Source organism: Cyprinodon tularosa, unplaced genomic scaffold, assembly GCF_016077235.1.
Source record: "Cyprinodon tularosa strain WSP-4 unplaced genomic scaffold, ASM1607723v1 ctg1033, whole genome shotgun sequence".
NCBI classification, from domain to species: domain Eukaryota; kingdom Metazoa; phylum Chordata; class Actinopteri; order Cyprinodontiformes; family Cyprinodontidae; genus Cyprinodon; species Cyprinodon tularosa.
The window spans coordinates 155,180-207,557 of NW_024037820.1; the positions used below are offsets into that span (position 1 = coordinate 155,180).

Sequence of the window (52,378 nt, forward strand, 5' to 3'; positions counted from 1 at the left end):
AGATGACAGAGGAGCTTTTAATTGGGCCTCAGTAGAGTCCGACTCATTCATGCTAAAGGAGTCCAGACCAAGTTCTGACTGCAAAGAAAGAAGCAGGATCCTCAAAAGAATCATGTTTCCATTTCAATTATCATTCTTCAACTTATTAAATAATTTATATTTCTAAGGCTGGTTTTCTGTCAGACCAGCATACTCATAGTCAATACCTGTTTATCGCTTCAGTTTTGTAGTAAAATAGACTTTAAACTACCTCAGTGGGCGTGTATCCCTTTAGTCGTCTTCCTTTTTGGTGTTTTTTGAAGCTTATGGCGATCTGACCTTAAATTGTTTTTTGTCAGAGCACCGTATATTTGTCTTTTCTTTTTCTGTAAGCCAAAATAAAATTAATAAAATTAATTAATAAAAGACTGTATTAATAAAATACAGTCTTGAAATATTGAACTAAGTAAGAGAAATCTGTATAATATTAGAATTTCTATTTTTTTTTTTTGGTATAAAGAACAAAAATACATTAAATGTTTTTAATTCATTTTTAATTTTTCTAATGAACCTGCAAATGCTGGGTCTAACCAGCAGGAGGCGCAGGCAGAAAGAGGCAGAGTGAAGCTGCTGAAGGAATATAAGCTAATAAGCTAATAAATTAATCCAATTATTACAATAACTGCACTCTAATAATGATCAGAGAAATCTAGTGCATAAAAATACCCAAACAGCAACATCACATCTCTAATAATGAAAAGTCCTGAAACCTTCAGCAGATAAAAAAGACGTGATAAGTTTATTTTGCTGTGATTATAACCCTCAACGTGTCTGATTGTTTGTGGGCTGCGATGTCAGGCGGACTTTGTTCCGTCCTGTCGTCTCACCCGCTGATAATCTTAAGTGGAGAACGCAGTGTGTCCTGATACAACCCGACCTGCTGATAAGTTTGGCTCTGAGGGACAGAAACTGCTGATAAAACATGTTTTCATCTGACGTCGACAGAAGGACCTGAGACACCACGAGTCACCAATGGTTGGATTCAATCAGGAACATGTGGATCAAACCAAATAGGAAACTAATCTAATCACTTCACTAGGCAGCTGCCTAGGGCCCCAAGTTCCTGGGGGCCCCATAAAACTCTGCTTCCATGTATGGTTAATACAACTATTCCTTATTTGTGCTCATTAATTATGTTTTAGATAAAAATCCTTTTTCTAAAATGCCATCAGAACGCTGATAATATTAAGTGTGTCTCAGCCCCCCCCCTTCAGTGTCCGCCATATTGGATCAGTCCATTTGCTGCACATGTTCAGAAAGGTCCAAACAGACAGCAGCAAACCATTTGAAAACAAACCATGCAAAGAGCAGTGTTGCCAACTTAGCGCTTTGTCTGCTGCAGACTGGCTAACGTTAGCGTCGTGTGATGATGTCATCAGTACGCTTCTGTTCCAATTGACCCAGATTAATTCTGCGTGCTGCCCGTTCTCCCAGAGTCCATACTTTCCTGTCTTCTTCTCAAGAACGTAATTGGCGAGAACACGAGTCCGTACTTGCTTTCTTCTGAATTGAGAAACGGCCCAATTCTGAGGGTGCGAATACTCACTGCTGCCACCTTCTGGTTAAGTGGGGATCTTCTTGTTCTGCTAAATACCCCTATCTCACAATGTAAACAATTCCTGCATCTGGATCATCACCGAAACGTAATGGATTGTTTATTGGCATGAGGATGTTTATAATTTTTAGCATTTTTAAAGTCGTAGGGAAGCGGCCGTTCCAACCGTTGCATTTCCAAATTCTCCTGAGTGGTGCCCGACTTTAAACGGGTGAATAAAGTGAATTTGATTGGTCGTTTATCAAGGAGGCGGGATTGTTGTGGCAGAAGGTTCGCAAGTAAGTTTGGTTGTGGCCGGTTTGTGGGAAGTATCTTGCTAACCAGTTAGCATCTTAGTGCTAGCAGGTTCCCAATGGGAAATTCCATTGGGACCAAGTAGCACTAAATTGGTGACTTAGAAACGACGCTGTCAAGGAACGCTATGGACAGCGGAAACATGCAAGAGGAGGAGAGTTTAGTGTCGGAGGTCGTGGATGAGTCTCCTCCGTCATCCATTTTTTATTTAGAGGAGGAAAGCGGGGACGAAGATGTTGTGGAAGAGGACGCCAGGGCGGCAGAAGCTTGGTTTGGTGTAGAAGGCTTCCAGCCGTACATGTTTGAGCCCTTGCCTCGCAACGCTGCCAGTTCTGTTAGCTCTACGCCTGCCGAAGACACATACGTCCATCCCCGTGAACACTGGGACGCAACTCAATGGGAAAGGAAAGGATTCCGATTTCAACCGTTGCGTATATTAGCTGCGACATATGAATCAAGATGCTATGACCGAAAACATTTGATTGACAGATGACCGTTGATATATGATTGGCTGAATTTAGGTGTGCAGGCTGACGTAGAACTAACTGGCCTGCAGAAGATAACGGGGGGAAAAAACTGATTTTAAGAGAGGATTTCTTTTCTAAATAGAATTTTTTCTAATTTGTTGATTATATCGGCTGATAAACAGTAAATTTATATACATGTTTAAGCCAGAATGATTTGACAATTAAATATGATTTCCCTACAACTTTAATGATAGAAATATCATTTAAATATGTTCATAAGTATTCCAAGTTATCCTGGACACGGTCAGACAGACAAACAAACTCTCCTAAAAACATAACCTCCTTGGCAGAGGTAATAAAATGTAACCTGGCAAAGAACAAAAAGAAATATCAAATCTTTTTACATTACTGATTTACATTTACAGATGTAAACTGGACATTTGTTGTATTTTTGATTGTTATCTGACCCCATAGCACAGAGATAATGGTTCTGAATCTACTAAGCAAAAAATGAAATATAAGTCATTATTCTTGAAATGTTTTGTTTTATCCCTTTTTTTGAGTAGTTAAGCAAGACTTTATTTCACTGGAATAAGATGATTTACATTTAAATTTAGAGCAAAACAAAACAACAAAAAACATCTTATTTCAAGTGCTTAATTTCTAATGATCTTGTTTGAAGTACGTCAATCCTTAATCCATTAGCAAATTATTTTATTTACCTGCTCAAATCAGTTTTTTTTTGTTTAGTATTTTTTTGCAGTGTACCTCCATATACTGACCTGCCATTAGATTAGGATCCCCTACCTAACGGTCTGACTTTTTGCTGCCAAAATAATCCTGACAGCCCTATGGGTCAAGCCTGTCCCTCCAGGGGCAGATTTAGGAAATTTGGGGCCCTAGGCAAAGACAGGCACGGGGCCCTCTGAATATAGAAGACAACACATCAAACAGCCCCATTCTCCAGATGTAGAAATGTTAATAGAATAGACATCCATTATCTATTCTAGGTTGTGTCCCTCTCTTCTTGTCCCTTTTCTTCTTCTTTTCCTCTCTATGACCAATAATTTCTGTCAAAGGAGATAAAACTGTAGAATTTAACCTGCAAAATAAGCAAAGGTCTGTGGTAAAATATCTGTCCATAAAAAAAATAAAATGAAAAAAAGTATGCAAATTCTTAAATGTAGGATGATAATGTAAATAAATTGAATATTTGTATTTTTCAGCTCAGAGCTACACGTGGCAGCAGATATTTCATCTGTGGGAATTAAACAGGCGCGCTGGAAGCTGTTTCAAGCGAGGGGGGCTGATGGCTGGGTTGGAAAACACATGACATCATTATGTTCAGGGCTGTGGCTGATGTTTTTAACATAATATTGTAGGCCTACATTTGTCGCCAAGAACTGCCATTTAAAATAAACAAAGCATGAACATTTTAAACTTTATTTCTTCTCTTTTAATAATTCAAAACAAACAATAGCTCCCAATCAACAGGATCAGGAATACTTGAATGAAACATGTCCTAAATATCGCCTAAACTGAGCATTGAACGTCTTGAAAGTCCATTCGACTATGGATATGGGGAATGATTTCATATTTGAAACAAAAAACACACAAAAAAACAAACTAATTTCATATTTTATCACTAAATAGCTTAATACAGACATAATATTTAGTGATATGCAGCCTTATTCTAGCGTAGACTTCTTCAGCCACAGGACTACGACAAATAGACACAGCATATATAAATAAATAAGAAATAAATAACGCTAAATAAATGCTCGGCGGCAGTATAGGGGAATAAAAACCATTTCTTATCTCGAAATAGTCAGAAATACGTTTCTGCTGCCTTTTGCTTGCCATGCCTAAACGAATGTGAGGTGGCGGAAGCTTCCGGGGGAGTAGCCTAGTTTTTTATGAAATATTAAAATAATGAATCATTAGTTTATATCTTATACACAGACCATCATTTTTATCCCATATCAAACACAGTCTTTTAAAAAATAAATACATAAATAATTTCATGTTTTTAAGTACAATATTATGTTACTCCACAGCCCCCCACCATGGGGGGCTGATGCTATGACGAGGGAGGCTGCAGCCCCGCAGCACCCCCCTTCCCGTGCCACTGGAATTAAAGTTTAGAAGTTATTAATTAATACAAGTTACAATTCTTCAAAAACACGAGAAGGAATCACAAATTTACTCAGAATAATTAAGCTTATGAGGAAGCATCAAATTTATAAGTACAGCATCTTAAAATAAGATAATTAGATCATATGCATTGAAATAAGGCAATAGAGTTGAGTTATTTTTATTAAAAACAAAAACAAAACATCTTCTTCCCTACCTGCTCCAGTCAAAGGAAAATACACTTATTTTAAGGTTCATTTACTTATATTTTAATTTGTGCATTCTATTATATATGTCTGACAAACTGGGCTGAGAAACACTTAATATTATCAGCGTTCTGATGGCATTTTAGCCAAAGAATTTTTTTCAAATCAAAAACATAATTAATGTGCACAAATAAGGAATATTTTTATTAACATTACATGTTTACAGTTTTATGGGGCCCCCAGGAATTTGGGCAACTGCCCAGTATTACCTAATGGTAAATCTTCCACCTGTGTCCCTCCAACAGGTTGCTGCATTTCTCACACAGTTGTTTGGTTGAAAAGGCTGAGGAGGATAAAGACCCAGAAAGGAAAGCAAAAATCTCACTAAATACAGATTAAGATTCTCTCAGTTTTAAACTCAAAACAGATTAATTAGCAGCATGACAGATTAGCTAGAGACCAACTTTCCAGCCTACGTCTAACTTAGTGAACGGATGGTTAAAGCAAGAGTTACTGTCCGTTACGCTTGGTGAGAATATTAGAAATTATTGACTTAAGTCAGAGATTTAGGTTAATAATTTACAAATATTATTTTGAGAAATAATTAGAAGTTTGGAAAACGTCCTTTTGTCCACAGAGCTCTAATCCCCTCCTGATCCTTTAAATTCAAAATGCCAGCCTGTGATTGTGCCTAATAAAATGGCCACCGGCTGAGCTGAACTAGGAGGGCAGGATGTGTTTGTTGTTTCTGCTCAGATGTGTTGGAAGCGACCAGGAAGGGAAAGCAGGCTGAAACCGGACCTGCCAGTGGGTCCAAACAGAACCGCCCGTAGAGCTGCTGCAGCATGTGACGCCCTTCCAGTGGTTTCAGCTGGCCAGAGCTGTTGATTCAGGGGATGATCCCACATTGTGATGTGGAATGACAGCGGTGACAGGAATGTGTCCAACAGTGCAGCTCCAGCAGGACTTTACCCTCAAACGTGGCTATAAAACCCGGGAGGGCCCGGCGGTGCAGAGCAGACCGACCCCACACTGAAGGAGAAAGCAGCAGCAGCTTCTGGAAGGTGAAACTCTGGTTTCTGTCTGATCAGTGCAGGCTTGGCTTTGGATCTGAACGATTGTCTTTGATTCTGCAGCACAGAGAAGAAACATGAAGCTCCTGGTGGTTCTGGTTCTTTTCTCAGGTGAGCAAATCTTGGGATTTTTTTCAGTTTTTTTAACGTGACGCTCCGCCATATTCCAAAAAAAGTTAAAAAACAATCCGCTGGACTTTGTTTGCAAGTTTGAAGACGTTTCTCTTCCATCCTGGAAGATTTTTCAATTCAAAATGTCAGAAATAGCGTTTAGTTCCAGGTTTTATCCAGCAGCCCAACAAAGCCTGGTTTTAGTTTAGAAAACATGCAAATAGAAACGGATGAACGGGCCCCCCCTTTGGAATGGGGGTCGTTTAGCTTCTCTGTTAGCCTGCAATGCCCCATACCTGTCTATGTCTCTGAAAGGGGGGTCGTTAGAGGGAATTGTTGGCCTGGCTGAACAGGTGAGGTCTTCTGTTCTCCTGTAAAGGGGTTGGGGCTGCGATGATAGCAGGAAGGAATCAACTCTATTGCTGCATTGTAGGTTTTTGAAAGCTGAAACCTGAGTCCCCCCCCCCTCTGTTTAAGTTTTTCATACCAAACTTAAACACATAGACAGGTATGGGGCATTGCAGGCTAACAAAGAAGCCAAACGACCCCCATTCCAAAGGGGGGGACCCGTTATTCCGTTTCTATCTGCATGTTTTCTAAACTAAAACCAGGCTTTGTTGGGTTGCTGGATAAAACCTGGAACTAAACGCTATTTCTGACATTTTGGATTGAAAAATCTTCCTGGATGGAAGAGAAACGTCTTCAAACTTGCAAACAAAGTCCAGTGGATTGTTTATAACTTTATATATGACTGAGAATCTTCACCAGCACGTTTCCTCCACAGTTTGTAACGCCAACATCCTGTGGCGCGAGCCTCCGAAGACCAACCTGGAGGTGGTGAAGGACGCTTTCTGGGACTACGTTGCCAAGGCGACGCAGACCGCTGAGGATTCCCTGAAGCAGATCCGAGAGTCCGAACTTGGACAGGAAGTGAAGTAAGAACTGGATTTCTGTGATGGTTCAGTTCTTTGGATCCTCCCCCAGGCAGCCACTTAGGGTGGTTCTGCTCCAGTCTGGCTGCCTGGATGGGAAAATGGGTCAGAACACAGTGGGATAATAAGAGGCTTTTCTTTCCATCAGTACGAAGATCTCCCAGAGCGCCGACGCCGTGAACCAGTACATCGTATCCCTGCAGACTCAGGCTGCTCCTCTCACCCAGGACTTCCTGACCCGGTTCAACCAGGAGGCGGAGCAGCTGCAGACCCGTCTGGAGAACGATTTGACCGCTTTGGGCTCCAGCATCAAGCCCTATTGCGAGCAGCTGATGACCAGCCTCCAGAGCCGGGTGGAGGAGCTGAAGAAGGAGGCGACCCCCTTGGCTGAGGCCGTGGACCCCGAGGCCCTGAAGGCCGTCCTGCTGCAGAAGAGCCAGGAGCTGAAGGGGCAGCTGGAGAGCAGCGTGACTCAGCTGCAGGCCCACATGGTTCCCCACACTGAAGAGGTGAGGGAGAAGATGGAGCAGAGCCTGCAGGAGTTCCAGGGCAGGGTGACTTCCTTGGCTCAAAGCTTTGAGACCCAGGTGGCCCAGAAGAGCCAGGAGATCCAGCAGAGTCTGGTTCCGTACGGGGAGGACCTGAGGGCCAGCCTGGATGGCAGCGCTCAGGACCTGAAGAACAGGCTGGCTGCTCTGTGGGCATCCTTCACCCAGAAGACCCAGTAAACAGACTCCTAGTATTTATTCGGACTCATTGTATTTCACACAAACCGAACCTTCTGAAGGAAGAACAGTTTGGTTCCTCTCAACCTTCTCATTCCTCTTCTCCTGTCAACATTTATTTAAATTTGCAGAAATAAACATTTAATCTCCAAAAGTCTTTTTTTCTGCCTCTTACACTGCAAAAAACGATCGAGAAATCAGTAAAAATGTCTTAAATTAAGTGTATTTACCTTTATTTGCCAATGGAATGAGTATTTTTACTCTTAAAATAAGATAACTAGATAAAACACACTTGAAATAAGAAAATGTATTTGATTTTCCTTATTCTAAATATAAATTGTCTAGTTCCATTGGCAAAGGGTCTAAATTTCCTCCACAATTCAAGAAAAAAATTCACTTATTCTAAGAAAAAAATATTTATTCAGATTTAAATATTTTTGCAATGTGTTCCGAGTCGTCCGAGGTCAGAGGTCACCTCCTGCCGTTCTGCTCAGACAGAACTATGGAGGCTCAAATAAACACAACGTGCAGAAAATAATAACAGCATCAGAAAATTAGCTTTTAGTTTTCCTGAATCTGTGTTTATGTAATTTAAAAGAAATGCATTAATGTAAAATTGATCTTCAACAAACTGAAACTATATTTAACAATTTAAAACCAAATGCATTTGCTTAAAAAAAAGGTTCTTGTATGATAAAAAATTAAGGTTTACATTTTTTATCTCTATGTTTAACCCTTTATAGGTTAAACATAATGTGTTATTGGAATCCAGGACAAAAATCTTATTACCTTTGGAACATTTAAAAAATATGGATATTTTGATGGATAAAAATTAATGTCAATGTAATAAGAAGAAACGCCAACTTGCCCGAATATATTAAGAAAAATAACAAAAGTGCTTCTTTAAAAAACTCCTGAAAATCACTCTGAGAGCGAAAGAAATGCATTTTTTTGTGGTCCAACAGAACCTTAAAGGCATTAATGCTGATACTGGCACTGACATTTTTTTGTTTATAAACCTAAATATAATTGCTGGCTAGGCTTATTAACTTTTTAGCTTTACTTTTTATCCCGTAAAAGTTAAAAAAATATCCACTGGACTTGGTTTCCAAGATTTGAATTGGATGAGATTTTCAAATTTATTATATTTTTTTGATCTTTTACGGGAAAACTATGACCTGAATGACTGAGAATCTTCATCAGCATATTTACTTTTTATCTTTTCAATCAACTTTTTACTTTTTTTCCCGACTTGTTAACTTTTTTTTCCAACTTAATTTCCAGCAGGTAATTTATCATTCATGGGCTCATCTAGTTGGTCAAATGCCAAAATAAGATGTTCCGCCATGTAGCAGGATCTTTACTGAATGGCTGATATAGATCTTGTGCTTCTAGACCTCACTGAGGGACGGGGGGTGGGACTACATTTGTAGGGGAGAGGAAGAGATCAAAAACACTGCAAAAAATGAATCTAAATGAGTCATTTTTGCTTAAATTAAGTGCATTTTTCTTGAATTGAGGAGGTAATTGAGAAAATTTGCCAATGGAACAAGACAATTTACATTTTAAATGAGAAAAAGACTATTGCTTTGTCTTATTTCAAGTGCATATTATCTAATTATCTTGTTTTAGGAGTAGAAATACTAAATCCATTGGGAAATCATCTTATCTGCTAAAATTAAGGGTAAATACACTCAATTTAAGAATATTTTTTATCTAATTCTAGATGGTTTTTGCAGCGAACACTAACTTGCCCTATAAAGAATTAAAAATGTATTTCAGTTAGAAAGTTGTAGAAAACCTGGGCTCTTAAACTGTGGAGCAATCAAACACAGATTCTCTGATGTTTTACACAAAGTTAAACTTATCTTACATCATGTTGAGCTCTAACAGATGTCACATTAATATCATTAATCATATCGAACATTAAGATCGGGAAATGCTAAAGAAAATGGAACACAGGCGACAAACTGTGCTAATTTTGTGTCTTTAGCTCATAGCTGTAGGTTAGCTCGCTGTTAGCATCACAGACCTGTCAACTGTCACCCATCTCAGTATCTTCACTCCATATTTCCATTTTTCCACACCAAGAAATTATGGACATTAAAACTCAACTCCTTTCCAATTATTTATGTATAAAAATACCACACTGACTAGAAATCCAGTCCGCGTTTTCAACACAGCCTTAGTGCTAACAGACGACATACCAGGTTCACATCCAGTCCATATTTTAGGACCAGCCCACCTATTTAGAGGAGGAGCCACAGGTAGTTTTAGGTATAAATAATGATTCATTGATTATTCCTTGCAGACTTTTCCTTTAAATGCAGATTGAGTGAAATTTATCTTCAAACTAACGCATTTTGACTTCAAATGAAACAAACGCAGATTCAGTGACTCGATTCAAATTCAGATCCGGACTTCCTGCCCATCAGGAGGATTCAGGCCCATTTAGGAGGGAAATCTGTGGTTCTGAACTTAAACTCTACGCAAGTTTGGAATCATTGATCAGTTAGACAAATTCAATTAAAAATAACATTGGAGGCATGGATTCCTTTTCATCATGTTTCTCCCACAACATGACGACGCCTCCGCCGTGCCAAAGACTCAATGTTTCCAGGCTTTAAAGCCTCTTTGAAGCTTTATTTCTTTGGGAATAATAAGCAGCAATATTACTGGCTTTAAGATATATTCCAATACTTTGAAAACTTCCAAGTTTTATGCTTTACGACCACAAATTAGAACGGATCGTATAAGAAACACAAAAAATGACACAAAAGAAAATATTTCATGGCTTCCAAAAGATTTTCAAAATAAAACTCTTAAGCATAGCATGGAGATAAAAATAGAGCCCAGTCTAACCAGTTACTGCCAGAAATCCACTAACCAGACACCAGAGACCATCCATGTTTAATGCTCAGATTAAAAATAATTCAAACTTTATTTAAATCTTTATACCTTTGAACAAATGTTTCTTTGATGTTTCATCTCACCGACTAAAAGAAGAGAGACTGAAGATTTTGTAAAAAAGAAAAATAACTCTTTAAGACTGTTTGACACGAAGCAGGAGGAATAAACAGTCGATCCAAACGGGTTTAACAGAACCAACATCAGAGCAGGCGAGAGTTCAGATAGTGCAGCTGGAACGGTTCAGGACTTCAAAGAAAAGATAAAAGTCCTTCACAAACCAAAATAAAATAAAATAAAAATTACAGGAAGGAGAATCGGAGCAGGAAGACTGAATATCTCAGCAGAGCCGAGCGCGATTTGTGGCACTGGCAGGTCGCTCTGGAACTTCCGGTGGCAGGTCGGACTGCCACGGCGTATTACTGCTACGGAGACTGGCTTCCAGACCGGTTTAAACCGTTTCGGGGGCAGCCGGCGCCGTTTTTCAGCAAAAAACTTAGTTAACGTGACTCTATAGGTGGATTTTTTTTTTTAAATTACGATCTTATTGTTTAATAAAATGTGTCAAGCCTTTCATAAAGTCTTAGAGGTAATTCGTCTGAAAATAAGTGGAAATTGACAACTGTCACATCAGGGTGACAGTCTTCACTGACACCTGCCACAACTACGGAGACTGGCTTCCAGACCGGTTTAAACCGTTTTGGGGGCTGCCAGTGCCGGTTTTCGGCAAAAAAAGCTTAGTTAGCGTGACTCAAGGTGGATTTTTGTTTTGAAATTATGATGTTATTGTTTAATAAACTGTGTCAAGCCTTTCATAAAGTCATATTTATTTGATGGAACGACGTAATTCGTCTTAAAATAAGTGGAAATTGACAGCTGCCACGACAGGGTGAAAGTTTGGCTGTCCTGCCAGTTTATGCTGGCAGCCTGGTAGTAGTTGCCAGTCGTTGTATATATATGTATAATATATATATGTATATATTGTATATATGAGAGAGAGAGAGAGAGAGAGAGAGAGAGAGAGAGAGAGAGAGAGAGAGAGAGAGAGAGAGAGAGAGAGAGATTTTGAGTGCTTTATGAACGTAACAACAAGGTTATATGGCCTGCATGCTTGACTCGAGACAGCCTCCAAACTGGCCCGGTCGGGAGGGTGGAGAAATCGGCTGCGGCTTCCTCTAGTCTTGTGACGCATGCCGGCAAATCTTCATCATCCACCAAAGTTCGTACTGTAACATTACCATGGCTGTTCGTCTCGTCATCTACTCTTGATTCTGTTTAATGTTCGGGCCTAAATATGAAAAACTGCTTTTTTGACAATTATGCTGCCACACGTTCTCATTAATTTCTTGGTTAGTTAGCAGGTGCTCTCTCAGGTAAATATCTAGATCCAGTAGGTTACATTATTGCTTTTGCGCCATCTACTGTCTGAACTCGGGAGTGGGTATTAGTTTACTTTAACCGCTTCGGGAAGAAAACTTATTAATACTCTTTACAATAAAAACAAAATTAACAAATGTGAAGGACACAAGACATGTATTTATATTAGGGCTGTAAAAAGATCATTTTTTAATTGCAATAAATCACAATGTTGATAGTTAATTGCAAGATTAATCACAAATTAATTATGTATTTTTTAATTTCATATCTGAACGTGTAATAGCCTGTTAGGGCATTTTCAAAGGCAATTTGGGAATAAATGACACTAATAAAATACATGCTTGTACAAACAATATTTTAATTTTGTTATTTTTCAAGCACTTTCAGAATTGGAATGAAGACATCCTAGTGCCAAATGTTAAACTCTGGGCTATTGCTAAATGACTAATAATGACGCCCTGCTGTTTACACAATGTGTAAATAAATTTGTAAAGAAATACCTGTTTTCATGCCGATATATTTTTTGCCTCTTAAACAAAGATAGACATGGTATTACGCATATACATGATTAAAAATTGTACATTTCAATAAAGTCATATGTTTTGTTAATTTTTTCGATCTCTCATCTAATTCTGAGCTTTCAAACCAACAACAATAACTTCTTCGAATGTTTTTGCTTGCTGTTTATATCCATTTTCATATAGTTTTAACCCAGGAAAAAAGTTTTAAATTTCTAGTTTATTGCGGAGTGGGAGAGGGGGGGATTGGTCTGACCTAAGAAGGCCGCTCTGTCGGCACGCCTCTCACCTGAGGACGGGGCGTCTACGTATACGTGTCTGTGGTATCAACAGTAAATGGTTGCCAGATATGCGGTAACTCTGACCCTATTTTAAAGTTTCATCAAAATACACTAAGCATAGAAATTGGTTTGTTATTCTTGAAAACCCAAGGCAGGTAAGTGGTTTTAACAGCCAGACCATATATTTACAGGTTTTAGTAGCCAAGAACAACTACAAACAACTTAGTCAGTAATAGTTAACTCAGTCCAACAATTTATTTTATTCAGAAAAAGGAATTTATCCATTTATTTTACTCAATATTGATCGAGTAAGATATTATTGCTCATCTTAAAATATTAGCAATACATTAAAACTTATAAATGTTGTTTTTCTTTTACGTATTTGACAGAGGATACTTTTTGATACATCCTCCTACGACAACAAATGCTGATTTGATTGGGATGGAGAAAACTGAACAGATCATACGATGGAGTGATAACACAACAAAGCAGAAAACATTGCCAAAAATAACTTGGCACAAAAAATGTAATATTTCAGTGACAGCAACAACTTTAATAACAACTGAACTTGAACAATGTCTCCCTCTTGAGTCCTTTTGTAAAAATAGGTACCAATTTTACAATGGCTTCCAACACTGCCAGGTGATTTCTTGTCTGCATAACCAAAACAAACTTTAAAAACAAAAGAAATGTAAATAGACAATTGACAAATATCACAGTGGTCACCCATAAAAATATTTGTCCTGATGCAATGCCCTTAACTTAAATGATGCATCATATGTAAATGGTGTTAGGGAATAATAAGCAATGCTAAAATTGTGTGATAATAAGAGTATCCATTATAAAAAAATAAAACATTTGAACATGGAAATCTGACTGATTTAGTATTTTACAACTGCTGTACATTATTTGTATCTTTTTAGGTTGTCATCCAGTGGCTGCGAAACAACAACCTTTGCCGCTACCAAGCCGAGATGATGCTCATGAATACCGTGAAGGAAAATGAGGGGTAAATAACAACTGCGTGTGCACAACTACATATACTGCATTCATTAAAGGATACAGTACTGGCTCACCCCCCCCCCCCCCTCTCTTTTTGTTCATTTATTTCCAGACTTTCAGAATCCCAGGAAGAAGAAGCCACAGAAAAGGTTAACAGAAAAGGGTTAAACTACATAGCTATTTGAATGTAATCTGTTTTTGTCAAATGTAAAAGGAAACATGATCCCTTGATGTAGGCTAAATTAGCAATCTGTAACTAATCTATCATTTTCTGCAGGGAAGCCCGTTCATTGTCGATAGTCAGGCTGCAGCTGACTGGTGCAGAGAACAAAAATTCAGTGGAAGAATAACACTTCCTGTTGTTCTGGATATGGACAAGCTAGAACAAGCAGAAGCTCTCGAGGCCCTCAAGACATGGGATGAAGACTATCATGAATATTCTCCAGCAGAGCATTTTACTTTTGTTTTTGAAAAGAAGGAGGATTATGAAAAGTTCTGTTTGTACATTGTGGATGTAAAAAAACTAAAAGTTTTTGCAAGATTTGAATAACTTCTGTAAATAAAGACTTTTACAAGTAACCATATATCTTTATTGCTGCAGCCTATCTGGATTTTAGATAGATTTAAGGAGAGACACATACTAATCATCACCATAGAATTACAATTACTACGACCTAACCTCATTTTCACCCTCCAGTATTATGTGGAACGATGTCAACTCCCAGTGTTCTCTGACACCCTCATGGCGAGGTGCTTTCAGTATGGCTATGTATGTCATACTAACTATTCTGTGTAACACATCAGCAGTGTATGGAATGCCTCTTTCCTTACAGCACATTAAATACATAGATAGCACTATTTACGCTATGGCTTCCAAAGTAAATGCAGCCACACCATTAAAGGTTTTACACATATTAATAAGCAATATCATGGTTTTAAAAGAGTATTTCACAGACAAGTGGCCAGGGACACCTAGTGTCAGGTTCCAGTGGCAGCTGTCAATTTCCACTTATTTAAAGACGAATTACCTCTAGGACTTTATGAAAGGTTCACACAGTTTATTAAACAATAAGATCGTAATTAAAAAAAAAAAAATCCACCTATAGAGTCACGTTAACTAAGTTTTTTGCTGAAAAACGGCGCCGGCAGCCCCCGAAACGGTTTAAACCGGTCTGGAAGCCAGTCTCCGTAGTTGTGGCAGCTGCCAGTAGTTGTGGCAGCTGCCACAACTACTGGCAGGTGTCAGTGAAGACTGTCACCCTGATGTGACAGTTGTCAATTTCCACTTATTTTCAGACGAATTACCTCTAAGACTTTATGAAAGGCTTGACACATTTTTATTAAACAATAAGATCGTAATTAAAAAAAAAAAAATCCACCTATAGAGTCACGTTAACTAAGTTTTTTGCTGAAAAACGGCGCCGGCTGCCCCCGAAACGGTTTAAACCGGTCTGGAAGCCAGTCTCCGTAGTTGTGGCAGCTGGAAGCCAGTCTCCGTAGTTGTGGCAGCTGGAAGCCAGTCTCCGTAGTTGTGGCAGCTGGAAGCCAGTCTCCGTAGTTGTGGCAGCTGCCACAACTACTGGCAGGTGTCAGTGAAGACTGTCACCCTGATGTGACAGCTGTCAATTCCCACTTATTTTCAGACGAATTACCTCTAGGACTTTATGAAATGCTTGACACATTTTATTAAACAATAAGATCGTAATAAAAAAAAAAAAAAATCCACCTATAGAGTCACGTTAACTAAGTTTTTTGCCGAAAAACGGCGCCGGCAGCCTCCGAAACGGTTTAAACCGGTCTGGCAGCCAGTCTCCGTAGTTGTGGCAGCTGCCAGTAGTTGTGGCAGCCTAGTGGCAGCTGCCACAACTACTGGCAGCTGCCAGTAATACGCCGTGGCAGTCCGACCTGCCACCGGAAGTTCAAGAGCGACCTGCCAGTGCCACAAATCGCGCTTGCTGTCTCTCGAATATCTGCCGTCCTTCAGACTGAAGCTCCGCCCATCCTTCAGATTTAAGCTGCTAACGACTTCCTCTTCTACTAACGACCAGCAGCCGGACGCAGCAGGATCAGACCGGCTGAGGCGCTGACGCGGCAGAACCGTTAGAGTCCGAGTCCCTCCTGGGTTCTAACCAATAGTGATGCCGAAGCCGCACTGGAACTTGTTCTTCTGGTGGTTCAGGAAGGAGCAGAGAACCAGAGAGAGAGGAAGAGGAAGCAGCTTCTTCTCCAGCGTCGCTCCGACAACCCAGTTACTGTCAATGGAACCTGGAGGCAGAAAAACCGCATCAGAACATCTCCTCTACATCATCCTCACCAGAACCTGATAACAGCCTCCTGGTTCACTGCTGTTTCTGAGCTATCTCTATAGTTCTGCTGCTATAGCCTTAGACTGCTGGAGGACATAGGGACCCCTTTTTCATCATTCTGCTTCATTCTATCTCTATTCTCCCACTCTGCAGAATCTGTTAGTTCAATCTCTAACGTTCTGCTCTCTCTGCTTTTTCTCATAGTAGCTTCATCTGGTCTGTTCCTGTTTGGCTGTGACTCCATCCTGGAGAGAAATATCAGCTGTGCTGCTGCCATCAACACCTTTGTTTCTAGATGTTGGAGCTTGGCCTGTTTTCCTGTGTAGTCCTGTTTCTCTGACTGTGACTAACTGGATGTGCTCTCTTCATCCTCTGACATGGGAGCTGGCTCGGAGCTCGTCTGCCTGGCTGTGTGTTTCCTGGACGGGGCCGCCTGTGGAGCTGGTTGACAGTTGCCTTTTGTATCTATGCTTCTTTTTCTATGTCTGCTTCTGTCTCCTTGAACCCCAGTGGGCCTCGGCAGATGGCCGCGCACACTGAGCCTGGTTCTGCTGGAGGTTTCTTCCTGTTCAAAGGGAGTTTTTCCTCTCCACTGTCGCTACAAGCATGCTTAGTGTGAGGGATTGCTGAAGAGTCAATGAGTCGATGCAATCAGCTGGTTTTCCTTAGATAGAAAACTTTGAATCAATCTGACTGGATGATCTGGTGAACTGGAAAGTGACCTGAGATGACATGATGTGAATTGGAGCTATAGAAATAAACTGAATAGAATTGAATACATCAAAGATCTCTGAAGGTCCCACCACCTCATTTCAGCCAGGCTGACGTCTGGACTTTGACTAGGCCATTAGAGAACTTTGTCTCCTGCTGCTTGTTTGGATCCTGGTTCTGTGACCAAGAAGGACCAAACTTCAGCTGCATTTGACCCTAAGCCCATGTCATGACGAGCTGCTTCCTGCAGGGGGCGGAGCTTCAGGGGTCCTGTTAACCCCTGGCTCTCTGTGAGCTCATTGCTGAGGATTTCTCCCTCTAACCACAGAACCCTGAGCAGCATCAGTTGAATTGAACATCGCTGACCTTTGAACTGTAGGTTAGCTCCGGGAACATCGAGCTGGTAGCCAAACGTCACGCTGGAGTCCTGTGCCTGGGAGCTGGCCTCAAACTCCACGCCGACCTGCAGCTGCAGGACAACAGAGATGCGCAGGGGTCAAAGGTCAACGGGTCCTTTTAGCTTCTAACATCCCTTCATTGCATCACATCTTCTAACCAAAATAAAAACAAGCTGAGAAGTTTGAGGCACATCAAAAAAAAATAAAGAGTTTTGCAGACATCGGTTGCTGTAGCAACGGCGGAGGCAGTCACCTGGTCGTTGGCTCTGTGGTAGTACGACGCGTGAGCTCCCGTCGAGCCGAGGGTCAGCGTGGTGATGGAGTTACCGCCTGCACAGAGGGAAGCCGTCAGGAAACGCGTGGACGGTTCGGCGGCGAGCCGACGGTGGGACTCACCTGTGTAGCGACCCAGTAGCGACACCACGGCGCCCTCCTCTCCGGTCCTGCGGTGGTAAACCAGCTCCCCTCCCAGCGCCAGAGCCGGAGTTATGGACTGCAGGTAGTGAGCGATGACGATCCCTGATGAAAGCAGAGCTTCAGTCAGACACGCATCGAGGAGACTCAACGGATCAACCCGGAAAAGGGGACGCCAAGAGAGGCGGGACATCTTCAAACCTAACCAAGTCTCCATAGCAACCATCAGATTCCATTTGCATCCTGATTGGTTGTTGAGGAGAAAAATCTTTTCCCATCCCCAACATCCCACTGGATCTGAGTTCTGGAGGCCGTACCAGAGCCGGCGAGGACGTCGGGGTTTCCAAATGTCACCGCCGCCGTGAAGTCGTCTCCCTTGAACTCGGCGCCGCCCTGCCAGTTCACAAACTTCTGCTGCTGCGTCTGCGGACAGATCAGCATCAAAGCAGGAGCCCGCATGAAACCCGGCGCCATCAGAAGCTCTGCTCACCTGGAACGCCACTTTGGAGCGGATCCTGCTGCTGATCTGATGGATGATCTGCGAGTTCAGGCTGCCGCTGTTATCCATGTCTCCCACCATGACCGGGAAGAACTGAGCAACCAGAGCAGATCATTGGTTTTACCATCCTAACCCAGAAAGACCGGGGGGGGGAGCTTCGACTGCTGCGTACCTCTGCAGGACTGGCCTGTTTGGATCCAACAAACGTCGCTCCAAACCTGTAGCTGGAGTCTCCGGTGGTGCTGAGCAGCAGGGAGTGATTCACCTGGAAAGATCCGGTTTACTGAGTGTTAAAACCGTAAACATCAGAGACATAGACAGGTATGGGGCATTGCAGGCGAACAAACGAGCCAAACGACCCCCATTCCAAAGGGGGGGACCCGTTCATCCGATTCAATTAGCATTTTTCTGAACTAAAACCAGGCTTTGTTGGGCTGCTGGATAAAACCTGGAACCAAACGCTATTTCTGCCATTTGGAATTGAAAAATCTTCCTGGATGGAAGAGAAACGTCTTCAAACTTTATGTCTAATTTCAAACTCCTGGATGAAAAAACAGGAATTATTTGTTACGTCTAATTTAATGTTAGTCTATAGATGTGAATAATTATTTAATTCCAGCCATTCTGTTTGTCAGGTCTTTGGTAATGTACCAACAGCTGAAAAATCAAGTCATTACAACATTACACTGCTACCACCTAGTGGTTCAGAGGGGAACTGCTTCTTCTGAAGGCGGTAAAGTTACTTCCACAGGGAGAAACAAATCAACTGATTTGGCCCCCTTCTAACTCCGCCCACTATGAAGTGAATTATGGTGCATTATTATTGCAAAGAACATGTTTTGTAAATTGAATCAAAAAAAGAAAAATATTTTAATTAAAAAGATGTTTTGAGAATAAAATTATTTGAAAAATCAGTCATATTTTACATCGTTATATTTTTTTCACATTACTTTTTTTTAATCATATATTTAAAATTTCTCTATTTCAGATTAATTTTATGAATTTAATTGTTTTCCAAGTGTGTTTTAAAGATAATTTTCTCTTCACTTCTGGGTCGTGAAAAAGACGACCACTCCCATTGGTCTGTGTGGATGTTAGCAATTTGTATAATTTGTATAATAATGGAACAAATTTCTCTCCATACTAACCCAAACTGACTGAGTTTCAGCTGTTTTGCAAAAATAAATAAAAAAAATAAAAACCTCTAGAGGACCTTTCAGCTGGACCTGTGCCACCAGGGGTTGGGGGGGGACGCTGGGTTTATAAGCTATTGAGCATGGGGGCAAAATAAAAAAAATGCACGCCACACTTTTCAGATTTTTGTGTTGAAAACAATCATGTATCATTTTAGTTCCGCTTCACAATCGGGAAAAAACATTTTATTTTCTCTGGCATAGACGTTAGTGGTTTAAGAAAGACAGTGGCCCTTATTTTACTCTCAGGGGCCAATTAAGGAAATTTGGGGCCCTAGGCAAACCCTTCCTGTGTTTCCAAAAAGGCCAAAGTAAATAACCCAGTCCTTCTTTTCACTGTAGACAAGCCATGATCTGCTTATCTGTTCTCCATTTTTCATTTGGATGAAACAATAGCTGCATGAATCATGACAGCAGACAAGATAGAGGAGAGCAGGAGGCGGGGTTACCAATCTACTCGCTCTGGAGAGCAGAGTTCGCTGCTTTTAGATGTTGTCTCCAAAGTCTCCAGTAGCAGAAAAAAGTCTCTAGATTTGGCGCTAGGAGCTTTTTAGAAATCAAAGTGCTAGAGGGGTCTGAAAAGTGGCTAAATATAGCGACTAAAGCGCTAAGTTGGCAACACTGCTCTTTGCATGGTTTGTTTTCAAATGGTTTGCTGCTGTCTGTTTGGACCTTTCTGAACATGTGCAGCAAATGGACTGATCCAATATGGTGGACACTGAAGGGGGGGGGCTGAGACACACTTAATATTATCAGCGTTCTGATGGCATTTTAGAGAAAGGATTTTTATCAAAAACATAATTAATGTGCACAAATAAGGAATAGTTGTATTAACATACATGGAAACAGAGTTTTATGGGGCCCCCAGGAACTTGAGCCCCTAAGCAACTGCCTAGCATTGATTAATGTTAACCCCCTCCCCGTTTACTCTATGATCAAAGGTTGTTAAACACTGCAGCCCTTATGCAGTTCCTGTTAAACACAAACTGACCTGGAAGTGGTTGCTCAGACCCTTGTTCACAACCAGTCGGACTCCCTCCATCTGCATGGGGAACACCTCTGAGGATCAGAGCAGAGATGTTACCTCCATCCGTACCGTGATGCTGCTCAGCATCAAGCTTTGCTTACCTTTACATTTCCGATGACATTCGTCAAAGGCTCCAGGGTTGGGGAGGGGGTTTGGAGCCTCCTGCTGCTGCTGTCCAGGTCCTGTTCCAGCTGGAGGAAGGACGGGGGGCATCCCGAAGCCAGGCGGCAGCGTCACCCCGGGGGAGGGCGAACTGGACGCTGATGGAGGAGGGGGTGGGCTGGGGGCGCTGGCAGCCAAAACATTACCCATCCTGGGAGATGCTGAGAAAGGAGAGGTGATTATTGGATAAATGGTGATTATTAGTCTGTGAGGCAGACACCCTGTCTAATTTTAAGGCTAGGCTTAAAACTTTCCTTTTTGATAAAGCTTCTAGTTAGAGTGGCTCAGGTTATCCTGAGCTATCTCTATAGTTCTGCTGCTATAGGCTTAGACTGCTGGAGGACATAGGGACCCCTTTTTCATCATTCTGCTTCATTCTATCTCTATTCTCCCACTCTGCAGAATCTGTTAGTTCAATCTCTAACGTTCTGCTCTCTCTGCTTTTCCTCATGGTTTTCCTTTCCTGGTTCATCTCTAACCTTGAAATCTGACCCCCTCACTAACAGGTCTAACAGTAGAGGGACTGCAGCTCATTTCAGTCATGCATGTTTAAACTTTTATTTAGGTCGAAATCAAGACTACATGAGACTAAAACGAACCAAACGGCCTGAGAGTAAAGCTTCCAGGTGGAGAGGAGTCTCCATCTGCCTCTCAGGAGCCCCTGAAGGTTGAATGACTGGACCAGAACCCGGCCTCCAGCACCGGAACCCGGCCTCCAGCACCGGAACCCGGCCTCCAGCACCGGCAGCCGGCGGAGGTCCGGTCCGACCCGCTGTCAGGAACTGGGGGTTTTCTGGAAGGAAACAGGAGCTGAAGGTTTTTGTTTTACTCACGTTTCCAGAGGACGATGCGGCCGGAAGTAGGGTCAACCGCAGCCAGGTGGCGGATGTGACGGACAAGGGTCGCTGTGATTGGTTCAACCAGCTGTCCGTTATTTTACGTCCTTTGAAAAAGTGGCGTCATTTGTAAACTGTCTGTAAAAGTTAAAATGCTGTTTTTATTTCAATTTGCCCACCGAGAAAAGACAACCCTCCCAATATGGCGGAGTTATTGACGCACCAGGCCATAGATATAAGGGTAGACCCCGCTTCGATGCCTTTTGCCTATAGGCGCTGACGTTATTAGGCGGCGCCATCTTGGGGCGGTCAACAGTTCCGCTCAGTGTGATGTAACGAGCAGGAACAGAGTTAGCTTTAATTTGCTTAATATGAAAAATTTTCACAGTTTTATTTTTTTTCTGAAAACAAACAAATGGTTCAGTTTGTTTAAATATTCCTAGTGGGGTTAAGAGTGATAGAATATACTGATAGGATCGATGTTGCAAAGCAAAGCCACTCAGACACTTTTATAGATACAGAAACATATTTATACAGGTACACACAAATTTCTATAAATACATCTCTCTCTCTCTCCCTCCATATATATATATATATATATATATATATATATATATATATATATACACTGTACAAATATGTAAAAATGTTCACAGCTGTATATCATCTATTTTTCAGATGCACAGTATTTATATTTGTAAAAACATTGTACAGTACAGTATGTTGTTTATTTTTATACTTATATTTATTAATATATTTATGTTATATTTTATGTGAATGTTATTTTTATCGATGTTTTAGCTTTTTTTTGTTTTTTATAAAGTTATATTTCTTTTGCCCTGATGTAAACAGTCTGTTGATTTAAACAAAATTTAAACAGTGCTGAGGAATCCTTCTGTTCTGCCTAAAGCAGCAGGTTAGGGTGGCAGGTTGACCTCCCCAAGATGGCGCCTGTAATTTCTGCTCTGCGACAGTCAACGCGGGGTCTACTGTTATATTATGGCTCTGTTGGAAATCCTGGGCTGCATCCTCCAAGATCGCGGTCTACCTAGACTGGATGCTTCGAAGTCCGTGAAAATAAGGAGACCAGAAGAGTTTTGGCTGTGAATTCGAACAGGTCTACCCTTCGGCGGGTTTTACCGCCGTATGCTCTGTTGCTTAGCAACCATGAGAGTTGACCCACCAAAGCAGGAAAAGAATGAATACCGAAGTTTTCAAAACTGTTTGTTCACTTTATGATAAAAAAAAGAAATAAAGACTAAACTCACGAAAATCCAGAGTGGAATAAAGGTTCCAACCAGCGGGAGCAGGAACAAATCAAATCAAATATGATAGAAACCTTAGTCACTTAAATAACCTGCTGCTGTCATTCTGCACATCTCTGATGTTGCTGCTATTTTCAATTATCCATTACTGTAAAAATGTCCATAGCTGCATATTGGTTATTTATTCTCCAGTTTTATATTGTTAAAACACTTTACAGAATTTTATTGTTTATATTTGAACTCTTCCCTATTATGTTATTCTTATACATTTTTCTAAGGTCCTCATTTGTGTGACCATTTTCAATAATCTTTCTGCTGCTGTAAATTTGCCCATTGTGGGACAATAAAGAGATTTTTTTCTATTCTATTTTATCAAAGAGGTAGAAAGATATAAGTAAATATAAACAATGTATGCAAAATCTAATATTCAACAACAAAAAATACTTAGTTAAGCATATTGTGCAAAACAGCAATAAAAAAAATAAAAATCCTATCAGATTTATAGCCCCCACCCTGCAGATATATTAGAATCTGTCCTTAAATTACAGCCAAACCCATTTACACAGTAACAGATAAAAACCTTTAGATAAACCAAACATGACCGCCACATATCTGACTCAATAACCATTAAAACAACTATTTTAATTAATTTCAGATGGAACTATTAAATGACTTTTATTATAATAAACTGCACTTCCAATATTCACCACTGTTCGGCACCATTTCCCCTTTTCCTCTGATCACGGAGCAGCCGGCTTGCTTGGTTTCCCAATGAATCCTGGGTAATCCAAGGCTAGAGAGGAAACATCGGACCCGTCCTTCAAATGGGGCAAAAAGAAGGACGCATTTTAAGGCCGCATAACGACGAGTCTTGGAATCCAAACAGAACGGAGCAGCTTTGCTTTCCGATTGGATCGGCAGCGGTTGGAGACTGATCAAAGGAAGCAGCAGCTTCATGGTGGTCGGGAGAGAGTAGCACCACCTAGCGGCCTGGCAGGTGATGGCAGCCGGAGGGACTTCAACTGGCAAACTGGAGCTATTTAAATATTTACCGTATTTTCATACATTTAATACATCGAACTAAATGTTTCACAAATAATGAAGACCCAACAGAACCAAAGCAATAAAGACTGGCATGTGAAAAATTAAATATATCCTAATTATAGTATCAGTACACTACTTTAAAATGGCAAAACTAACGACCAAGAAGACAGAGATGCAAATTACTGACATCAAAATGGGTGTTTTTTTCCCCATAGTAGAAAAAATGTACTAAAAGTATCCCTTTTTTCAATTCTATTCAGTTTATTTCTATAGCTCCAATTCACATCATGTCATCTCAGGTCACTTTCCAGTTCACCAGATCATCCAGTCAGATTGATTTAAAGTTTTCTATCTAAGGAAAACCAGCTGATTGCATCGACTCATTGACTCTTCAGCAATCCCTCACACTAAGCATGCTTGTAGCGACAGTGGAGAGGAAAAACTCCCTTTGAACAGGAAGAAACCTCCAGCAGAACCAGGCTCAGTGTGAGCGGCCATCTGCTGAGGCCCACTGGGGTTCAAGGAGACAGAAGCAGACATAGAAAAAGAAGCATAGATGCAAAAGGCAACTGTCAACCAGCTCCACAGGCGGCCCCGTCCAGGAAACACACAGCCAGGCAGACGAGCTTCGAAAAATGAGATGGATTACTAAAATAAATCGATAGATGTCTCCCTAGTAAAATCAAACAAGAACATACTGGATTAACAAACCTGCAGAAGAAAAACCCCACATACAATCCAAATATAGCAGTACCAGAAATGATCTGGTCACCGACATTCAGAGTATTCTTAAAATGAGTTGATTAAAGACGACTGGGAATTATAGAATAATTGATAATCTCACTGTAAATGCTGAATGGTTTGTTAAAATGTGTGAAAATCAAAGACACAAAAAACCAATGAGACAAAATAAAGTTCAGGCCAATTTATTGAATTTTGAATCCCTGCATGTTTTTCCAGGTTACACCAGTAGAGGGCAGTTTGGTCAAAATCTTACTGGAGTTTTCTTACAGGAAAAAAAAACAAGATAAAAAATAACCGTGTTTTGTAGATCAACCAATTAAAGTTTTATTTCTCTTAATTTAATGTCAATAAACCCTGAGGGCATTTAGGAGGAAAATAAACAGAATTCCTGAACAAAAAGTCCAAATTGAAAGAAGGAAAAAAAGGCAGCAGGACGTTTGAGCCTAATTTAAGTTTTTTTTCGGGACGTCATCGGACGCCTCCGGCAGCAGGCCGGGTTTAAATCGGGAGATCAAATTTAACTCTGAAAACTTAGAAATTCAAATCATGGTGTCGATATTTTGGTTTATTTTCCTCCTCTAGGAAATCACCTGAACCCTGAACCCATCCCAGGTTTAGATTGGGTTTAACACCCACCCCCCACCCCCAACACGCTCCACATCGGAGCTCAGACACAAAAACACAAAGACAGCAGACTCACAGAACACTCATCACCTCCTCCAGTCCAGTTCCAGGGATTTAATCTGCATCCGTCTCTAAACAAAGGATTCATTTATCGTTTTCCTTCCAGTGGGAATATTCAGTTTAGTCTGGGAAACCAAAGTTAAATGGGAATAAAGGCTGGGTGGCATCAGCCAATGCTTGAACTGGAACCTAGAGGAGGTGATGATGGATTCGTCGTCAGGAACGTGATCCGAAAAGGAGGCGGGAACTTTTATGACAACATTTCTGGAGAAGAAGGAAAAACCAAAATGGATCACATCCCTGACGACAGCTGGAAATCTGATCCGGCGTCCGACTCTTCCAATGTCGGATCAGATAAAAAAAACGATAAACAGACACTCGCCGACATGCAGCATAACTTATCTTTCCGATTCCGGTTGCGGTTCGGCAGAATCTGCATGTCGGGATTCTCAGCCACGCCCACAAACGCTCCTCTCACACACCGCCCTCGTCTCCAACACACATTCACCTTTTTTGGTTTTGCTTCAATCCTGAAAATCAGTTTCTAGAAACCTAAAAAAAAAAATAATCTTCAGACGAAGCCAAATGTTTTCTGGTTTAAACCGGAAAATGTAAACAGATTGATTTACAGCTTCCCTCTTTGCTTCCAGAGGATTTTTTTAACACCTCGTTAAAGAAGATTGCTCTGTTGGAGAAACGATGGCGGAGAAGATCACAGTGCTTTCAGAACCTCTCCGCTTCAAACACAAATAAACTTTTTTTGGTGGAAAAAAAAAAGATATTTCAAATAAAAGATTTGTTCTGATTTAAGTACCAGGGATGTAAGATGCACAGAGAGCTTCCCGATAATCTGAAAAAGCAAAACTTTTTTTTTTGTTTCTTTTTTTTGTTTAAATCATTAGTGACGCTCTGTAAGGGGAGAACAAAGAAACCCCAGCTGCCTGTTTCAGATGCTACAGTCCTGCAGAATCCAAATCGACGCTCATTCAGAAACACGCTGGAGTCCAGCAGGAGGAGAGGAAAAGTGGAACGGCGGCCGCTGCAGATCCTTTTCTAACACGGTGATGGTTTCATCACTTCCGGGTTCAACCGGGAAGTCAAACCGGGACGTTTCAGACAGCAGCAGCCGCAATAAACAACAAAAAAAGGACATTTTGGAAAGGTTTGTGGGCTCGGTTGGGATAACTGGGTCGCTGGGGTTCGGTTCCGGTGCAGAAACTGAACCACCGTCTGGTTTAGCTGAAAAATTGACAAAGAAAATCTGATGGGAATCAGACGTCCATCCTGGTTCCTGGAAAAGCTTCATTCCCGGCAACAAAGTGCGGAGTTCAGAGAAGCGTCTCAGTGGATGGATCCCAACCAGGCGGCGGAACAAACGTTGGCATCTCATACATTCGCTGCGGGACGCGTCCGAGCTGGACGAGGGGAAAGCTGTTGTTCTGCATCAGCGTCGGGTTGGGGGTCCGAAGCAGCCGCCCCCCCCGGTATGCAGCAGCCAGATCGCGTAGAGAGGGAGGCTCCCGTGCACGGCTGTGAATCCATGCGGGGGTGGGGGGGTCTATTCGTTTAGGATCCATCAGGAGGGCGAAACAGTCACGCAATATTTAAAGAAAGCTGCCTTTTTTATTGCAACACTTCAAAAAACACACCTCACCAGGAGAATGCCACGTTTTCTCATTTTTCTTGCATAACAGATGGTGAGACAGTGGGGGGGGGTTGCTGTTTGTGCTCGTACTCTGTTGCTGCAGCAGGACTGAGGGGAGCGTGCACGGGGGGGATTAAGGCACTTGAGTGACAACAGCAGGTGTCAGAGCGGCGGCTGGACGTCCACCTGAGGGAGCGGCGGCTGCGGAGGGAAGCGGACTGGTTGGATCGGAGGATGATGCAGAACAACAGCTTTGAACCAGAAGAACTGAGGAAGTAAAGGGAGCTTTTTGCCGCCGTGCGGCGCTCTGGGAAGCGGGGATGAGGAGGGAGGGTAGAGTTGCTTTAGCCCGGAGTGTCTGGATGATCTGAGGAGGAGAAGACGATCCGATTAGGAACCAGATTCTGCAGAGGGACAACCCCCCCCCCACCGCCTTAAAATAAAAACAAACGGAGTCAAACATTTCAGATTAAACTGCTGTCAAAACCATTTTTAATTCGTTTAGTTAGAAGTTTTAAGCTCTGAACTACGACGGAGTATTAGGGTTAGGCTAGAGATTTTCTTTTCTTCTATTTCGGGAATAAAGTCGTAACGTAAAATTACGAGAATAAAGTCACAAAATTATGAGAATAAAGTCACAACAAGAATAGTCACAAAATTACAAGAATGAAGTCGGAATATTAAAGCTACAGTGTGTAATTTTCAGCGACATCTAATGTCCAGACTGCAGACTGCAGCAACATGAACATCTTCCCCCCACCGCTTCTCCCCCCCAACAGTACGGCGAGCGTTACGGGACAAAATGTCTTCCACGACGTCCGCATCACCTACCTTCTCAAGTGATGAGGTTTGTTTACATAGATAATTTTACAGATAGTATTTCATTAGTCTGTGTAGGGTATAGATTTCATGTAGACTTAAGGTAATAAATATACCCGTTATTTTTTCTACATCGTTGTGACGTTTTGGCGATCTCGCAATCGCTAGTTTGTTGGCTCTGCGCTGCCGTAGCGCAAAGATGTCTGCCTCCATGGCTGCGAGACCCGCTCCTATGTAATTATAAATAACGAATTCTAAGGCAACGCAAATATTAAGGTTAAGAGGCTGAGCTCGTAGATGATGATAAATAACATAGTTATGTATAATATATTACATTTCTGACTATTATCTTAAAGCTACAGTGTGTAATAATTACAGGGATATACAAAGTCCTAAAATTACGAGAAATAAGTTGTATTTTATGACAACTCTTTCTTCCCTAAAGTGAGGAATGTGGAGCATCATGGGAAGTTCTACTTTAGCATCGGTTTGATAAATCAGGAAATCTTTTAGCAGCAGCATCAAACTGGGCAGGATGTCAAAGTGGACTCTGGTTGCTGATTGGTGGAGCTGGTCGGACGTCATCTGCTGGGGGGCGGAGCTTAAAGCTTTCTTTCTGAAACAGGTTGCTGTATGATGACTTTATTCTCGTAAGGTTATTCTCAAAAAAAAAAACTATTATATAACAATAATTACTATAATTGTGAAACTGCTATCAGGACGTGACATGTATAATTTCAGTGCATTGCACCCACTGATCTCTATTCCCTGGATTGCTGATTCAGGGTTCCTACAGCATAAGGCAAGTTAAATTCAAGACTTTAAGACTTTTTAATGCCACTTGAAATAAAAATGTAAGACCAAATTCACAAGAAACACAAGAAAAACCTGCTTGCGATAACTTAACCCAAAGGTTTATTTTAACATAAACCACTGCACTAATGTTTCAGATTTTGAAAAGCTTCCCATACAGGAAGAAAGCTAAAAACACACAAATGACAGATATATTTTAACTATTATTTACCTGAATTCACAAACTTTGTTTTAGCAGGGAACAAAACAAATCAGTTTTAAAGCCCCAACATAACCAGTGCTAAGTCTTTTTAGCAGCTATTTTTCTTTGTATGGTTTTCTTAGTATGTTTGATTTGGTGATAAGTGGAGGCGTTGCAGAGACAAGGGTGGAACTAAACTGAGAAATACCGGCTGTTTCTCTGTAACTCCATTTTGACGCTTTGTGTTTCGTGCTTCGCATGTGCGACTCCACTGCCTTAATTCCCATCGTTCTGAGCTTGAATGACTTCTAGCACTAAATCCACTGAGCCTCATGTTTGTTCCCTGGTTTTAGCCATGGAGGAAACTCTTGGCTGGAGACAATTTTGGTTACATTTACACTTGCTCATATTTTCCAGACAAAAACTTAATGGTGCATCTCCCAAATGTCCCGGCTGCAACAACGCTTTATTGGTTCCGCTATCGGGACGGAACCAATAATGGTGAGCACTTTTTTTTTTATTTAAAAAAATAAATGTTTTCAATTTTAACGTTTTATTTAGATTCCAAAAATAAATCGAAATAAAAATAATCCTATTTATGATGTTTTAAAAATTAAGACCAACGAAAGACTGATTTAAGACATTTTAATACCAATTAAGGCCTTATTTTTATTTTGAAGAATTCAATGCCTTTTAAGACTTTTTAAGGACCCCTGTGATTGCCAGTTGGTAGTACGGGGTTGAAGTGAAGTCACCTGTCGCCATATTGGTACTCCCTACTTAGACCGGTTGCAATGTAAACAATATATGCGCTACAGCGTCAAACCACGAAGATTGTTTTCATTTTCAGGGGGACTTAAGGCTTTTAGAATAAAGATAAATTCATCACTTTGACACAGACTGACTGTTTCATAGCATCAGTAGATTAACTTTAACTTATAATAAAATAGTCAATGAAGTCTATAAATCATGTAAAATAACATAAATCCATCACAGTAACATTAACGTGTTAATGGAGCATAATAATACAGATGTAATATACATGCATTTATGATATTGTTACAACATCTTACATATAATTTCAAAATTTTACATCAAGACTGAATTAAAAGTACATGTCTGTTAATGCTGTAGTATTTTCCTATTTGCAAATTATGCACGAATAATGCCATATACTTTATGCTGTGTCTCTGAATTAGCCTTTAAAATGGTCGAGTTGTTTTTTTCCATCAATATATCCTGCAATATATTTCAGCAAATGACTTTTTCAAATGAGAAATAGAACAAATGCTACAAAAACTACAGCATCAATTTAATAAAGAATTCCTACATTAACATTTCACTGTGAATTACTTTCCATTTCCTCTATTTTCTAACGTTACACCCAATGTCAGTGTCTAACTCAGTCAATGTCTTCCAGTCAGTCTCAGATAGCCAGACTAAAGTTAGTCTACAGACTAAACTATAGGATCCATCGGCTATAGATGGATTTATTGCTTCGTTCATCCACTGACTGGGAAATGACCTGAGGAACGTCTTCCTGCAGACAGAGAACTGCTGGTTTCTGCAGCCAAATGCTGCACAGGAAGGCTTTTTTAATGCAAGTCTCTGAGGGAGTAGGGAGTACCAATATGGCGGCCAGTGGCTTCACTTTTTTTGGGCAATCAGCAATCCAGTGAATAGAGATCAGTGTGTACTTTGTAACCGCGTCTCTCTTCCTGTCAGACCCATGAAGTTACTAAATAAACCTGGACTCTATTTCAGTCGAAGCTACGCTGCCCCCTGCAGGAAATGATGTCACCATTCACTTAATGAGCGCTAAATACCACGACCTGTAAAGAACCATTTTCTGTCGGATCGGAAACTAAATCTGATTCGGCTTTATTTCTGATTGCATTTTTTTTCCTAACTTCAATACAGATTTTTTTTTTTTCTTAGTTTGGAACATAGAAGCAGGTTCACTCAGCAGGTTTAGTTAGATTTGAAGGCGGAGGAGGGCATCTTAGTTAAGCTGGACTCTGGTGGCTCACCTGTCTTAGGTGCTGTCCTGCTGGCGTTGGGGTTTCTCCTCCACCTCCTCCACCTCACAGTCGCCGCTGCTGGTGTGGTACTCGGCCACATACAGGCTCTTGTCGATGCTGCTGGGGATGGGCTTGATGTCGGTCACCAGCTGCTCCTCGATGGCCTTCAGGTTGAAGCGGTCCTCTGAGGTGATCAGGTTGATGGCCAGACCCAGGTGGCCAAACCTCCCTGAGAGCCGCAGGAACAAAGTTGAGGGTTTTTTAATTTGCGTTCGTATCATTTCAGAGTAAATATCAAACAGCAGGATCTGCAGAGACTTCCTCCAACCCAGAAGTCTGTAAACTTCACACCTAGGAGCCATTTTACTCTCAGTCAACTAAAATCAGAGACACGACTTTAAATAACATCTACTAAAAGAGATGAGCTTTACTTAAAGGAAAAACTTTGCTCCATCTATCGTAAAATGTTCACTTAAAAGGAATTTTTGCCATTGTTGTAATGTTATCGCTGTCCACTAGAAGGCGCCGCTATTATTCTAAAGCATAGCCTCAAGGTATTTACAATGGAAGAAATGCCAGAATGGAGGCATGCTAGAACCACAGTTATTAGAAATCAGAGGAGTTTCATAATGTTTTTGATTTTTCTGAAAAGAGTGAATACAGTTAAGAGGAAAAGGCATAAGTTCTGACGTAACGAACATTTGGATCACATGACTGAACTTTAACCCTGTAATGCCAAATGTATCATATTTGATACATACGGTTTCTGAAATGTTTTGCGTCTGACACCTTTTGCATAATTCAGTGGTAAAAACTTTGCTCAAAATCCTATTGTACACAATCAGGTATACCTGATAACAGCTAGTAGACTTATCTTGACTTATCGCATAGTAATAAATAGTAATATCAAAAATTTTTGTTTTTTTCTTTTTACATATTTTGTTAAAAGGGCCAAATAAGGACTTCAAACCAAAAAAAAGTAATTTTCTGTTTTGTTTTAATCTTGGATCGGGCTTTAAAAGGTTAAAGCTTCCCATTTTGTCATATCTTCTTAAGCCCCTGTCACTCCATGGCGATTTAGACCAGCGTATGCCTGACGTACGAAAAATCTGGCAAAAAACGCTAGCTTAGGCTGGATGAGTTATGTTAACGTTTTGTATAAGTTATGACTACGCTGGCGCACGTCGACATACGGAAAGTAGGTCGAGAAGTTTTGAGCCTCCTCAAAATTTCCCAGCGTCTGTCATACATAAGGGCCCTATAATTTCCGCGATCACAGAATCGGCAAATTAATGCGGAATCAAGTGTAATTTCTACATTTGAAATTAAACTCTGTTTTTGTGGGGGAGAAGAACGTACCTCGGGGGGAAATGCACACCGGGGGACGCAAATCTGGGCGACACAATCCCTCTCGCCCCGTCATTTCCACTCACCCTCCCCCATCAAAACAATGAAAAAATGGCGAAGCGGCTCTCCACCGCTCCGCTTTTGGCGAAAAAGTTGAAAAACACAACGCTAAGCCCCGGGTACAGAGCCGAGCAGTTCCCTCGTGACTTTTACGTGTCAGGTGAACGATTGTTCTGCAAGTTTTGTCAACATTCCATTGATTGGAAGCGCAAAAATAGATACATAAAACGGAAAAAACGGAATTTTCAAAAATTAAAAACGGAAAAAACAGAATTTGGGAAAAAATAAAACTGAATTTTGGGAAAAAATTTTTTACGGAATTTGGGAAAAAATTTAACGGAATTTGGGAAAAAATTTAACGGAATTTGGCCCTACAGTACATCCGAGGGCCATCAGTTCCAGGTCAGTTATCTGATGGCTGACATCCGTTCAGTGTCGGTTCCTCATCAGTCGTGGCGTCTAGCTGATCCTAAACCTCTGAGTACCTTCTGAGTAACTTATCCAGAACTTCTCTCCAACATATCACGAATCTGACGTGTTCCAGACGAGCGCTGAACGCGTTTCTACCTTCCAGCTACTGTATAATGGCGTATTGGCAGCGTTTTGGTATAAAGGGGGTTCACAGGAGGAAACCGTCAGTTCTCCTCCAGACTTCATCCCCATCATAGGGTGAGCCAGAAGGTGAGTGATGGATCCTCCCTGCGTTCACGCCCACCACCAACACACTTTCTAGCAGACATGACGCTCAATCTGCTGACACCAGAAACCTGCTTTTTATTTATTCTTTTTTTTTGGGCAGGCGGTAAACAGCAGCTAGGTTAATACTGCAATCAAAGACATCTTTTTCATGCTTACTGGGCACATTGCTGCCCCCCTCTGGACACTGGCTTGTACATCAATTCTAAGGCGTTACGCTGCCGTGCGTTATGCATAAGTTAGGCTGTTGTTGGACAAAAGTTCTGGACTCGTAAGGAATACTTTATGTATATGCCCAAAATAGGAAATAAAAATGCATAAAGTTTGGCATTTTATGAGATTCTGGGACATCTGGGGGGGGAGTTAATGTTTTAACAAACATGTTTTAGTTTAATCTGTCAGAATTTAATAGGACTATAAATGTTAAAAGATATCAAACCTTTTACGACACTGAAAAATTTACAAGAACAAAAACCACTGATCCACGGACTGACTTCTCTACCTACCTGATCTTCCGATGCGATGAAGGTATGTTTCAGCATTTTTAGGGAAATCAAAGTTGATGACGACGTTCACAGCCTGGATGTCGATTCCTCTGGTGAAGAGATCTGTTGGAGAACAGCAGGATGGGATCAACCTCACAAACCAAAACCCAACAACCTACAAGCAATGCATAAAAATAAAAAAAATCCAGGACAGAAAAAAGGAAAACCTCACCGGTGCAGACCAGGTTCCGGCACAGGCCATTTCTGAAGTCATGGAACACGCGGTTCCTGTATTCCTGCACAGAAAAAAAATAAAAACAGAAATCCGTTTAAAAAAAACACGCTGAGAGTTGAAGAAAAGTGAGGAAGAAGCAGAAGGAATCTCCACCTGCATCATCTTGGCATGGATGTAGAAGCAGGAGTATCCCAGCTGGGTGATCTTCTTGGCCAGGAGCTCCACCCTCTGAGTGGAGTTACAGAAGATGATGGACTGGTTGATCTGAAGCTGGAAGAGAACAGAGATCATCCATTACTGACCAGTCTTTGCTGGATCGCCGGTTTTAACCCCTTAAACTCTGAGTCTTAGGAGCAAATTCCACCTGAATTTACACGTGAATTAAAGGAGAGCAGCTCCCAAAATATAAATTAGAAATACAATTGTTTGGATTAGTACGATTATAAAGAGAAATACAGGAATGAGAACTCTAATTTAATGCTTTTTAAAGCTCTAAGAAATAATTTTAATGCCATCAACAAGAAGCCATGACTCCCGAATTCCTCGTTTTCCAGCAAGTTTTGTTGAAGTTAGCATTTTCCCGATTCTCTGGCTTTTTCTCCACCTTGAGCTTCTTTGCGAACATAAAGACCAATTTATACTTCTGACGCATCCATGAAATCGGTCCCTTAAAAAACTCCTGACTACGCGTCAGACGGTCGCAAACCCACACAGACCTCAAGCAGAGGTATGCAGGCAAAAAGCAGCTGTGATTGGTCCTTGGTGTTCCTTTCCGACCGTCTGTGTGGTCGTTCCTCTCGATTTGGTGCCGGAGCGGGCCATTTTTAAAAACTGAGGAACAACTACAATGGATAACTTTGACCAAAGATTAAATCGGTCTTTTTGCCAGCTTCATTAACAGAACCTGTTCCTGTTCGATGTCTAGCAACTCTAGATCCATCTCTGTGACTGTAATAGCTCACAGACGCGCCACTGTTGTTTTGGAAGATAAACACTCCGGCTAGTGCCGCCGAAGTACTCGTGTCCATCCGCCCGACTTGTCGTGAGTTCTCCATTAGGCTCCCCCTTGCGCTTTAGCGGGAAACTGCTGTGTGTCCCTAGAAATTCCAGACCAACGGTGCAGAAGCATAGCAGCAAAACTGGTTCGCGACCAGACGCAAGCGACATTTGATATGTGCGGCTGCAGAAGTCTTATCTGCCATTAAGGCTTTACGATCAACCAGAACCAGTTATGTGATGTATCTGTCGAAATTGATTTTAGAAACAAATTTTTAAAGCATTTTGAATGCCACGATAATTACATTTAATTAATTCCAATACCAATTAAGGCCTTAATTTAAAAAAATTATAATTTGAAGACTTTTAACGCCCCTCGGAAACCCAGACTTAGCCTCGCCACATTTTTTTTCCAAAATAAACACTGTAAAACACCATGAAACCCCATTAGAAACTCTGGATGAACCTCAGACTTTATTGATCCGCATCTTGACCAGAACTCAATCTAATTTGGAATCAATAAGTTGAAGCATGTTTGTTCCACAAAGTTTTCAGAGGGCAGCGTGCTAGGAGGAAATGTGATGCCAAAAGTGGCCACCTCCGACCCCCTCCTTGGAAAGGTCTGAGCCTCTAGTTTCGAATGATGGCGGCCATTTGGGGGCGGGGCCAAAACCTGCAGTTGCTTTACTCCTGCAGAGTCAAACATGACAGGTGGAATTTTAAATCTCATTTTATTTGTTCACACAGCTATAAAACAGTGTTTTTGAAAAAATAATTTTCAATCATGTTTTAGAAATTTTAAAGCCAAATTTGAAAGGCATGTGGATGAAACACCATGTGACTGTGTTTGGGCCGTTTCTATAAATAGATAAACAACAGCTGGTGTCAGTTAGGCCCGGTACTGGGCCCGCAGGAGGCAAGTTTTCCCGTTTTTGGGATCCAGTGATTGCGTTACCCTGGAGAACAGCGTGTTGAGGCAGTGGACCTTCTGCCGTTCGGTCACGTAGGCGTAGAACTGAGTGATGCCCTTCAAGGTCAGCTCCTCCATCAGGTTGATCTCGTAGGGCTTCTGAAGGTGCTTCACCTACAAGAGGAAAACATGGAGATTCAGAACCAAACAAATCCAGCTAAGGCTGAAACAATCAGATTAACGATTATTGAAATAATAGTAATTAATAGTAATTGATTAATTGTTTAATGGAGTATAGAGGCTGTAAAACATGCCTTTAGCTGTCAGAGCGACCCACTTAGAGCAGGATACATTTTAAAAATTGCAATAATTATGCATAAACATTTTGCATTTAAGACAAAAAATATGTTTCTGTCAAACTGCTCTATAATCCTGAACTCCTCAAGTGGAAAAGTTTTAGTTTCACCTGGTTTCATTTTGTAATAAATCTTTAAGGAGCCTTTGGTTATCAGATCATTAATCGATTATTCGAAGGACAATCAATAAATCCAGCCTCAGGGTCCAGATTGGTTCCCGGCTCTGATTAAAAGACCGACTTGAAATGGTTTTGTCTTTCAGACTAGTTTGGTTTTCCAGCAGACTTATGCTATGTTCAGACCGCACGCTGCAGTAGCAGCAGGTTTACATGCAATATCAATGGTTGACGCGCATCAAGGCGCAGCAAAAGGTCCTGCAGCGTGTTTTGAGAAGCAGAAGCAGCGCCTCATGAGCTTCTGATGCTACGTTGACACCGGACGCAGCAAGAGCAGCAAAATCGCGTCTGCTGCTTCATTTTTGCTGCTTGTACCAGTTATTTGCACCGCGCAGCCGGAGCAGCAAAGCTGCTTCGGCTGCGCGGTGCAAAAGTGGCTCGGACGCGCGTTGGGCGGAGCTTCACTATCCTTTCTTTGCCTTGCAGCTATATTTGCTGTGATCAGTGGGAATAAAGTAGTTTTATTATTTTTTAAAGTGAGAAAATACACCTGAAAACGTCATCAGCGCAGTCAGTTCATCCAGATTATCATCCTACCTTACAATATTATTTCTTTTGAGGCCGCTCAGACCCACGCATACCGGCGGTGCGCCGTCAGTAGGAATCCCTTCATCAGCAGCCTCTGGCCGGGTCGCCTCCTCGCGTTTAACCGCTGCGGCTAGTAGGTGTTTTTCATCTAAATAATCTAAACTGCAGGCAGCAGGATAATAAAAGCGAACATATTCTGCCGGCAGATTTCTGCATTTTAAGTTAATTTATGCGTCAATAAACTGTTTCAGAGGAGTGATCACAGCGCTCTGTATCATCAGCGATGTGTCTGTCTCACGGCCAGCTCCCAGATCAGCTTCTCTGATTGGTTGATGCGGCGCGTCGAGCAGCAAAAGTTCAATTTTTCCACCTCGAGCAGCAGCGCGCTCGCGGCGCGTCAGATGCGGGACATTTTGCTGCGCCTTGACGCGCGTCAACCATTGACTTTGCATGTAAACTCGCTGCTTCTGTGGCGCCTGCTGCGTCCAGTGTGAACGTAGCATCATGAGCTTCTGAGCATCTGACGCGCTTCAGAAGCAGCAGATGTTGAAATTGAAAAAAATGAACTTTAGCTGCTGGACGCGCCGCATCAACCAATGAGAGAAGCTGACCTGGGAGCTGGCAGGGAGTCAGACACAGCACTGCTGATGCAGAGCGCTATGATCACTCCTCTGAAACAGTTTATTAACGCCTAAATTAACTTCAAATGTAGAAACCTGCCGGCAGAATATGTTGGCTTTTATTATCCTGCTGCCTGCAGTTTGGATTACGTATGTGTGAAATGCCTCTCAGCCACTGCAAGCAGTAGCAGAAAACCCCCAAGAGGCGAGCGGGCCTGAGGCAGCTGCTGCTGGGGATTCCCAGTGACAGCGCAGCGCCGGTATGTGGGGGTCTGAGCGGCTCCCACAGAGAAATAATCTTTGAAGGCAGGATGGTAATCTGGATGAACTGACTGCACAGACCATGTTTTCAGGAGGAATTTCTCACTTCAACAGAGATTCTAACTACTTTATAATCCGCTGATCACAGCAGATATAGCTGCCATTGTTCCAGGCAGAGAAAGGATAGGGTAGGATTTATCAGTGATGCTTATTCATCACTGATAAATAAGCATCAGTCTCTGCACCCTTAGGCTCAGCAAAGCTTTTATCTGAAACAGACTCAATAAAATGCTGGAAATCCACCAATTATGACAAGTCGCCCACAGAGGGAAATAAAACCATTTTAAGGCGTCTTTATGGCCGTTTTAAACTAGCCTGATAAACCAGACTAAATGTGAGATTAAATGTGTTATTTAGTCTGATGAATGAGACATCGGAAGATTGTTGATGAGAACAACCAGTTGTCTTTCAAACCATGTCTGTGCCTATTGGCCAACGCTCTGACCAATGAGCGCAAATGACGTAGTAAACGCGACAAAGCTGGTGGGGAGTGGGAAACAAACAACCTGTTGGTAAAATGGCGAACACGTCCTTCTTAAAACTGAATGAGCGTAGAGCTTCTTCCTGTTCACGTTTCAACGAAAACCCAAAGTCTAATCCTTCCAGAACTGATTCCAAAGCTGAGTCAAATGAGAACTCTTCAATAGTTGTTGCCATCTTCCTTGTTGTGCTTCTTCAGCGTTTCGCAGCTTTGTTGTCACTAGGGGTGTGCAAAATGATCGTCATGGCGATGCATTGCGATTCTAATTTTTGTGATCTACTGCATCGATTCTTGATACCAAGTATCGATTTTTATTTTGAAAAATGAATAAATAAAATACGTGAATGGTTTGCGCACATAAGCCAAAAGTTACGTCCAGTCCAGTTGATGTCGCTGCGGATGTGTTGACGCCTCCTGCCTCGTGTCACAAGCATTTCCGGCTGCTGGACACTGCTACGAGTCATTCATAAACAAAACATGTAGGAAAATTCGCCCCGCGGCTCCATCACATTTCAAGTCAGATGTTTGGATGCATTTTGGCTTTAAAAACAAAGAAGGTAAAAACCAAAATGAATTTGAAAAAGGTGAAATATACATTTGAATGTTTTCGTTTCATTGGTTTAAAGGATCACTGAGGCCATGTAAACGGAACTGATTATCCTTATTTTGTTATTTTAAGTTTTATAAATGCTAAGCACTTTTTGTCAGTAATTTTAATAAATACAGCTATGTATGAATTCAGTTGTTTTCGGTTATTTATCCACTGAAGACATGTTCCAGATCACACTCAGCCAGTCAGCCACTGGTAATGGCTGTATTTTTTTTTAAAGAGTTCAGTGAAAAATTGCAATACATCGCAATATTTCAAGTATCTTGATGCATCGTGATAGAATCGCATCGTGGCATGTGAATCGTGATTCAAATCGAATCGTGACTTCTTTGGCAATACCCCCCCTAGTCATCATGCACTCAAAACCGCGCCCACTTTGCATCCAGAAATTAAGAACACATCTGTGCGTTGTGATTGGCCCGCCAGTTCCAGGGCCTGGGTAGGGCTGGGTACCGAACTTCGGTTCTTTTATGGTACCGACCGAAATGCTTCGGTTCTACAGAGTATAGAAACATGCCTCGTCTTTCAGTACCAAGTTTCGGTGATTGGCTGTAACACTTAACGTGATTGCGTCATCCAGGAAAAATACACAGGTGGTCACGCCTACAGCCAGGGTTCATGTGTATCTGTTGTGAACTGGTTGCGAGCGTCGTGGAACCCCTTTAAAATGCCCCCCAGGTCAAAAGTGCGGCTTCACTTTATTAAGACTGATGCCAATAGTGCGCAATGCAATACATCGTGCACGGAAACAATGTAAGAGCAGAAAGTTGCTCAGTGTTTGACTGCAAGAAGAGCGGACCGCAGCCGGCGCAGCCAGCCTCCTCTCAGCAGCCCGTGGGCGGAGCAAAGCCAGAGCGGAGTGAATCATGCGAGACACTCTTGGAGAATGCTGCTTTCAAACTGGACGCAGCAGGAGCAGCCAAATCGTTTCTGCTGCTTCATTTTTGCTGCTTGTACCAGCTTCTGACGCGCGGCTGAAGCAGCTTTGCTGCTCTGGCTGCGTGGTCCAAAAGTGGCTCTGACGCGCGTTGGGCGGAGCTACTCTATCCTTTCTCTGCCTTGCAGCTATATTTGCTGTGATCAGTGGGAATAAAATAGTTTTATTATATTTTTAAGTGGGAAAATCCACCTGAAAACTTCATCAGTGCAGTCAGTTCATCCTGCCTTCCAATATTTCTGTGGGAGCCGCTCAGACCCCCTATACCAGCGGTGCGCTGTCAGTAGGATCCCATTCAACGGGCTTGTTTGTCAGACATGGTCATTTTTCTAAAGGAAAACTGAAACTGTAAAAAGGTCCTCATAATGTAACAGTGAATATTAGACACTGATTTTTTTTTTATGTAAGAGGAAAAATGTAAATGGAAAAATCAGAGCTTAAAATAAAACTCAAGATTTGTACTTTTTTATGTTGTGTAATTTTCTTTTTCTTCGAATTGATATTATAAAACTGGTATCGAAAAAAGTATCGTTCAGGAACCGGTATCGAAGTGAATGTATCGGTATTGGTACAGGAACCGAAAATTTTTGAACAATACCCAGCCCTAGGCCTGGGGCATTGATCTAGGCTAGACAACTCGTACGCAAAAATGATTTTGGCAACTGGCTGGTGGGGCTTTTCAAGGCTTAGAATTATTTTTTAAAAGCTTGATTAAATACAGCAAGTGTTTTTAATTTCTTCAAAACCAAGAGACATGTTTTAGGGTCTAAAATGATTTATAAATTTTCGCTCGCTGGAATAAATCTGGAGGCTTTATTTCAGTGAAATGGGTTTTATCTGCCCCCCCATTGGGAAACATTACTCACCATAAACTTCTGAACGCTGATGGGGAAGGTTGCCGAGTAGAGCAGGATCTGCCGGTTCTTAGCCAGGAAGCTGATGATGTCCTCGATGAGGACCACAAAGTCCTGAGAGAGCAGTTTGTCGGCCTGCGGAGGAGAACGAGGAACGTTCAACACGCCGTTCCGGGGAAAAGCTAAAAACGGAATGGGATCACGTTTACCTCGTCCATCACCATCACCTGGACCCTGTCCACCTTCGCCACCCCCTTTTTGATCAAGTCCAGGATCCGACCGGGCGTGGCGATGACCACATGTACTGAAACCATAGAAACGTGTTAACGGGGAGCGGCTGCAGGGAGGAACCCGCCGGGTTTCGAGGACCCTTACCAGTCTCATCCAGACGCATGATGTCGTCCCGCAGGTTGGTTCCCCCGGTCGTCGCCATGACTTTCACTCCTCCCAGATGTTTACTGAGCTGGATGCAGATCTGACTCATCTGCAGAGCCAGCTCCCGCGTGGGCACCATGACGATGGCTGCAGCAGACACCGGAGAAACGTCAGCCAAGCTTCAGCGGGTCAGAGGAGCGACGGAGCGGCAGGACTCACCCTGTATGTGGTCCTTCTTCAGGTCTATCCTCTCCAGCAGCGGGATCAGATAGGCTCCGCTTTTCCCTGTTCCGTTTTTCGCTCGAGCCAGGATGTCCCGCCCCGACAGCGCGATAGGAATGCTCTCCTCCTGCAGAGGAACCGACAGGGTCAATGAAAACCTTAGACATGTTCAGACTACAGCCTGATGTGAAGCATGCAGCTCAACTCAAGAAAACATTTTAAAATAAACTGAAAAAGTGAAGCAGGTAAACTTCATCTATCAGCTGAGAAGCCTTGATAAATAATCTGGGCGGCAGCGTGCTTTCCTCCTGTTTCTTTGTGCACATGGAGCAATGCCGGCCCGCTTGCAATGCCGGCCCCTTCTCCCTGAGTCCACATTTTCCTAGCTTATTCTCAAGAACGTACTTGGCGAGGAAACAGGTCCGTACTCACGTTCTTGTGAATTGAGGAACAGCCTTTTTAATTGACGGAAATTAACAAATATTGTTATATGTTCCAGTTTGATGCTATTCCAGTATAACCTGACTCCGCCAGATGGATTTGTTCCGCATATCCATCTGGAAACCTTCCGTTGAAGTAATTTTGGGAAGGGGCGAAAATACTGGTTAGCTGATTGGCCTATGTTGGTGATAGACGGGCCAAATAAACCAATCAGATCAACGAAGCATATGACGTACTAACAGAGCGACGACGAAGAGGAGCCAATTGATAGATCAAACTCTTGCCAAAACCAGTGGGGAGAAGAGCAAAAACATCTTTTCCTCTGAGAAAAGCCTCCAGAGCAGTGTTTTGCTCTTCTTTCAGTGAAGAAATACTCTGTAATTCCCATAAAACTTGCTCGATAGCCACGCTAACGCTAGTTTCATCGGCTGAAGCCGCCATGTTCTTTAGACTGAACTGTCGCGCTTCTCGTTGCGTCACACCTCAACCCGCCTCAAAGCCAACGCTGATTGGACGTTCGTTTGGTGAACGGCTCCAAATTTTCTTTAACGGAGAGTCTCCAGACTGATTAGCGAGTGAAACCTTGAAAGCTTGCGAGATCAGGATGGTCTCAATTCCAGTAGAACGTTTCAGGGTTTCCTGTACGTTTTCCCCCAGGCTGCTTCCCAACTGGTTAATTAATCGTTTGCTGCTTTGCTGAGACTCTCTACAGACAAATCAATTATATTTTAAAAGCTGTGATTCCTGCAGTAGAAAGTGTTTTTTCTGCAACAGTTAGATCCCAGCTTTATGAAAATCTTTCACAGGCCTCCTAAAGCTGAACTTTAGAAGGTTTCTTTCTGTGTGACGTTTGTGTTAGAATAATTGTATCTGTGTCATGTTATAATGCATAAAGCTGTGTGCCATGTGCATGTGTTCATAGACATCTGTTGGAATAATTATGTATAATGTGTGACATATTACTGATCCAGAGAGGTGTTGCACAAGCAGTATAGGTCAACTCTCAGGAAGTATTGCACAAGCTTAAGGACACCAGGAGGTTCTGGGATCATTTGACCGCAAGACATTTAAATGCAAATTGACCTGTTCACTGAGGCTGCAAATTGAATTGTATTTCTTGTTTCCCATTCCTTTAGCACAACCTCAGCTTGTGTAACTAGGGACCCCCCCTCTGGCTTTAATAAATAGCGAGGAGAAAGCTGAAGACTGGCAGAATGGGCTGGAGATTTGTAAACTCTGCAGTCTCTTCCTACTCTCCTCGCGAGTAAAACTAAATTAATTGTCTCTGTGCCTTCTTTCTTTCCCTGTATGCATGTATGATGTTTTAGGTGCTTAGACCTGACAGTTTGGAAACGAGCGAAGCTGAGATCAGAGGGAATGAAATGAACGGACCTGGATCGGCGACGGCTTCTCCCAGCCCATCTCAAAGATCCCCATCAGAAGTTCCCTTTTCAAGCAGTAATCTTCAAACTCGTTGCCCTTCGTCGCCGTGACGTCCTGCGGAAGAAAACGGACAGAGCATCAGCGAAGACGAAGCCCCCTTGAAGCCGAACGGTCGGAAACTGGGCCGAGACTCACAGAGGTTTTGACCCTGTTGTCCCTCGGGGGGAGCTGTAGGCATTTCTTCCAGTCGTCCCCGAACTTGATTCCTCCTCCTTCCTGGTTGCTCCCAACTGGATTCTTTGCTGGTGTTGATGTGGGGGGTCCTGCAGCAGGTTTGGTCTGTCCTCTCAGCTGCCCGTTCTGCTTATTCAGTCCCATCATGACTGGACCAAGGTTTTCCGTTCGGGCCATTGCCATTTTTTTTCCTGAACTTCAGTTCGTTTTTTTTTCTTTTTCTTTTTTTTTTAGATTTGTCTTTTTTTATATTCTCTTGTAAGTAGAAAAAAAAAAAGTTTGATAAAGCTTTCAACAATATGGTCTCTGTGTCAAAAAGTTTCGCAGAGAAATGGCTCAGTAATATTTACATATAGACACAATGGTGCAGCTCAGTCCTCTTCGACAAACAGAGTGACGGCTGCACGGCCAGCGAAAACAAAAACTGCTTTTAGTCAAAAACTCTTCCAAATGAAGAGAAATCTGCAATCAAATGCAGAAATTAACTCGCCCACGATATAGAAAATTATATGTGAACAAGCATCAAAGTGGTTCTAGTCCTGAAACAGAACAACTAAGGCAATCTGCACCAAAATGAGCAGAGGTCAGTATATCTGGTCAGAACGATATCTCTGATTTATTTTTACAGAGTCCCAGAGAGCTGCTGCATATCCCTGATCCGGAGAAAAGGATGTCCAAAGTTTGTAGAAGATAGTCTCCAGAAGTCCTGTATTCTGCTTCCTTCCACTGGGAGACGTTCTGCTTCTTTATAAGTCGAGGAAACAAAGATCCAACAAGGTTTTAGTCCAAAAGCGGAGAAGCTTTTCCTCCTTGCTGAGTTCTCGGTGCGTTTCCTTTCAGTTACGGTTTTATTCGTCCTCTCCGTCGACGGAACGGATGATCCGTTCGGCCCAAAGCGAGCGGCGTGGCAAACCCTCCGTCTCCAAAAGATCCAGACTGATGACTCCAAAGCCCCACCTGGAACCAGTCCAAACAGAAGAAGGCTGCTGGTTAACTGGGAAAATGTCTCAGCAGTAAAACATCAGGAAACTGTCAAGCTGTGGTTGGGCGATATAAAGAAAATCTACTATCACGATATATTAGGGCTATTATCATGATACACCTTTAAATTACCTTCAAAATTTTTTTTCAAAGTTCATAAAATTGCACTTATAATTTGGTTTCTAATTTAAAACATTGCATTTCTGCCATAGATGTGTTTGGGTGTCAGTATTAGACCTTTACAAGATCCCGGCAACCAAACAGGAAACAAAGCAAAAACACACAATAAAAAAAAAAAAAAAAAAAGCAAAAATAAAAAGGGCTCTTTTGGGCATAATAAAAAAAATAAATAAATGCGCAATGAAAAAAGAAATTGAACTAAAATCACAGAAAAAGTGTATATCTAGATTTCGAGTTAAAAGTTCACTTTTCTGTTGCTGTTGTTTAATTAAAGTACGTTTTAAGATAATTTAAGGCGAGAATATTACACAGGGCCGACGCCGGCCCGTCTGCGGCAGCCGGGGGCCAACGCCGGCCCGTCTGCGGCAGCCGGGGGCCAACGCCGGCCCGTCTGCGGCAGCCGGGGGCCAACGCCGGCCCGTCTGCGGCAGCCGGGGGCCAGCGTTGGCTGCAGATTTATTGAACGTTTTAATTGGTGTAATTGACGCTGACATGAGGAGTTTACAGCATATTTCATTAAGCAGCGGATGACGTTCTAGGTGGTGGAATACAGGTGCTGGTCATAAAATTAGAATATCATGAAAAAGTAGATTGATTTCAGTAATTCCATTTAAAAAGTGAAACTTGTATATTATATTCATACATTACATACAAACTCATATATTTCAGATGTTTATTTTGTTTAATTTTGATGATTACAAATGACAAATGAAAATCTCAAATTCATCATATCAGAAAATTAGAATATTGTGAAAAGGTTCAAAATTGATGGCCCCTGGTGCCACACTCTAATCAGCTAATTAACTCAAACCACCTGCAAAAGCCTTTAAATGGTCTTTCAGTCTAGTTCTATAGGCTACACAATCATGGGGAAGACTGCTGACTTGACAGTTGTCCAAAAGACGACCATCGACACCTTGCACAAGGAGGGCAAGACACAAAAGGTCATCGCTAAAGAGGCTGGCTGTTCACAGAGCTCAGTGTCCAAGCACATTAATAGAGAGGCGAAGGGAAGGAAAAGATGTGGTCGAAAAAAGTGTACAAGCAAGAGAGATAACCGCACCCTGGAGAGGATTGTGAAACAAAACCCATTCAAAAATGTGGGGGAGATTCACAAAGAGTGGACTGCAGCTGGAGTGAGTGCTTCAAGAACCACCACACACAGACGTATGAAAGACATGGGTTTCTGCTGTCGCATTCCTTGTGTCAAGCCACTCTTGAACCACAGACAGCGTCAGAAGCGTCTAAAGAGAAACAGGACTGGACTGCTGGTGAGTGGTCCAAAGTCATGTTCTCTGATGAAAGTAAATTTTGCATTTCCTTTGGAAATCAAGGTCCCAGAGTCTGGAGGAAAAGAAGAGAGGCACTTCATCCACGTTGCTTGAAGTCCAGTGTAAAGTTTCCACAGTCAGTGATGGTTTGGGGTGCCATGTCATCTGCTGGTGTTGGTCCATTGTGTTTTCTGAGGTCCAGGGTCAACGCAGCCACATACCAGGAAGTTTTAGAGCACTTCATGCTTCCTGCAGCTGACCAACTTTTTGGAGATGCAGATTTCATTTTCCAACAGGACTTGGCACCTGCACACAGTGCCAAAGCTACCAGTACCTGGTTGAAGGACCATGGTATCCCTGTTCTTAATTGGCCAGCAAACTCTCCTGACCTTAACCCCATAGAAAATCTATGGGGTATTGTGAAGAAGAAGATGCAATACACCAGACCCAACAATTCAGAAGAGCTAAAAGCCACTATTAGAGCAACTTGGGCTATCATAACACCTGAGCAGTGCCACAGACTGATCGACTCCATGCCACGCCGCATTGCTGCAGTAATACAGGCCAAAGGAGGCCCAACTAAATACTGAGTGCTGTACATGCTCATACTTTTCAGTTGGCCAACATTTCTATAAATCCTTTGTTTTTATTGGTCTTCAGTAATATTCTAATTTTCTGATATGATGAATTTGAGATTTTCATTTGTTGTCATTTGTAATCATCAAAGTTAAACAAAATAAACATCTGAAATATATGAGTTTGTATGTAATGTATGAATATAATATACAAGTTTCACTTTTTAAATGGAATTACTGAAATCAATCTACTTTTTCATGATATTCTAATTTTATGACCAGCACCTGTACATTTTTAATCTGTCCTTTTGCAGCAATGGTTTTGTGGCACGTCTTAAAAATTAGCGCCTTTTTTTCCTACGTCCTTGGTGTGAAATCCAAACCACTGCCGTATATCGGCCAACTGAAACACCTGCTGTCACCATATTTAGTTTGCTGGTTGCTGTAGTGTGGGAGAAAATCTATGGGGCCAAAATGGTAGCTTTAATATTTGCAAATGTGTGTGGAGAGTTGTGTGTCTGTATCTCAATTTGTGTGTGTGCAGTGGGATTTGAAAATGTGTAAATAAATCTGTAAATGTGTGAGGAGATTTGTGTGTCTGTACAACAATCTGCAAATGTGTAAAACTACTTGTGTGTAATCCGTTTTGCAAATGTGTAAAAAATCCACAAATCTGTATTCAGATCTGCAAATGTGTACTGAGATTTGCAAATGTGTAAAAAATCCACAAATCTGTATTCAGATCTGCAAATGTGTACTGAGATTTGCAAATGTGTAAAAAATCCACAAATCTGTATTCAGATCTGCAAATGTGTACTGAGATTTGCAAATGTGTAAAAAATCCACAAATCTGTATTCAGATCTGCAAATGTGTACTGAGATTTGCAAATGTGTAAAAAATCCACAAATCTGTATTCAGATCTGCAAATGTGTACTGAGACTTGCAAATGTGTAGATCAATCTGTAAGCACACACAGAGACACTTGTGTCTGAAGTATTTTCGCTTCAAGACCCAGAAATACAGACAAATCATTGGTTACAAGTCAAGCGGTTTTTCGGTTGGCTCTCTTTACACACGTGATTTTTGCTACTCTTCTGCCGCGTGAGATGCACAAATGCGTAGAAGGATTTGTATGTGTATTTTTGCGATTTGTAACCCCTTGCGCAGGCTCGCAGGCTCACATGCTGCCCTGACCGCAGGCTCACAGCTCTCTCTCTGCTGCGACAGTTCAGCACAACTTGCTTGACATACAGCCACATACCACCAGTTGGCGGTATTGTATTGTACAGTACGTGACGTTACTGGGGTCCTAGGGGTTGTACCTGCTAAGTTGAGAGCAATGGAATCCCGTCAGCTTTCTGTAAGTATATTTCTTTAATTTTTTCTATAGTTTGCATTAGTAAAACTGTTTCTTCTTCTTCTGCTTCTGTTTTATGGCGGTTGGCAAGCAACTTTATGATGTGCATTACCACCATCTACTTCAGTGGAGTGGGGATCGGGATGCTATGTATTTTCCCACTGAAAAATAAAAATAAATATTAACAATATTTACATAAATAAACTTATATCCTTTCTACCAATTTCGTTTTTTCAGGATTGTTTATCAAATTACAAAAATAATCATAAGTAGATTTTTTTTCCCCAAAATATCTTGTATATTTAACTGTAATTTATTTTCTTGTAACCCTTCTCTCCATAGAATATTTATAACATAACAACAAAACATGCTCCACCGTCTCCCCTTGATAACAAAAACCACAACCTCCTGTTCCCATTCTAAATAAGTTTCCATTTAACCCCGTGTTTCCGAAACTTAATCTAGATATAACCTCTTTTTTATTCCTTTCCGTTCTCCTCATTTCACCAATTTTCCTTTGAATACTATAAAGCCAACTTCCAGTTCTATGCTCTTCCCACAGCTTCTGCCATCTTTCCGTAACCTTTTGTTTAATAATAGATAAAAAATTTTCCTTACTGAATGGTATCAATATCATCCTTGTCACGTCAACTCCCGCAGCGGAGAAAAAAAAAAAAGGTAGAGGATGTCTGTGAGCCTGCGGTCAGGGCAACATGTGAGCCTGCGAGCCTGCACAAGGGGTTACAAATCGCGAAAATACACATACAAATCCTTCTACGCATTTGTGCTTCTCACACGGCAGAAGAGTAGCAAAAATCACGTGTGTAAAGAGAGCCAACTGAAAAACCGCTTGACTTGTAACCAATGATTTGTCTGTATTTCTGGGTCTTGAAGCGAAAATACTTCAGACACAAGTGTCTCTGTGTGTGCTTACAGATTGATCTACACATTTGCAAATCTCAGTACACATTTGCAGATCTGAATACAGATTTGTGGATTTTTTACACAGTTGCAAAACGGATTACACACAAGTAGTTTTACACATTTGCAGATTGTTGTACAGACACACAAATCTCCTCACACATTTACAGATTTATTTACACATTTTCAAATCCCACTGCACACACACAAATCGAGATACAGACACACAACTCTCCACACACATTTGCAAATATTAAAGCTACCATTTTGGCCCCATAAAAATCCTGTTTGGATGAGGGATTTATGATGCATTCAAGGTGTGTGGGAAAAATAAAACCCTAAGTGAAATAGATGCAGACAGCTTAATGTTGTAATATGACTTTTGACTCGGTGGCTGCGATAGTCATTTTAACTCCATCGCAGCGTGTGAAAACTCGAGATACATCGAGTATATTCGATATATCAGCAACCTCTATGTCAAGCAGCTCTTTTATAGAGAAAAACATCAGAGGGGGAAATACAGCTGGATTCAACCAGGGGTGAGAAAAACAAATGAAGCTTCAGGTTGATATTTGGAAAAAACAAGATCTTTTAGAAAAACATTATTTTCCTCATTAATAAAAACAAAACAGATTTTCATCTTAGATCACCTCATCAGAAAAAGGAACAAAATGTTTACATACTAATGGAGCCACAACTGTCCATTATTTTTCCAATTAATATAAACCTTACCTGAGATTATTTCTGAGGATATTTTATTTGTGTGGGATTGTTGTTTTTGTTTTACATGTTTGTGTTTATAATAGAAATTTTTTCTCTTTCTGAGAGACCAAGAACTGCAGGATCAGGGATATTTTTGTTTGTCAGCTGCATGTGTCCCTATTTTTCACAGGAAGATGGAAAAAAATAAAAAACCTTTAATTAATAACCTCAAATTTTGGTCAATAAAAATACCTTCAAAATGAATAATCTAAAAAGATACATTTAGTTAATTAACATTAAAAAAGCAAAAAAAAATTTAATATAGAAGAAACAAATAATTTTGCTCATTTTAAATAAACTGCAAATAGAAATTATAAAAAATGTATGAATTAAAATACATGAATAAATTAATTAAAACTTATATTTTTGCTGCAAGAAGGTTTTTATTTCATCAAATGTTTTTTAGTCTGTACCTTTACTCTTGGTAATAATTCAATTATAAATTTCATTATCGTTTGGTGAAGTTTGAACATTTTCAGGTTTGTTTTTGAGTTTTAAAGGAAAAGTCGCTCATATTCAGAATTCAAACGTCTAAAAGTTCTTTAAATCTGAAATGATTCCATCCTGTTCAATAAATGATCAGTGTTTTTAATTCAGAGTAATTTTCATGTGAATGTGCTTTACTGGAGGCATCCATGTTTGTCAAAGAACACTACTGCCACCTACTGGTTAGTGACGTCACGGTGCGGTATCGGCTGTTGATCAAGTCCCAGTGCTGTATCTGGTGTTTGTCACAACGCGCTATAATCCAAGTCATCTTGAAAACATTCTTCTTCCAAATGTTGGCTACATATTACGGGTTTTTTCTCTGGCCAGAAGTTCGATGGCAAATCCTCCCTCTTCAAGTTGGCGATCCAACGACCAACCCGTCCGTGGAGGATCAGGAATCAGAAAGGTAGAATAACTCTTTTTTTTCACTTTTACCCGATGTATTCCAGCATCCAGCTGCCATGCACGTGGGCATTGTCAGTTTCACTATAGCTCTGGTGAATTTCAATGGTGAAGTCCTCTGGAAATCTTCAATAATTGACTCCCGGACTCAGTGATTGCCAAAATTTTTAGTTTTTTGTTTTACTGATTAACACTAAACTCATTCAAAATCGTCAACGTGTTAGTTTTATGTATAAATAAGATCCATTGATTATTCTTTGCTGACCGAACTTTTCCTTTAATAGAAGTTACAGAACCATTAACATTCGATTATTAAGATTTTGGTTTTAACATCTTTACAGTCTTGAGTTCCAAATATGGTTAAACTCTTTTTTTTTATTTTCTCTATAGAAATTTAAAACAATAACTGCCTAAGAGTTGAAAGATTATTATTCCAATTTTAAAATGTAGTTCAAATCTAAGCAGTCCAGATTTTTTTATTTTATGGATTATCTACTAATTCGGACTTGACTTAAGGACGTACTGGTCAAATAAAAACTCTTTCAAGATAAACCAATAGAAATACAATAAAGTTTGGTGTTTTAATGCTGTTGTAAATCTAGCAGGTTGATTTCTAACGAGTCAAACTGACAACGATAAAAAGGGACCGAGGCACTCTGTCAAGGTTAGAGGACTGCGACTAATCACAACTTAAAGTCCACCTTAAATTAAATTTACAACAGTCAAATTTAAATAAATATTTTTAAAACGCAATAAAATAGCACGCATCCCAGCCCGTGCAGGGCTGTGATTTTTTTTATTATACTGTTTTAATTTAATCTTTTGAGGTTGCGTTAAAATTGCGCGTCAGGAAAGAAGCTATGGCGCATTAGCAGCTAACGGCTAAAACAAACTCAAACTACAATCCTAGGACTGGACACTCCAACCGGGAGCAACAAAACATATTTATTCAAATATGTAGAAATTCATAAAATCCTGATTTAGTGTTTTATATCAAAGAGTTTGGCCTTCGTATGAATTTGACTCTTTCAAGCTTTACAAATCTACAACAGTTAGCCGTTAGCTCCGAGCTAACGTGGCAACCGCGGGGCTTTCAGCCGACAGGGAGCGTTTCAAAGTCCGATAAACATACCTGAAATCCTGCGTTACTTTACGTTCAATTATCTTCGTTCGATGAAACGACGTTTTTATTCTAAATTAGCTGGAGATATCCTGAAATATTTTTTTCTCTATTGTGTTTCTTCTTCCTTTAAACCAACATGGTCGCATCCTCTTCCTCGATGAATCGCTACAGCCGATTATCAAGCATCTGGGATCACGCTGCTGCCACCTACCGTCAGACAGGCAGACAGCAGCAATATGGAGGCAATAATCCCAAATCTGGATCTTTTTACTCTACAGCCGTGTACAAGATACATAAACTGATTAGTAAAATTATCAAAATAGTTATTTCATGGTGAAAAAGCTGTATCCCTAAACCTATCAATTTTTGACAATATTTATGTTTTATAATTGAATTTTAAATCAAATCTGATTGCAAAATTATATTTATTAGTTATTAGAAAACATTTTAGTACATGAAAACCGGTTATGTAATAACATATTGTTTTATATTTCCATAATAATACAAGTTTCTTCCTATTAAAAAAAAAAAAAAAAAAATATATATATATATATATATATATATATATATATATATATATATATATATATATATATATATATATATATATATATATATGTTTATACATATATAAACATAAATATACAAATATGTGTGTGTGTGTGTGTGTGTGTGTGTGTTCGATTCTAAAAATCAATTTGTTAAAAACATTGTGGTCTTCATTATTACATCAAAGGTTGTCACATGTTAACTTTTTAAGATCTTGTATATACACAGATTAGAAACAGACCTTTTGGGGGATTATTAAAAAGATAAAATTACTGTTATGAGGCATAAAAAGTCCTAGGCCAATCAAGTAAAAAAAAAAGACCTACACTCACCGGCCACTTTATTAGGTACACCTGTCCAACTGCTCGTTAACACTTAATTTCTAAGCAGCCAATCACATGGCGGCAACTCAGTGCATTTAGGCATGTAGACATGGTCAAGACAATCTCCTGCAGTTCAAACCGAGCATCAGTATGGGGAAGAAAGGTGATTTGAGTGACTTTGAACGTGGCATGATTGTTGGTGCCAGAAGGGCTGGTCTGAGTATTTCAGAAACTGCTGATCTACTGGGATTTTCACGCACAACCATCTCTAGGGTTTACAGAGAATGGTCCGAAAAAGAAAAAACATCCAGTGAGCGGCAGTTCTGTGGGCGGAAATGCCTTGTTAATGCCAGAGGTCAGAGGAGAATGGCCAGACTGGTTGGAGCTGATAGAAGGGCAACAGTGACTCAAATAACCACCCGTTACAACCAAGGTGGGCAGAAGAGCATCTCTGAACGCACAGTACGTGGAACTTTGAGGCAGATGGGCTACAGCAGCAGAAGACCACACCGGGTCCCACTCCTTTCAGCTAAGAACAGGAAACTGAGGCTACAATTTGCACAAGCTCATCGAAATTGGACAATAGAAGATTGGAAAAACGTTGCCTGGTCTGATGAGTCTCGATTTCTGCTGCGACATTCGGATGGTAGGGTCAGAATTTGGCGTCTACAACATGAAAGCATGGATCCATCCTGCCTTGTATCAACGGTTCAGGCTGGTGGTGGTGGTGTCATGGTGTGGGGAATATTTTCTTGGCACTCTTTGGGCCCCTTGGTACCAATTGAGCATCGTTGC

At 41.1% G+C, this 52,378-nt stretch overlaps 3 protein-coding genes and 1 long non-coding RNA gene across 6 annotated transcripts; 2 read left to right on the top strand and 2 right to left on the bottom strand.

The window, feature by feature from the left end:
• The first annotated feature begins 5,643 nt into the window (after positions 1-5,643).
• Positions 5,644-7,689, top strand: apoa4a (apolipoprotein A-IV a). The gene is made up of 4 exons (XM_038281507.1): positions 5,644-5,758; positions 5,831-5,878; positions 6,663-6,813; positions 6,959-7,689. Exons 2-4 carry the CDS (start codon positions 5,845-5,847, stop codon positions 7,536-7,538), a joined length of 765 nt encoding a protein of 254 aa, XP_038137435.1. The 5' UTR covers positions 5,644-5,758; positions 5,831-5,844; the 3' UTR covers positions 7,539-7,689.
• Positions 7,690-13,490: 5,801 nt separating this feature from the next.
• Positions 13,491-14,207, top strand: LOC119781146. The gene is made up of 3 exons (XR_005280501.1): positions 13,491-13,627; positions 13,733-13,769; positions 13,898-14,207. It is a non-coding gene; the product is annotated as an uncharacterized LOC119781146 (long non-coding RNA).
• A 1,383-nt stretch (positions 14,208-15,590) lies between these two features.
• On the bottom strand, positions 15,591-21,292 carry LOC119781129 (mitochondrial import receptor subunit TOM40 homolog). Of its 2 annotated transcripts, none has more exons than XM_038281518.1 (10): positions 21,164-21,292; positions 20,270-20,491; positions 20,133-20,200; positions 18,121-18,213; positions 17,940-18,041; positions 17,767-17,872; positions 17,432-17,554; positions 17,289-17,365; positions 17,004-17,106; positions 15,591-15,885 (listed from the first exon to the last, which is right to left on the bottom strand). In XM_038281518.1, exons 2-10 carry the CDS (start codon positions 20,478-20,480, stop codon positions 15,746-15,748), a joined length of 1,023 nt encoding a protein of 340 aa, XP_038137446.1. In that variant the 5' UTR covers positions 20,481-20,491; positions 21,164-21,292; the 3' UTR covers positions 15,591-15,745. The 2 variants fall into 2 exon arrangements, with proteins under 2 accessions (XP_038137446.1, XP_038137451.1); XM_038281523.1 differs by lacking the exon at positions 21,164-21,292 and adding an exon at positions 20,930-21,157.
• A 3,093-nt stretch (positions 21,293-24,385) lies between these two features.
• On the bottom strand, positions 24,386-50,887 carry LOC119781153 (probable ATP-dependent RNA helicase ddx6). Of its 2 annotated transcripts, none has more exons than XM_038281538.1 (13): positions 50,721-50,887; positions 42,611-43,606; positions 42,425-42,529; positions 40,589-40,718; positions 40,370-40,516; positions 40,204-40,298; positions 40,007-40,129; positions 35,157-35,285; positions 33,359-33,475; positions 33,203-33,266; positions 32,992-33,093; positions 30,392-30,611; positions 24,386-26,915 (listed from the first exon to the last, which is right to left on the bottom strand). In XM_038281538.1, the coding sequence occupies exons 2-12, from the start codon at positions 42,830-42,832 to the stop codon at positions 30,397-30,399; spliced, it is 1,449 nt and encodes a 482-aa protein (XP_038137466.1). In that variant the 5' UTR covers positions 42,833-43,606; positions 50,721-50,887; the 3' UTR covers positions 24,386-26,915; positions 30,392-30,396. The 2 variants fall into 2 exon arrangements, with proteins under 2 accessions (XP_038137466.1, XP_038137473.1); XM_038281545.1 differs by having other exon boundaries at positions 24,386-26,953.
• Between the last annotated feature and the right edge of the window lie 1,491 nt (positions 50,888-52,378).

Coding starts and splice junctions, on each gene's coding strand:
- LOC119781153 (XM_038281538.1), bottom strand. CDS start 42,832: ATGGCAATGGCCCGAACGGAAAACCTTGGTCCAGTCATGATGGGACTG. Junction 33,267..33,358: donor TCCATGCCAAGATGATGCAG/GTGGAGATTCCT, acceptor TTTTCTGTGCAG/GAATACAGGAACCGCGTGTT. Junction 30,612..32,991: donor TCATCGCATCGGAAGATCAG/GTAGGTAGAGAA, acceptor TGCGGCTCTCAG/GGAGGTTTGGCCACCTGGGT.
- LOC119781129 (XM_038281518.1), bottom strand. CDS start 20,480: ATGGGTAATGTTTTGGCTGCCAGCGCCCCCAGCCCACCCCCTCCTCCA. Junction 18,214..20,132: donor GTCTGAGCAACCACTTCCAG/GTCAGTTTGTGT, acceptor GGATCTTTCCAG/GTGAATCACTCCCTGCTGCT. Junction 17,555..17,766: donor CGACGTCCTCGCCGGCTCTG/GTACGGCCTCCA, acceptor TGCTTTCATCAG/GGATCGTCATCGCTCACTAC.
- apoa4a (XM_038281507.1), top strand. CDS start 5,845: ATGAAGCTCCTGGTGGTTCTGGTTCTTTTCTCAG. Junction 5,879..6,662: donor GGTTCTGGTTCTTTTCTCAG/GTGAGCAAATCT, acceptor TTTCCTCCACAG/TTTGTAACGCCAACATCCTG. Junction 6,814..6,958: donor GAACTTGGACAGGAAGTGAA/GTAAGAACTGGA, acceptor TCTTTCCATCAG/TACGAAGATCTCCCAGAGCG.